General features: G+C 36.9%; 1 non-coding gene and 1 pseudogene across 1 annotated transcript; both read right to left on the bottom strand.

Annotated features, from left to right (window-relative positions):
* Positions 1 to 25,542: 25,542 nt before the first annotated feature.
* On the bottom strand, positions 25,543 to 25,649 carry LOC127675862 (U6 spliceosomal RNA). Its single transcript, XR_007975550.1, has one exon. It is a non-coding gene; the product is annotated as a U6 spliceosomal RNA (small nuclear RNA).
* Positions 25,650 to 36,980: 11,331 nt separating this feature from the next.
* On the bottom strand, positions 36,981 to 38,510 carry LOC127674450 (igE-binding protein-like; annotated as a pseudogene).
* Between the last annotated feature and the right edge of the window lie 33,579 nt (positions 38,511 to 72,089).

Here is a 72,089-nt window from a genome sequence, read left to right as displayed (position 1 = left end):
GAAGTTCATTGTTCCTCCAGGTCTACGAATTCCTGAATTAAGCAGGTAACCCACCCATCTGCTTGATCAGTGGAGCCAAGAACCGACAGATGACTTCCCCGGAAATCGGCTTGCCCAAAATGTTAAATGGTCTAACCGCCATTAAAGTTGGGGCCTTGATTGGTAAACTATTGTCCTGGCCCTTGTTCTTTTCGTCATTTCTCCCATCCATCCCCCAGCTTCTATTCCAGGAACCCAGTTCACAGTATCTGCAGGCAGCTACAGAATGCAACACAAACCCCCTCAACTTCTTCAGTCCCTTCTCCAACTCCTCCATCAGGGACCCCATGCTCAGTGAAATGGTTGGCTTCAACACCTCACCTCTGTATTCATCAGGCTCTGTCAGAGCCTCTCAGGAAACAGCCATATCAGCCTCCTGTCAGCAATCACTTCCTGGCATCCTCAAAAGCATCCAGGTTTGACAACTGTATATGGGATGGATCCCCAGGTGGGGCAGGTTCTGGATGGTGTGCCCTTCAGTCTCTGCTATATACTTTATTTCCATATTTCCTCCAGTGAGTATTTTGTTCCCCCTTCTTTTTTATTAGATATTTTCTTTATTTACATTTCAAATGTTATCCCTTTCCTGGTTTGCCCCCCCACCCAACACCCTATCCCTTCCCCCATCCCCCTGATTCTATGAGGGTATTCTACATAAAGCCAGACACACTGAAACTAAAAGAAAAGAAACTGGAAAAGACCCTTGAGGACATTGGTACAGGGGGAAAATTCCTGAACAGAACACCAATAGCTTATGCTCTAAGATCAAGAATTGACAAATGGGTCCTCATAAAATTACAAAGTTTCTGTAAGGCAAAGGACACCATCAAAAGGACAAATCGGCAACCAACAAATTTGGAAAAGATCTTCATCAACCCTGCATCTGACAGAGGGCTAATATCCAATATATACAATGAACTCAAGAAGTTAGACCCCAGAAAACCAAATAACCCTATTAAAAATGAGGTACAGAGCTAAACAAAGAATTTTCAAGTGAAGAACTTCGAATGGCTGAGAAGTACCTTAAAAATGTTCAACATCATTAGTCATTAGGGAAATGCATATCAAAACAACCTTGAAATTTCACCTTACACCAGTCAGAATGGCTAAGATTAAAAACTCAGGAGAGAGCAGTTTTGTGGAGATGCGGAGAAAGAGGAACACTCCTCCTTTGCTGGTGGAGTTGCAAGCTGGCACAACCACTCTGGAAATCAGTCTGGCAGTTGCTCAGAAAACTGGGCATGACACTTCTGAAGGACCCTGCTATACCACTCCTGGGCATATACCCAGAGTATTACCCAACCTGTAATAAGGATACATGCTCCATTATGTTCATAGCAGCCCTATTTATAATGGCCAGAAGCTGGAAAGAACCCAGGTTTCCCTCAACCAAGGAATGGATACAAAAAATGTGGTACATTTACACAATGGAATACTATTCAGCCATTAGAAAGAATGAATTCATGAAACTGGATGAACCTGGAGAACATCATCCTAAGTGAGGTAACCCAGTCTCAAAAGATCAATCATGGTATGTACTCACTGATAAGCAGATATTAGCCTAGAAACTGGGAAGACCCAAGACAATCCACATATCAAATGATGACCAAGAAGAAGGAACGAGTGGCCGCTGGTTCTGGAAAGACTCAGTGCAGCAGTTTAGGGGAATTCCAGAACAGAGAAGTGGGAAGGGGTGGATGGGGAAAGAGGGGGAGGGAAGAGGGCTTATGGGACTTGCAGGGAGGGGGGAACCAGGAAAGGGGAAATCATTTGAAATGTAAATAAAGATATATCGAATTAAAAAAGCAACATAAAAGAATAATAACAGCACTTTAAAAATTGAGGAAAGAGGAGACTGAGTTTGAAGTGTTTAAGTAGCCTTGGCTGTATGGTAAGATCTTGCTCTGTTACACAGGAGGGAGGACATTAATCATGGTTAAAGTTGATTTAAAGTGGATAAGAGAAAATGTCATATATATATATATATATATATATATATATATATATATATAGAGAGAGAGAGAGAGAGAGAGAGAGAGAATATACACAACTTGTCAATGAAATGTGTCCAAGAAGAAAAAAAACAAAAAGACTAGAATATCTAAAAGGATGTACTTAAAAGAGTACTATAAACCACACAGATTAAGGAATATTAATTGGGTACAAAAAGATCTTTAAATCTCACAATAGTGGGACAAAATGTGAGGAGGTGCTTAAGTAACTCAGCAAGATTTCTGACATAATATCCCTTGCTCTCTTACTATATCAGAAAACCTTGGTGATAATAGCTATCAAGGTCAATTAGTACAGTGAAACATTTGTTCTATCTCCTGATTTCTTCTCATGAAAACCTCAAAGTGATCAGAGGTTTATCATTCGTCTCACTATAATAAAACCTAGACAGGGTTCTCCAAATGAATATTCATTAGACTTCTCTTCTGCTTTCAAAAATCAGGAAATTTATTTCAGTAAAATTTGGGTTTATGAATGTGTTAAATACAAAATTTTCAGGTAGTTTTGGGAAGGATGTTAAGGGAATGCACACTTTTGTTGTTTTATTCTTAAGCATGATTCTTGGATTATTGAGAACATGCAACACTATATTAACCCACATAATTGGATGTTAATATTAACACAGATAGTTGTACTTGTATTCCTATATTAAAACAGATAATCATGTTAATATTCTTAGTGTAAAGTTCAATGCATATATCACAGCCTGAAAGACAGTAGTCTAAATTTTAGATAGCTTTCCTGAACTGGTTACTTTGCTTTGACTACCTCATGAATATCCTATTTCTATCAACGATCAGATCAAGTTTTATATTCTTAGTTATAAAATCACAGTAATACCAGCAAATGTTATGGCCTCTACCCCATTTTTATTCCTCTTTCCTTTCTATTTATCTAAAACAATATTATGCTATGTTAACAGACAATGAATTAAAGCACACGTGAGACAGTGATGTGGTACAGGCATTTGGAGGAAAAGGACACATTCCATTTCTATATTTTCTATAAATTTGGTGAAGAATAATTGATGAAGTCCAATGAGCCAAGTGTGATGGGCTATAAACCTCTGTAATCCCAGAACGTGGGATGCTAAGGATCCCAAGATCTGCATTCAGGTGGCCAGTCAGCTTTATCCAATGGAGTTATATTTTATGATATCATTGTTATTGTGGTAGGGCCTTTAGTTAGTAGTTTTTATTCTGTTGAATAATCTGAGAAGTATTCACATTAATCTTTCTTTGAAATTCTGGTAAAAATTTTGAGCTAAAAATTCCTGCCCCGGGGTTTTTGGTTGGTAGAATTTTAATGATGCTTCTAGTTCATTATGGGTTACAGGCCAATTTGTATTGTTTATCTGATCTTGCTTAACTTTGGTAATTTTTATCTATCAAGAAAATTATACATTTCTTTTAGACTTTCCAGTTTGTTAGAGTAGAATTTTAAAATATGGTCTAATGATTGCTTGGATTTCCTAAGAATTAGCTATGTTCCCATTTTTTGTTTCTGATTTTGTTACCTTGGATGTTTTTTCTTTGAGTTTATTTAGGTTAGAAAAGGGTTTGTCTGTTTTGTTGAGTTTTCTCAAAGAACCCACTCTTTGTTTCATTGAGTCTCTGTATTGTTCTCTTTGTTTAGACATTACTGAGTTCAGCCTGACTTTATTTCCTGCTATCTAATTTTCTTGGTGGTAATTACTCCTTTTTGTTCTAGAGTTTTCAGGTGTAGTTTTAAATTGCTAACTTGAAATCTCTTCAATATATTAATGTAGGCACTTAGTGCTAAGATCTTTTCTCTTAGCATTGATTTCATTGTACCTCCCAAGTTTGCATTCTCAAAAGTCTTGAATTTCTTTTTCTTTCTTTATTACTGTCTTGACTCATTTTCATTCTGTAGAGTTGTTCAATTTTCATGAGTTTGTAAGTGTTCTGTACTTTTTGTTGTTGATATCGAGTTTTAATCCATGATAGTCTGATAGGATGCAGGAAGTTATTTCAATTTTGTTTGTATTTGTTGAGACTATTTTTTTCAACTTTGGAGAAAGTTCTGTGAGGTGCTGAGAAGAAGGCATATTCTACTGCCTTTGGGTGGAACACTTTGTAAATATTTGTTAAGCTCATTTGTTTTATAACTTAAGTTTCATTATTTCTCTGTTTAGTTTTTGTATGGATGACCTATTTATTAGTGACAGTGTAGTACTGAAGTCTCCAACTGTCAATGCGTTTGTTTGTGCATTTGTTATTTATTTAGTTTTATAGTTTTACAAAATGGGTGATGTTTTTTGTTGTGACATATATATTAAGAATTGAATAGAAATATCATTTTGGTGCATTTTTCCTTTGTTGAATATATAGTGTTCTTCCCCATATCTTTCTGTTAATTTTCATTTGACTTCTATTTTGTTAATTATTAAGTGAGCCACACCAGTTTGATTCTTAGATCTGTTTATCTGGAATATCTTTTTCCATACCATTTCTCTGAGGTAATATCAATCCTTGGTGCTGAGGTTTGACTCTCAATAGGTAATAAAATATTCTGAACCATAGACAATATTTTGTGGAGAAAATGAACTATTTCAGTATAAGTGTGAGATAGTCTAGCCCCCCATTACAATCTTTCCTGAGTTATAAATCTTTGACCCATAGTAAAAAATAGTGGCAATCCTTTTTACCTCATCTCAGATAAAAAAAGAAATATCTCCTCCTTTCTATGTGAAAATATGTCTATCATAGGCCAAAAAAATTCTGAAATGCTAGAATAAGTAATAGATTCTCAGATTTCAATTACTTTCCTATAGACTTTTGATATACATGTGTAGTTTCAAGAGCCTAGCAACATTATCAAGAAAAGTGATTTTATTAATCAAATCAGTTTGTAGAAAATGTAATATTATCAAACAATATTGAAAGTCCCTGACCACTTCCAAGCAATTCGTATTAGAAAGAAAATAAAATTTATTTACAAGATCCTTTTGATTAGTTTTTCATAAAGATAGAGTTGAGTATATACCAATAGTTATGAATGAATAACTGAAATACTCTATAATTCAATTTATGATATCTGCCTGAATATGGTGTTCAACATTTGTAATTGTAGCATTTGAGCCAGATAAATGACTAGCCTGGGCTACATAGTAAGTTCAAAACTTACTAAGGAGTGGAGAAAGTCCTAAGGGAATGGAATCTAGAATGAATGAATATGTTGACTTATGGACAATTATTTTAGACATGCCAAAGATTTTTGTCCTAGACTCAAAAGAAATGCTGAAGTTTTTCTCTGGAGTAAAAATCTAAGTGTATATAAGGAATGATCAGTGTTTTCAAAGATTAGCAACTGTAGCTTGTTCTTCCTGGATGTTTACAGCCTGAGACTGTTGTCTATGGAGATTTCCTGCTAAGAAAATCTAATTAATTTCCCCAGGCTGTACCTAATAATTATGCTAAAGGATATTCTGTTTAGAGAAGTCCTCATAATTTCAGCTCTACTGTTTGTTTCTTTGTGTTCTTTATTTCTTCATTCTCTCATTGCCTCTAGCTAGGGTCCTGGGACCCAACATATAAGAGCTGTAGCAGACTACAATCAGATAAAAATGATACTTGATCTTAGAAAAATTGAAAATATGAAATTTAATAGAGGCAGTTTTTAATTTTCTCATTACTTTCTAGCTATTTCTGATATCTTAGTTGAACAGCGATTCATACTTTTCTAGATTTTGTATATTTGAAGTGAACTTATCCTAAATCAACTTGATTTCAAAGGTTTTGTAGCTTTAAACATTATAATATCTAGATTTCACTCTAAAGATGAACAAGTACCTATTTATTGTGTGGTTACTATATGCTTATCGTGTCCATTGTTCTGATTCTTTATGATATCATTCTTCATAAAGTATGTCATCATTCCTGTTGGAGGGATTATATTAAGTGGCACAGAAAAATAAGTGAATCTGTTTATCTTTATTAATAATTGTCTGTGTGTCTTCAGTAAATATGCTCTAATAGAATCAGATTTAGAGTCATTCTCTCTGCTGTTATCTCTATAAATATCCTCCACAAAGTTACCCTATTTCTTTCATTCTTCTGTTCTTCATATGTGATTGGGACATATGATTTTGTGTATAGAATTAGAAAGTAAAATATAGGTTGAACACAATGTTTCATACATGTACATGAATGTTTCTTAATGTTTCATTAGTACAACATTTTTGTTATTTTAAACCACCTAATTACTCACATTATTTCATCCTATATCTATCTCTTTTGTCTATGATGAAAATAGATTAAGAATTTATCAACTATTTTCTAAGTATGACAATGTGTTCTGCCATCAGACTGATCTCCAATTAAGTGTTTAACTTTGAGCAAGTTTGCAATTAACTCTGGGACTTTCCCCCCATTTACAGTTAGCTATGTCATAGTATTATGATTTAAAATTGCCTCTAAGTAATTACATCTGCTCTTGGAATATTATGTCAACTTGAAGAAGTCAGTATCTAATACTTCTACGCCCACACAATTGAACTTCATATTCTACATTAATATTCTTGGTGTGAATATCATTTCAAATTTATATTTTCAACTTAGTTCAGAAAAAAAGTATTAATTTGTTATCACATTAACTTGATTAACAGGTCCAATTACATATTTCATTTTGTTTTATTATGACACATTTATTTTCATTTAGAATGCTAGCTCAATAATTAAGAGCCACATGCACTCATTTAGCTATTTAGCATACAAAAGAAAGTTGTAGTAGTGGTTGTATGGGTTGATTTTTGGTCAATTTGATTCCAGCTAGAGCCTCTTGAAAGAAGGAACCTCAAATCCAAGGGTGCCTTTATCAAATTGACATATAGGTAAATCATGGTGTCATCTTCTTGATTGGTATTGATGCAACAGGGTCCACTGTGGGAAGTGCCACAACGGAGTACGTAGTCAAGAGTTGTATAAGAAAGCAGGCTCTCCTGGAGAGCAAACCAGAAAACAAGATTTTTTTCCATGGTCTCTGCTTCAGTTCCTACCTTCAGCTTCCTATGCTGTTTGAATTCCCACTTTGGCTTTCCACAGTTATGAACTGAGACTAGGATTTATAGCCAACAACCTTTTCCTACCTAGGTTGCTTTTGGCTACGATGTTTTTAACATCAACAGAAAAAGAAAGTAGATAAGAATGGTACTAAGGTTGTATATTGCAGGTAGAGAATTGACTGTGTTGCTATGCTTCCTTTGTTAAAAATTTTGGAGCATTAAATTACATTGAGTGTTTCAACCTTAATGAGCTGTTGTGGGAAAGTAGAAGGTAATGTTAAGAGCAGTACATATGATAGAGGGATGGCTTGTGAACTTTCAGAAGGAAGTTTGATAATTTCTCAAAGACTACAGCAGGACCATTCTTGTGGTTCTTCAATTAAGAATATGTAGTTTCCATTTAGAAGAGAACAAGTGACACTGAAGTGAGCACTTTTAATTGCTGCAACAGGAGATACTAGTTAATTGGGACTGAAATTATCTATGATTAGAGACCAGCATCCTTGACATGAGATATGAGAATATTTATAAAGTGTCAACACACAGAATCTGCTGTCCAAATGGACCTAGGGTTACACTAAAAGCTGGCAGCTCAACTTGGCAATGTTTAAGAGTCTTCCATGTGGTACTGTTTATTTGTGACATGATAATGCAGATTGAAGGAGTAATTGAGAGTAGCTGAATATTTATGTAAGGGACCAGGAGATGCCATTTGTGAAGGTATAGCCTAGGCGATAGTGGAGGATCCAGCATATTAGAAATGCCCAGGCCATAGGGCAATATGCCTAGCAATGACAACAGCAGTTGTGAAATGCATGTTTTAACTGGATGCTATTAGACACACTGAGTATGATCTGGAGGCAGAACAAGAGCAATGCCATTGCCCAAGCCCTCTGGAGCCCAGAATATCATTATTGAGAGAATCCCTGATTCAGCATATTAAGCAAAAGGATTCATTTTTTGATGTTAATTTTTATTTTATTTGGTAGGGATTATGTTCTGTGTCTTCCCTTTTGGATGAAGTATCCTCACAGCTGAGAGATTTCAGACTTCCAAAGAGATACTGGATTTATTTTTTTTAAATACAACTTGGGAGAGTGAGGTAAAATCCTAGCGCAATGCAAGCTCTTTGGAATCTATAAGGGTGGCATGAGTGAAGACTGTTAGTAATGGGGTATAAACAGCTGGAACCAGCTGAATGAAGCTTCCAGTGTTGGAATTGGCACACAAACACAGCCACATAATCATTAACCTACAATTTTTCCTACCTGCAAGATGTGCTGGGGTAAATGTGGCACAGAACATGTGGAAATGATCAACCAATGATCTGTCCCACTTGATACTCATGCTATGAGAGGGAGTCCACAATTGACACTGCCTGGAGGGTGAGGAAACAGAGGTTATATATACCCCAAGATCCTAGGACAAGAATTAGGATTGAACCAAATAATTGGCAAAAACTCAATGTGATGATTTTTGATGTTACTTTGTTATATTCATAGAGTGGAGCACATAGCATATTCATCATCAGAGAGACTTCATTCAGCAACTGATAGGAACAGATGCAGAGCCCCTCAGTCAATTATTAGTTGAAGCTTGAGTAATCCTACAGAAGAGGAGAAGGAAGTATTGTAGGAGCCAAAGGGGTAAGGACGCCACAAGGACATGACCCACAGAATCAAGTACTCAGGATTTATAAGGGCTCTCAGAGACTGAACTGATAATCATGGAGCCTGTATGGGTCTGACGTCTGCAGAACAGTGCAGTTTGCTGTTCTTGTGGCACTCCTAACAGTGGGAGCCAGGCTATTTTTGATACTTTCACTTGCTTTGAAGACTCTTCCTCCTAAGGTGTTGCCTTATCTAGTCTTGATGTGAGAGTATGTACCTAGTCCTACTGCATCTTCTTGTGCCAGGTTTGGTTGATATTTTTAAAAATGTTGATTTTTTTCTGGAGGGATAGGAAGAAGGAGTAAATCTATGGAGAGGAGGTTGGGAGAAATGACTAGGAGGAGAGAATAAAAGTGAAACTGGGCTTAGGATATAATATATGAGGGAAGAATGAAAGAATGAATGAATGAATAAATAAATAAATAAATAAATAAATAAATAAATAAATATTAAAATTGTTGACGTTTTGGGGACTTCTAAATATTGCACTGTGTTTTATGTGATAGTATTGCCCATAACATGAGATATTGGAAACAAACATAAAAGAAAAGTTATAGCTTAGTAGTGATGGTTTTGTGTGGTAAGGACTTAATTGTGCCTATTGGTTTTTCTCAACTTGACACAAGCTAGAATTATCTGGAAAGAGTGGACTTCAATTTAGGAATGGTCATTGTCATGAAGGCAAACCTGTGGTGGTGTTTTATGTATTACTGTTTGGAAAGGCCCATACCACTGTGGACTGTGCCAGTCCTCATCACATGCTCCTGGGATGAATCACAAAGCATGCTGAGCAAGACATGGATAGAAAACAACTAAGCAGAGTTCCCCCTGTTGTCTCTCCTTCAGTTTATGCCTCAAAGTTCCTTCTTTGAATTCCTTCGTTGCTTTTCCTCAATGATGAACTGTACATGTAAGTCAAATAAATCTTTTTCTTTCTGAGAGAAGAGTGATAGTGAGCAAACTAAGACACACGTGCCTTAGCTTTGTTTTTAACTATGCTACACAAGCTTTTATATATTTTAAAAAACATTCCTTAATATTCTTTGTGTTAAAAGCATGATTTTAATTTTAAGTATGATACTGTATCCTAGATGCACATTATTTTCCAACAATTTCAACAGGCCTCTATAACTATAGCTCAATATTCAAAACTATATATCTTCCCCAAAAGCTTCGGAAGTACTCACTGTAAATTTTCCATCTATGTATATTATTTTATATTCCTTGTGTATGATATTATGCAATATCTACTTTATTGGGCTTATTTCACTTGACTAAATATTTGTTTTCAAGCATGATGTACATTATAGTATATTACAAGTTTTCCTTTCTGCACTGGGTGTATGCTTAAATTAATTGCAAACAGAATCTCAAAGAGGAACTTCACAGGAAGATCAATAGCATAAAATAACTTGGACCTCAGGACTGTTGAGACTGAACTGCCAACCAAAGAACATACACAAGCAGGTACTAGGCCTCTCCACACATGTATAGCAGATGTGCAACTTGGTCTTCATGTGGGTCCCAAACAAGTGGAGCAGGAGCTGTCCCAAAAGCTGTTGACTGTACATAGAATATGTTCTATCTGGGCTTTCTTATCTAGTCTCAGTGGGAGAGGATGTGCCTAGCCTTTCAGGGACTTGATGTGCCAGGGTAGAGGGATAAACAGATGAGCCCCCATCTGGTCAGAAGAAAAAAGGGGGATAGGGAGAAGTAGTGTGTAAGGGGGTGACTGGGAAGGGAGCACTGAGCAGGATGCAAAGTGAATAAGTAAAAAATATAATACAATAAACAAATAATAAAAAATTTCCTTTTCATTCCATTAATATTTCATTGTTCATTCACTAGAGCTTATTCAGTCTTTGTGAACTTCCTTAAATGGAGGGGAGCTAGGAGCAATGGAGATAGGAGAAACTTGTGGTCTTAATATGTATTAATAAAGAAAAATTAGTTTTACTAAAATGAATGAATGAATGAATGAATAAAAAAGAACAAAATAAAGTTAATCTTGCATTATATTTCCATTTCATTATGGTCAGAAAAGACTTATAATATGATATTATTTATTTTGAATATATAGAAACTAGTTTGGAGCTTAATATATGCAATATTTGAAAATATACCTTTTGAATATTTCTAATATTCATATATTTGTTTTTAATGATGTCTCAAAGGTCTTTGAAACTCTATCATCATTCACTGTAAAAGTGATTTAAATATTTCTTCCTAACATACATCAAACATATGATTTTCAGGTTCTGATACTCTTTCTTCTCATATAATGTATTAGTGGGACTTTGAAATACATTTTATCTTGATTTATTGATCTGATCATGTCTGAGATTTTTCTTTGGTTCTTATCAGTATGGGTTTACAACAGTTCTCATTCATTTATTTTTCTGGCAGCCTTAATTTCACAAATATTAGATAACTGTCAGGAGCTATTTAGGATAGGATAAAGCATGAAGATTGACTTTCAGGAGTTGGCACACCTCTTTTGCATGGTCTGTGATGGCTCAACTGGATGACAAGGTTCCAAACAGACTTTATCTCAGGATTGTTTCTTGCAGTGGATATTCCTTTCCTGTCATTATTAAATTAATCCTTGGGGATTAGCCCACCCTATTGATCAGGTTTCCTGGAGTTGAATATAAAGATGAACTTTCATAAATTAATGACATTTAGATGAATTAATGATTTTATAGAATTCTTGACTGGATTCAAATAATTTTAGGAATAAAGTTTTAAAAGGTGGTCTTAGTTGCTTTGCTAGAAAGATGTAATAAATTAAGAATAAAGAAAAGATATGCCAACTCCTCATAATAGTAAGTAAAGGCTACACAATAAGAAATAAAATTAGCTTTCATAATTACACTAAAAGTCAAAATAGACTCGGCACAAATTTGTGTTCAAGGAAAAACATTTAGGTCCAAGGATAAAGCCATATGTGTGTACTATGATAAGACAAGGCTAGGCAAAAACTGTTCCTTTGAACTTATAAAAAGCATATAGAATGAAACACTGCTTTGAACTTAATATCAACATCCTTCTGTAACTCCAATTTTATGTAGCATTGTATCTCTGAGGTAATTTTCTAAAGAACTTTTTGTCCAAGAAGGTATAAAATGGCCATAGGAAAAAATTGTTAATAGAATGGTTTGGCTTGGGGAGTCCTGCCCATCCATCCATCCATCCATCCATCTATCCATCCATCCATCCATTTGTATATCTAAATGTATATGTCTGTCTGTATGTATGTCCACGTGCTGGTATATGTGTTTGTCTCTAAGCTTACATGAATACTTGTAGAGTGTATTAGAGAGGTGTTTGGTTCCAATGAAAATGTTAATGTGTTAATGTGTAAATGAAAATTGAAGCATGAAAATGTAAATGTATGTATGAATGTATATGTGTCTATATATTTGCCTGTATAAAACATCTTAATTATTTTCTTTTCCTTCCTTGCTAGTTCACAAAGAGTTACACAGCCTAGCTTCTGACTTCGTGGACAGAGAAGGAAGTATAGCAATAATTTTTATACTTAATACCTTGCTGCTAGACAACAGGTAATAATTGCCCAAGTTAATGCTTTTTTTCTTTTATTGGATATTTTCATTTACATTTCAAATGTTATCCCCTTTCCAGGTCTCCCATCTGGGAACCCACTATACCATTCTCCCTCCCCTGCCTTGATAAGGGTCAAACCAGTGGTGTTTTACCATAGAATAAGCAAAATAATTTTGAGAATTTTTTAGAAGTTATCAGCAAGCATTCAGTATAGTTAAGGAACTAGAAGTTGCTCCCACCATCCAACTTGCAGATGAAAGACACAATTGTCTGTATTCTACTCGGCTTTAAACTTCAGATTATAGATGTGCCCTACTGACATAAAGGGAGGTCTTCAACAGATTTAGAAGATTCACCCCCATTTTACTGTCCAAGGACCCACCATTTTTAACTCTGACATCAGGAAGTTAGAACTTTTCTCCTTTTCCTGCACTTAAGGAAAAGTTTGTCCTTCCAAACCACCATAATAGGCTCACAGAATGGGTTTAGATGTGAGGCTTTCCATGGTTGTGCACACATTCTTTGTGATCACTCCAAGATATTTAGGAGTTCCACAGGAAACTATCAGAAAATCCTCTTTCATTCCAGACTTAATCATTTCCTTTATGATTTCCACAGATTCAAAAGCAGGAAAAGATTCAAAATACAGATAGAGCTTATGTTACTATTTAGATGGGTCAATGTCCACTGATACATGTCCTCTAGGAAGCTGTAAGTGATGGCTTCATGCTCCTGCTGTTTCTGAACACAGATAATCTGAGGTTTGCTGTGTGGTGTTTGCATAGTTCCTGATGTCCTTTGGCAAGCTCTGGCTACTGACGTGCTTTAAAATTCAAGTGCAGAAAGATCTGGACTACTATTGGCACATACTTTCTCAATTCCAATGAAAGTTGATGTGTAAGATGTGTAAGATGCTGACTATAATATATGGTATAGATAGCATGTCTCACCTATCAAATTCTGAGGGTGACACCTGCCATTTTAACAGAATCATCTTGTTCCATGACTTCTGTAATCACAGTTGATCTCCTAAATAAAATTCAATTTATGAGTCTGAGATAACCATCTTTACAATTGAAGAAAGCGTGCTAAGTTCTAGGACAGGGAGTTGCAGAGGTTTCTGACACCTAGATAAATACAAATATGGTAATAGCTGTCCTTTCAAGATGAGAGTAAAGTTATCTTTTGACACAAGAGACTTGGGACTCATACTGGGTTCATCATATGATGCTGCATGACAAAGTTGAAACTGAAGAAGTGGACACTCTAGATACTGTCTACACACCAATATGTGTGGAGAACATCCTATGATTTAACTACAGGAGTGTTTCTAATGTGTGTAGGCAGTGAGATCCATAAGTATGACAGGCCCACATATTTCCCTATAGGATGACCTGGACTTTTCGGAAATTTTCTTAAAAGAACTTCAATTCTGTAGTGCTAAAGTGTCTTGCAGGTAGCTAGGATTCAGTTGTGACCAGATTACCAGTGCTTACTCTTCTGTTCAGTTTTGCCAGTAGGAAAAGAGATGAGTCTCATTGCCTAAAATCTCCAGGTTCCTAGTTACTGCTTTTCTGTATTCAACCGTGTTTCCATACCAGATTACTGAGATGTCCCTCATTTTAGTTTTTTTACTGAGTTCCAGCATTCTCTCATGATTACTCTACTATCAATGCTGTTTTTAAATTTGAGTAACAGGAAAAGAAAGCTCTACATCAATAGTTAGATATATTAGTCTCGGTTCATTAAATACTGTGTAGAAAACATCAGCAAAGCCATTAAATCAGGGTATTTTCTTTGACAGGAATGCTGTTGCCAAGTGAAATAGATCAGGCTCAGAAAAATAAATATATTCATAACTTCAGGTACTTGTGTAAAGAAAAACTTTGATCTCATAGAATTAGAGGGTAGAAAAATGGTTCCCAGACATTAAAACATGTGAACTGAGGGTAGATAAAGAGGTATATACTAGTGTAAGTGATCAATAATTACTATGGTTGATGACAAAGATTTGTGTATATCAAAATAACTAATAGATGAATGTTCTCTTTCATTTCTCTTTGATAACAAGTTTAACAGTAGGTATTTAAATATATTAAATATTAAGTATTTCTACCATTAAGGTTCACTTAGACATTAGGAAATTCATAACTATCTAAAGACTTGCAAACATTTATTCTGTTTCCAATATAAACTTCCATTGTTCATTTTCTTTTACAATTTTATCATTTAATTTATTCAGCAATGATTTACAATATGTAAACAAATCAAAATATTTTGCTCCTACAACCACTGGAAAATATTCATTTTACAGTAATATTAACTATATATGTAAAACTATTGATATATATACAAATTGGAAAGGAAGATGTCAAACTATCATTATTTGCAGATGACATGATAGTCTACCTAAGTGACCCAAAAAACTCCACTAGAGAACTCCTACAGCTGATGAACAACTTCAGCAAAGTGGCAGGTTATAAAATCAACTCAAGCAAATCAGTGGCCTTCCTATACTCAAAGGATAAGCAGGGTGAGAAAGGAATTAGGGAAATGACGCCCTTCACAATAGCCAGAAACAGTATAAAGTACCTTGGGGTGACTCTTACCAAACATGTGAAAGATCTGTATGACAAGAACTTCAAGACTCTGAAGAAGGAAATGGAAGAAGACCTCAAAAAATGGGAAAACCTCCCATGCTCATGGATCGGTAGAATCAATATAGTTAAAATGGCCATTTTGCCAAAAGCAATATAGAGATTCAATGCAATACCCATCAAAATCCCAACTCAATTCTTCACAGAGTTAGAAAGAGCAATTATCAAATTCATCTGGAATAACACAAACCCCAGGATAGCTAAAACTATTCTCAGCAACAAAAGATATTCTGGGGGAATCAGTATCCCTGACTTCAAGCAATACTACAGAGCAATAGTGTTAAAAACTGCATGGTATTGGTACAGTGACAGACAAGTGGACCAATGGAACAGGATTGAAGATCCAGAAATGAACGCACACACCTATGGCCACTTGATCCTCGACAAAGGGGCTGAAAACATCCAGTGGAAAAAAGATAGCCTTTTCAACAAATAGTGCTGGTTCAACTGGAGGTCAGCATGCAGAAGAATGCGAATTGACCCATCCTTGTCTCCTTGTACTAAGCTCAAATCCAAATGGATGAAGACCTACACATAAAGCCAGACACTCTGAAGCTAACAGAAAAGAAACTGGGGAAGACCCTTGAGGACATCGGTCCAGGGAGAAAGTTTCTGAACAGAACACCAATAGCGTATGCTCTAAGATCAAAAATTGACAAATGGGACCTCATAAAATTACAATGTTTGTGTACGGCAAAGGACACCATCAAAAGGACAAATCGGCAACCAACAAATTGGGAAAAGATCTTCACAAATCCTACATCAGATAGAGGGCTAATATCCAATATATATAAAGAACTCAAGAAGTTAGACTCCAGAAAAGCAAACAACCCTATTAATAAATGGGGTACAGAGTTAAACAAAGAATTCTCACCTGAAGAACTTCGGATGGCAGAGAAGCATCTTAAAAAATGCTCAACTTCATTAGTCATTAGGGAAATGCAAATCAAAACAACCCTGAGATTTCACCTTACACCAGTCAGAATGGCTAAGATTAAAAATTCAGGAGACAGCAGGTGTTGGAGAGGATGTGGAGAAAGAGGAACACTACTTCACTGCTGGTGGGGTTGCAAATTGGTACAACCACTCTGGAAATCAGTCTGGTGGTTCCTCCGAAAACTGGGCACCTCACTTCCAGAAGATCCTGCTATACCACTCCTGGGCATATACCCAGAGGATTCCCCAGCATGTAATAAGGATACATGCTCTACTATGTTCATAGCAGCCCTATTTATAATTGCCAGATGCTGGAAAGAACCCAGGTATCCCTCAACAGAAGAGTAGATGCAAAAAATGTGATATATCTACACAATGGAGTACTATTCAGCCATTAGAAACAACAAATTCATGAAATTCTTAGGCAAATGGATGGAGCTAGAGAACATCATACTAAGTGAGGTAACCCAGACTCAAAAGATGAATCATGGTATGCACTCACTAATAAGTGTATATTAGCCTAGAAAACTGGAATACCCAAAACATAATCCATACATCCAATGAGGTACAAGAAGAAAGGAGGAGTGGCCCCTTGTTCTGGAAAGACTCAGTGAAGCAGTATTCGACAAAACCAGAACAGGGAAGTGGGAAGGGGTGGGTGGGAGGACAGGGGGAGAGAAGGGGGCTTATGGGACTTTCGGGGAGTGGGGGGCTAGAAAAGGGGAAATCATTTGAAATGTAAATAAAAAATATATTGAATTAAAAAAAGAAATAAAAAAAAGAAATACAAAAAAAAAGAAAGAAAAGAAAAAGAAAAGAAACTGGGGAAGACCCTTGAGGATATCGGTACAGGGAAGACCCTTGAGGACATTAGTACAGGGAAGTTTCTGAACAGAACACCAATAGTGTATGCTCTAAGATCAAACACTGCCTTTCTTAAAATCTATAGTATAGGTTTCCAAATACAGTATATAGTTTGATTCATGAGAATACAGTTGGCCTCACTGAAACTATTTATACTAATTATGTGAAGGATAAATCAAATTTTGAAGTAATGTTGCATAATTGATTGTAATAAATCCTATCTTAAATATTTTATCTTACATAATAAGTCTTTGCCTACACAGTCTTAAAGGAAATGAAACTAATTACATTGTTTATCTATCTGACTACTCTCAAAGGGTAAAATGATAAAAACAAAAGAATAGGTAAAATTGAAAAAAGCCTTCTAAGGAATATTAAAATTTGAAGATTTCTTTCTCCAATAAAATTTCCACAATGGCATCCCCCCCAAAAAAGTATGTAACATCTCAAAATAATTTTCCGTATGAGAAAGTTTAGTGGCATTTCTCTATGTCATTCACTTACTTCACCCTCAGGACAATGCCATTGGACATGTTTCAACTTTATGAAGAATTTCTTAGATTTTTTTGAGATTTTTCTGTCAGATAACCTTTCCATTCTCTAGAGATATAGGGCAATTGACAATCAAATTCTGTTGTCACAATCATTGTTGTATGAAAGACATTTAAACTCACTTCAGACTGCTTCACCCATGAGGAAAGGTTTCCCTGCAATTAGACAAAACACTTACCATAGTACCATCTGTGCTTTCTGTCAGGTTTTCATGCATACTGCTTTCAGATATGTGTCTTGCTTTTATATTTTTGTTTACTGTTTCATAAAAATATATAAATTTTGTCATAACCAGTGGCTATAATTTTATTTAATGATTAATATTTCATTTTTGCTTCATTTTTAACATTTAGTCTCAATAGGTATTATTTTACAAATTTGTCAGGTATGCAAATATCTAGCCTTTGCCAATAAGAATCTATTTAAAAATTCATTAAATTCAATTAAGTAGAATTTAAAATATATGTGTATTAAAAACTGACCTAAAGGGAAAATGTTTAGCATCTTTTATGTTATCTTATGTTTCCTTCTTAGTTTACAATTTAAATATGTATTTTTCCATTGTAAATGATATAACTATTATATTTAGAAATAAATTAGGCTTAGTTATTAAAATTTAGAGGTTTTTAAAATGTTTTTTTATATTTAAATTCTAACTATATAGTAAGTTTCCATGAAGTTACAAGTCTCAAACCAAATTATTTGTGTTCCTATTATATAAATTATTACTATATACAAATTATTTGGACTAGTAAGTCACCAAGTAGCCAAGTATTCCCTATCCCAATGCCTAACCTAACATTGATTTGAATTTTGCATAAAATTCTGTTTTCCATATGGAAAGATCCCCAAAGGATAATAGTCTCATAAAATAACATTTGATATAGCAAAGACTTCCCCAATTTATTTAACTAACAAAACTTATATTCTCAACAGTTTATTTGAAAATGACTGTATTTATCTATTTGTTCTGTTTCTATGAAAAATGGATTGCAACTTCTCCCATGTCATAAAATGGTATTTTGGGAAATATAAATATGTTCCTTGGTTATGATCACTCAACTTGTCTTATGGATAAATGGCTTGATTTTCTATATGAAAGAAAAACTGTTTCTATTCCAACATTACACACAGAAGTTTATATGTTACATTTTATTTGACTGAGTTTTTTTCCAAATATGATTCTTGAAGGCAAAATTACTTGCACATGCTCCTTTAAAAATATGAATATCTGGATCCATCATTCATATAAATTTAGTAGTCATTGGAATAAGACATTTCATACATACGCACATAACCAATTCTTTATTACTTATATTTAAGGTAACTCAACAAATCTTTACTGGAACTGGTATGTCAAACATCAAAACAGTACTTATATATAATGTATCTATACATGAATACATTATAAAGCATTTAAATTAAATACATTTTCATACATTTATTTTTACAATTCACCTTTGTTTTTATTGTTAAAATAAAAAACTACAAAAATATTTTATTTAATAAAAATATTTGTAGAAAATAGTTTTTAAAACAAGTTTTAAATATGCTTTATGTTCCAATGGAAGTTATGTACACATGACACAAAGACAAAAGATTTCAAGGAAACACACAGAATTATTCAAAGGGTTTTTTTCTGGATAGAGAAAATAAATGCACGCAAAATAATTTACTGTAGTTTATTTTAATTTGTGGCACATTATTTATAGACAAACAGTTGTGCAATAATAGCATATTAAACTTCCTTATATCTGTCTAATTATAAATAAGTAAATGTCAATCAACCCTTCCCCATTTCTTCCCTTTGGTAACTACCACTATATTCTCAAATTGTATAAAAAATAACTAATTTATATTCACATATAGAAATAACCAAGTGATTCTTGACTTGTTTTGCACGCAGTTTATATGATACCCTTCAGTTATATTAAGCTGCTGAAAATGATAGATGTCATTTTTATGTGAGAATGCTACTCAATTATGTATATATACCACATTTTCTTATGTTTATTGATTAATTTAGCATTTAGATCGTATCTACTTCGTCTCGATAGTATGACAGAAAACACAGAAATTAACACGCAAACAAATTATATTTATTGTGAATATAAGTAGGAGTGAAGTTGCTATATTCTTTGAGAGTTCTGTTTTTAATTATGAGTGACCCTCATATTTTCAATAAATATTGTGCTAATTTACAGTTCTGTCAATAGGATGTGAGTCTTCCTTACCTTATAAGGTTTTAATAAATCTTGTGCATTTACTCTTTTTGATAATATACAGTTTTATTTGTTTTCATTTTCTTTGTCTGATTATTAGTGACATCAAGCATTTTGTGATGTATCTGTTTTATTTGTTTTCATTTACTTTGTCTGATTATTAGTGACATCAAGCATTTTGTGATGTATCTGTTTTGTTACTGTGCCTCATAGAAAATGACCTATTTAGATCTACTGTCCAATTTCAATCATGTTTTTGTTGTTTCTCAAGTTCTTTATATATTATAGATAGCAAGCTTATTTTAGATAATTAGATTTCAAAATATTTTCTACGATTCTGTATGTGCTCCATTCACCTCCATTGAGGCCTTTACTGAATTGTTATTAGTATTTTAAACCTCAGTGTGCAAACAGACACTTTTGTAATACCATGAGAATCAACCTAATTTAAACTTTGAACTTAAAAATTACACTGTCAGTAGTCTTTTTAAAAAGCTGGTTACATTTCCCTAAATACCATATAAGAAATAAAGATAGCAAAATAAGGAAATCATACCAAAATGAACCATTAATCTTTAACAAAGTAGCTGTTGTGAATAATTAAATAAATGATAATATATTCAATTAATAATAACAGCATCAAATTAATCAAAACAGCTACACATTATTTACTACTTACCAACATAAAATTTGAACTCCATATCTAAGAACTGTGCTCTCTCTCTCTCTCTCTCTCTCTCTCTATATATATATATATATATATGTATATATACATAAAACATACAACCCCTATGGGGGAAGAGAACATCTGCTATAGATAGTATATTCTATGTATGGCAGGGAGTTTCATGCATGAAAATCTTAGTAAAACAATTGTACAAACAGGACAGGCCTTGAACAAAGATATCATCCTTGGCAATGCCAATGTGGATGAGGTGAATTTCACAAGACCTCATTCCTACATGAAGATTGACAGGCTACTATGAGAGAGGAGAGGAGTGGGAGAGGGAGAGGGGAAGGGGAGGGTGAGAAGGAAAGAGACAGAAATGTTTTTTTAGGGGCCATGAATGTTTTGACCAATTACATGTGGTCAGTTATATTACAGCAACAGAATTATGGAAGTATAGTACAAATTTTAAATATTTATCACAAAATGTTGCCAAACACTTTTGATTGCAAGGTAAATAAGGAGTTTTGAAAGATAATTCTTATTTAAATCACAAAATGGGATTGTATTTAATATGTATGTATGTTTATTTTCTTATATTTATATATAAGCCATGACATTATGCAATCTAAGAATTTTAACAATTGTCAAGGAATATATATATATATATATACATATATATATATTCATTCATATATGAATGTATATTCATATATATTATTCATATATATATTCATATACAATATATCTATCAATTGTAGTACATATAAAATACTATTTGTAAACTACTGTCTTAATTAATTTTCTTATCGATATGATTTTATTAATTTAGGTAGTGACTCTGTGCCTTCTGGTTATTCAGGCTAAAGGTTTACCAATTTTTTTGATTGTTTCAAAGAACCAGCTCCTGGTTTGATTGATTCTTTGTATAGTTCTTTTTCTTTTTTTCTATTTGGTTGATTGCAGCCCTGAGTTTGATTATTTCTTGTCATCTACTCCTTTTGGGTACATTTGCTTGTTTTTTTCTAGAGCTTTCGGGTGTATTGTTAAGCTGCTGGTGTAAGTTCTCTCCATTTTCTTTTTGGAGGCACTTAGAGTACTGCATTCATTGTGTCCCATAAGTTTTGGTATAATATGTCTTCCTTTTCATTAAATTCTAAAAAGTCCTTATTTTCTTTCTTCATTTCTTCCTTGACCAAGCTATCTTTGAGTACAGCATTGTTCAACGTCAATGGGTATGTGTGTTTTCCATTGTTTTTGTTTTAACTTAAGACCAGCCTTAGGCCGTGGTAATCCAAGAGGGTGGATGGAATTATTTCAATATTATTTCAATATTCCTGTATCTGTTGAGGCCTGCTTTGTGACCAATTATATGGCCAGTTTTGGAGAAGGTACCATGAGGTGCTGAGAAGCAGGTATATTCTTTTATTTTTGGATGTCATGTTCTATAAATACCTGTTAGATCCATTTGGTCCATCATTTCACTTAGTTTCACTGTATCTCTGTTTAGTTTCTATTTTCATGATTTGTCTATTGCTGAGAGTGAGATGTTGAAGTCTCCCACTATTATTGTATGAGGTGCAGTATGTGCTTTGTGTTTTAGTAATGTTTCTCTTCAGGATGTAGGTGCCCTTGCATTTGGATCATAGATGTTCAGAATTGAGAGTTCATCTTGGTTGATTTTTAATTTGACCCATATCAAGTGTCCCTCCTGATTTTTTGGCAACTTTTGGTTGAAAGTCGATTTTATTGGATATAAAAATGGCCATTCCACCTTGTTTCTTGTGACCATTCGCTTGGAAAATTGTTTTCCAACCTTTGACTCTGAAGTAGTGACTGTCTTTGTCACTGAGATGGGTTTCTTGTATGTACCAAAATGTTGGGTCCTGTTTATGAATCCAGTCTGTTGTTAGTCTATGTCTTTTTTGGGGGGAATTGAGATCATTGAAGTGAAGTGATATTAAGGAAAAGTGATTGTTACTTCCTGTTACTTTCATTGTTAAAGATGGAATTCTGTTTGTGTGGCTATCTTTTTTGGGGTTTGTGGAATGAAGATTATTTTATTGCTTTTTGTAGGGTATAATTTCTCTCCCTTTTTGGAATTTTCCACCCATTACCCTTTCTAAAACTGTTTATGGAAAGATATTGTGTAAATTTGGTTTGAACATGGAATGTCTTGTTTTTCCTATATATGGTAATTGAGAGTTTTGCTGAATATAGTAGCTGAGGCTGACACATATGTTCTCTTATGGTCTGTATAACATCTGCAGAGGATCTTCTAGCTTTCATAGTCTCTGGTGAGAAGTCTGGTGTAATTCTGATAGGTCTGCCTTTATATAATACTTGACCTTTTCCCCTTACTGCTTTTAATATTCTTTCTTTGTTTAGTGCCTTTGGTGTTTTGATTATTATGTGACAGGAGGAATTTCTGTTCAGATCCAATCTGTTTGGAGTTCTGTAGACTTCTTTTATGTTTATGGGCATTGCTTTCCTTAGGTTAGGGAAGTTTTCTTCTATAATTTTGTTGAAGATATTTACTGGCCTTTTAAGTTGTAAATCTTCACTCTCTTCTAGACCTATAATCCTTATTTTTGGTCTTCTCATTGTATACTAGATTTCCTGGATGTTTTGGGTTATTTTGCATTTTCTTTGACTGTTGAGTCAATATTTTTTATGGTATCCTCAGCCCCTGAGATTTTTTTCTTCTATCTCTTGTATTCTTGGTTGATGGTTGCATCTATGCCTCTTGATTTATCTGCAAGGTTTTCAATATCCAGAGTTGTCTCCTTTTGTGATTTGTTTATTGTTTCTATTTTCATTTTTAAATCCTGGATGGTTTTCTTCAATTCCTTCACTTGTTTGTTTGTGTTTTACTGAAACTATTTAAGGGATTTTTGTGTTTCCTCTTTAAGGGCTTCTACCTGTTGACCCATGTTCTCCTGTGTTTCTTTAAGAGATTTTTGCATTTTTTTCTTGAGGGTCTTCTACCTGTTGACCCATGTTCTCCCATATTTCTTTAAGGGAATTTTTGTTTTCTCTTTAAGGGTTTCTACCTGTTGACCCATATTCTCCTGTTTTTATTTAAGGGAGTTATTTATATCTTTCTTGAAGTCCTCTATCAGCATCATGAGGTTTTTAAATCAAGCTCTTGCTTTTCCAGTGTGTTGGGGTATCCAGGATTTGCTGTTGTGGGAGAACTGGGTTCAAATGGTGCTATGTTGCCTTGTTTTCTGTTGAAAATGTTCTTGTGTTTGACTTTTGCCATCTGGTTATGTCTAGTGTTAGCAGGTCTTGCTGTCTCTGATTCTGGCTTGTCTGTCCTGCCTCTGTATGTATACTCCTGGGATTCCCATCCTCTCTGTGCACACAGTATATAGGCACTCATGGGAGACCGGCTCTCCTGTGGTGGTATTTGTATATGTAACTCTGTGGCTCAGGATTAGGTCTGTGCTCTCAGGCCTCTCCACAGACCTGCGAGGTAAGCTATCTTCTTGCTCCACCTGGACATGGCACACTGTGGCAGAGGATGGTCTCCAGCCAGAGACAGAAACAGGAAGGCTCCCACCTGAGGGACCAGGATGGGTTCCTCTGAGCACCAGGTGCGGTATTACCTGTGTTCCCTGGCTTCTCTGCACTCATGCAGAGGGACCAAATGCCCTGAGTACAGAGGACCCCCAGCAGCAACTCGGGGCCTCTAGAGGTGTGAGGGGGTTCTTACCAAATGCCCTGAGTGCAGCTTGTTTTATAGGAAGTATCAGGAGATGATGTCTTCACTGTGGCAGACCTGGCAAGAGTCTGCACCAGTAGAAAGGGCAGGTGGCAGCGGAAGGGGCCAGGATCTGATTTTTTGAATTTCCTCAGCTTTTATTTTTATGCTTCCCTTTTCATTTTTATTTTTGTTAATTTGGATACTGTCTAGTTAGTTTTGGTAAGTGTTTATCTTGTTGCTTTTCTGAAAGAAACAGTTCCTACTTTTGTTGATTCATTGTAGTGTTCTTTTTTTCTACTTGGTTGATTTCAGCCCTGAGTTTATTTCCTGTCTTCTATTCTTTTTGTGTGTATTTGTGTCTTTTTGTTTCGTGTGCTTTCAGACGTGCTATTAAGCTGCAAAATATGATCCCTCCAATTTCTTTATGAAAACACTCAGAATTATGAGTTTTCCTCTAAGTAGAGATTTTAATGTGTCCCATAAATTTAAGATATGTTGTGTCTTCATTTTTAAATTCTAAAATAGTCTTTAATTTCTTTCTTTATTTCTTTTCTGACCAAGTTATTATTGAGTAGAGAGTTGTGCAGCTTCTAAGAGTATCTGAGCATTCTGTTCTTTTTGTTGTTATTGAAGACCAGACTTAGTCTGTGGTGAACTGATAAACTGCCGGAATTATTTCAAACTTCCTCTATTAGTTGAGGCTTCTTTTGTGTCCAATTATATGGTCATGTTTTAAAGATGGTACCATGAGGTGCTGAGAAGAATGCATATTTTTTGTTTTAGGATGAAATGTTCTTTAGATATCTGCTAAATCTGTTTAGTTTACCACTTCTAATAGTTTCACTGTGTCTGTTTAGTTTCTGTTTCTATGATAGGTCCATTGGTTAGAGTGGGGTGTTGAAGTCTTCCAATATTATTGTATGAGTTTCAATGTGTGCTTTGAGCTTTAGTAATGTTTCTTTTAAAAATGTGGGTGCCTTTGCATTTGGGCCATAGATGTTCAGAGTTGAGAATTCATCTTATCTTGGTGGATATTTTCTTTCATGAATATGAATTGTCCTTTCACATTGTTTATTGATAACTTTTTGTTGAAAGTCTATATTATTTGATATTAAATGGATATTCCAGGTTATTTCTTGAGACCATTTGCTTGGAAAATTTATTTTCCAGGTTTTTACTCTGAGGTAGTGACTGTCTTTGTCATTGAGGTATGTTTCCTGTATGCCGCAAAATTTTGTGTCCTGTTTACTTATCTAGTCTGTTATTCTATGTACTTTTACTAGGGTATTGAGTCCATCAATTTTGAGACCTATAAAGGATCAATGATTATTGCTTCCTGTTATTTTTGTTGTTAGAGATGAAAATATATTTTAATGGTTATCTTATTTTGAATTTGTTATGAGAAAATTAATTTCTTGCTTCTACTTGTGTATAGTTTCCCTCCTTGTTTTGGAGTTTTCCTTTTATTATCTTCTGTCGGACTTACTGGGAAGTCAATCTTTGTTGTGATACAAGCATTTGTGACTATTACTGTCTTAGGTTTTTCTCTTGTCAGGGTTTTCTTTGCTTGTGATTTCTTTATTATTTATATTTCCATTTTTAAATCCTCAGTGAGTTTGTTCCAAAAACATAAAATGCTTGACAATTTGTGTCTCATCCTTTTGCATGAGCCATGCTAATCTTCACTGTATCATTCCAATTTTAGTATAGTGGTGGTGCTGTAGTGAGCATGAGAAGTCCCTTTTCTTTCTTTTTTTTTTTTTGATATATTTTTTATTTACATTTCAAATGATTTTCCCTTTTCTGGCCCCCCCACTCCCTGAATGTCCCATAAGCCCCCTTCCCTCCCCCTGTTCTCCCACCCACCCCTTCCCACTTCCCTGTTCTGGTTTTGCCCTATACTGATACACTGAATCACATAAGTATGCTCTCTTTCCTTCCTGGTCACCATACAGTGGTGGCTTTGCCCACTGCACACCTCCTGCCAGGAGGTTTTACCTCACCAGGGCCCAGAAACAATAAGACGGCCAACCACAGGTTGAAATCTCTGAAAATTAGAGTGGAAAAACCCCAAAACGTTTTTCTTCCTTGTAAACCATTTCTCCCCAAGTCCATGACAAGAACAAGGAACAGATACAAATATACAATACAGAATCCCAACTCATTGATCAGATACCTGCAACATGTTCTAGCTGTTGAAAGAGCTTATAGATTACCCAGAGAGACAGTCAGACTTCAAATAGATATATTTTAAATGATATTCTTGTCAAATAAAAGATGAAAATATTTATTACAAAGTGTGTTTTATATTTTCAAGTAAGTATTTTACTTAATGTGGTTAAATAGAAATGTGTGTTAAGTTAGTACTGCTTCAACTTGGTCTCTCATCTTTGTATTTTGAGTGAATACTAATTTTTTTTTTATTAGACAGCATCTCAGTTTTCAAGCACATCGTATGTTTTAATTAAAATTATATGTCCTGGGTATCGAGAAGAACTGAAATTAAGTAAGAAAACTTAAACTCTGAAAGGGACCTCTGGATTAATTTCTATCTCCAAAATAATACCTGGTGGAAGCAAATCCCACAAGAGTTTGGCAAATTATTCTGTGTATCACAAAACTGAAATTAGTAAGTTTCACAGTTAACCTTGGTGCTTGACTCCAAGTTTCGTGATAAATTTATCATTGTCTCTGCTGCTATACCACTCCTGGGCATATACCCAGAGGATTCCCCACCATGTAATAAGGATACATGCTCTACTATGTTCATAGCAGCCCTATTTATAATTGCCAGATGCTGGAAAGAACCCAGGTATCCCTCAACAGAAGAGTGGATGCAAAAAATGTGGTATATCTACACAATGGAGTACTATTCAGCCATTAGAAACAATGAATTCATGAAATTCTTAGACAAATGGATGGAGCTGGAGAACATCATACTAATGAGGTAACCCAGACTCAAAAGATCAATCATGGTATGCACTCACTAATAAGTGGATATTAACCTAGAAAACTGGAATACCCAAAACATAATCCACACATCAAATGAGGCACAAGAAGAAAGGAGGAGTGGCCCCTGGTTCTGGAAAGACTCAGTGAAGCAGTATTCGGCAAAACCAGAATGAGGAAGTGGGAAGGGGTGGGTGGGAGGACAGGGGAAGAGAAGGGGGCTCACTGGACTTTCGGGGAGTGGGGGGGGCTAGAAAAGGGGAAATCATTTGAAATGTAAATAAATTATATCGAATAAAAAAAATTAAAAAAAAAGAGAAGTCCCTTTTCTACGAGAAAATTTTGGGGACTCTAGGGTGGATTACTGAATTATAAGGAAAAGAAAGCTGCTCTTAAGGAATTATGCTACAGTGAGTATGTGAAGAAGAGTTTTGAATATAATGATGTCAGAGTGATTTACTAATGAGAATATAAAACAAAATAACTGGGATTAAATATCAAATTTTGCATTTTAGGCTTAAGTTTTATAGTATTTGAAGTTAATCAAATGAATGTAATTTACAAAATGATCTGTATCTAAACTTTTGATCTCATGATTATGACAGAATATAAAATCTTCCTTAGAAGCATGGCTTCCCCAACTCTACATGTGAATGAAGTCTACAATGACTTAACAAAGTATGGGATGGTATACCCATCTGTACTTCACTCTTCCTTTCCAATTGTTTCTTATCCATTACATAAACTTCATCCAAATTTTGATTTTGTTTTGTAAGTGTTCTATGCTGCCTTTTGTGTTATCTATATACTCATTTTAGTAAATTTTTATGTATTTTTACTGGCTATTTACCATGTAATTTTTAATAAATATGCCAGAATAAAAGAGTATGAGTGAGTTCTGAAAACATACATATATAATATTATGCAGATGAAAATGCTGCATTTAGGAATATATATATATATATATATATATATATATATATATATATATATATATATATATATGTGTGTGTATGCATTTAATAATTACTGAAAAACAGATCATGACTTTGAAAGAACTAAGGTGGGGTATATGGGAATGTTTAAAGGAAGGAAAAGAAAAGGAGAAATGATGTGATTATATTATAGTACCCCCCAGAAAAGAAAAGATATAGTAAAAAAATAAACACTATAACCGAAAGATGGAATCCTTTAATTCATTTTATGTATATGAGTCTCCACAAAAATTACTTTTCCTTATTTAAAATAATGTTCAATATTATAAATAATATGATTTTTTTATCTTTCATTTTGTTGTATAAAGGATATACTTTTATTTCCTTTTATAGATCTTTTTGTAGTATGGTGTGTTATTGTTTAAACATTTATTTCTCCAATCTCAGAAAAGGTCAAACAGTAATCTATCATTACATATGACAGTCTTGTGTAGATAGAAAATATGTTCCAGGGAAATTAACTCAAATGGATCAATTCTGATTTTTCTATAATTTATACTAATTACTCTGTTGAGGTGCTCTTCTAAACAGTAATATATACACCATCCAATCATTTATGTAAACTAAGAACTCACTCTTTATTGCATTTTATAAAATTAAAATTTTCTATATTACTAGAGTCTACAGTTTCTCTTCTTTTTTGTTTTGAATTATATTTAACTACATGTATGGATCACATAAATAGTAACCATGTATGTGCTGAGGAAGCTGTTATTTCTTCAATTAAATTAATAGTTATATACTTATTGCATTAATCATTTGCAAGATGTAAGGGTCTTACTTGATCTTAGGTGCAACTGGTTTTTATACTGATATTTGCTGAAATTCTCATGCTTTTTACAAATTTATCAATCTTTAGTTATAGATTTTGTACTATTTCCTGTAGTACTGCCTCTTTATTTTAATAGATTCTCTTATGTGTGTCTCTATTTCCTTCACCAAATGTTTCCTCCTTCCTCCTTTCCCCTTCTCCCTCCTTTTCAATGTAATGTTTATTTACTTTATCCCATTCCATAAAGAAAAGTTCTTTTTTCCACTTTCCATGCAGCAAGCATGGAAAACTCCATAAATCCTGCATCGTTTTAGTCTCATCTAATTACCTGTTGCTCTAACCCACTAAATGTAGATCATACTCTATTATCTCCTGATCCTCCCACAAATTTGAATGCATGTAAAGTGAAACAGAAATAAAGAACATAAGATGCCTTCTCTAAAATTCACTCCTTGTTTCCCATCTTCTGCTTCCCTGGGGTTTCTACTTGAATTTTTGCTGAAGATTCACTTTCCTGTCTTTAAGATAATAATACGTGCTCAAGACTCAATTAGGGGAGTCAATGTTATTGGAAGAAAAACACGACATGAATAAAAAGAATTTTTTCATCAAATGACTTTTTCATATGTACTCAAACTCCTGATTTGATAGAGTGTACAACAAAATAAACACATTGTACAATTATAGTTTGTACATTGAATTGTTTTAATCTGTCATTTGCAGACAGTGAACCACGTGACTTCTACATCAGAAAAGGTCAGTGTTCTTTAGAGTCAGGGTTCTTTAGAGTCACAGAACATATGGGTAGTCTCTATATAGTAAGGGAGTTTGTGGATGACTTATAGTCTGTAGTCTAACTCCCCAACAATGGTTAGCAGCAGCTGTGAATGGAAGTCAAAGGATCTAGTAGTTGCTCACTCACACAATGCAAGAAGACAAAGAAGAGAGCATCTTCCCTCTCCAATGCCCTTATGTAGGTCTCCGATAGAAGGTGTGGCCCAGATTAAAGGTATGTGCTACCACACCTGGATCTGGGACTTGCTTTGTTGCAAATGACCTTGAACTCAGAGACCTTCCAATATTACTCTTCCGGGATTCATAGCCACTATACCTCAAGATCTCTATGCCAAGATCCAGGTCAGAAACTTTTATCTCCCAGCCTCAAGATCAGGATTACAAGTGAGACTTCCAATTCTGGATTGTAGTTCATTCCAGATATAGTCAAGTTGACAACTAGGAATAGCCACTACAGTCAGTTAGGTCCTTCTTCCAACCATGTGCCTCAACAAGTATTTCCAACAATTATGCAAGGGAGCATCCAGTTTGGGATCCAGGAACAAGGGAGTATGTTTGAGATCTTCAGGGGCTGTGAATGTGATCTGTTTAGGGTTGAGGAGGAGGGGCTGGTAGTGAGTTATATGGGCACTGGCTATTTTTCTGGGGGATGCTTTACCAAGCTCTCTATTGTTTGGGAGGCTGTGACTGATGCGTTCTGTCCCATAGTCGGCTTATCTGTGTCTTTCACCACAGCTGCTACAACTGCCAACATAAGGAGGCAGGGTGGCCAGCCATATGCTATTGAGTCAAGTTTCTTTGAGATGTAGGCTACTGACCTTTTCCAAGGGTCTAGTATCTGGGTCACTACTCCCTTTGTGGTCCCTTTGCTGTTTGCTACAGTTGGAAGGCCTTTGCGATGTCAGGAAATCTGGGGGCCTGAGCTAACACCAGAGCTTACTTGTTTCAAAAGCAGCTTGCTATTCCCCTTCCCAACAGAATTTTTTATTGTTTTTCATGAGAGGGTATAATGGGCTGGCAATTTATACAAATTCCAGTATCCACAATCGACAAAACCCTGAAGACCCCAGAAACTCCAGTGCCTAGCATGGCATATTTGGTAGGGGGTTATATATTATGGTCTCCTTCCTGGTTAGGGAGAACCATCTCTGCCCATCCTCCAGGTGATATCCCAGTTAGCTTACCCACTTCTGGCAGATGTGCACCTTCTTTGCAGAGACATGATATCCTAGCTTCCCAGTTCCTTTAACAATTGTTTACTATATTTTAGGCACTGTTCTCTTGTCTCAGTGATGATGAGGATGTTGTCTATGTACTGCAAAATAGTTACTTGTGGGTCCTGGTGGAGAGCCTCATAAAAGATGGTGGGTGAATTCTTAAACAATTGTGGAAGCTGCATCGATGTCAGTTACCCATCCAGCCCCTTTTCAGAATCTTTCCACTCAAAGGCAAAGCACTCTTAGCTCTTTGGGGCCAGTGATGTACAGAAAAAGGCATCCTTTAGATCCAAGATTGTATACCAGATGGTGGTAGAGAGCTCAACAAGATATATGGTTTAGGCACAGTGGGTTGCATATCTAGACTCCTTTGTTTACCTCTCTCAGATCTAGCATGGGACAATAGTCCTGAGTATGAGGATTCTCTACAGACAACAGGGGTGTTTTCCAAGTGGAGTGACACTTGCACAGGACTCCCAGTTGGAGCAGCTTGTCAATGTTATGCTTAATATCTTCTCGTGCCTCCCACAACATCTGGTACTGATGCATCAAGACAGGATCAGCCTGGGTCTTAAGCTCCACATACATAGGGGCCTGCAGACATGCATGTCCTAGCCCAATCATTTCACCCCAAGAAAGTGGGAACTTTTCCAGCTAGCAAGCAATAATATCTGACTTTTGGGTTTTGGTCTCAAACAATTTGTATTTATCTTCTAGCCTAATAGTAGGGATCTGGACAGGTTCTTCAGTGGGCCACCTCAATTGAGGAACATCAGGAAGAAAGTGGATCTGAGCCCCAATCCTTGAGAGCAAATCTCTCCCAAGCAAGGGATAGGGGCAGTCAGAGATGACCATGAATGAATGAGATACCCAGCCCAAGCCCCGGTTCACAATTGTTTGGGTTTTCCATGAATATTATTTAGTCCCAGTTGCCCATTGGACCCACAATTTTTGCTGGAGATTGGCCCATCAGCTTGAAGGAAAACCAAGTGTTAGGCCCCAGTATCCACCAAGAATTCGGTGGGTTTCTCATCCACTTTCAAGGATACCCCGTGCTTGGGGAGAGTGTCTCAACTCCGTACTCCCTAGATGCTGTCTTTCCCCTGGGCTAACACCTTTACCATTTGGGGAAACTTTCCCCAAGGCCTGAGATCTCCTGTCCCTGGCTTCTGTTTGTTGGGGCACTCTTGGGCCCAGTAGCCCCTCTCCTTGCAATATATATATTGGTCCTTCTCAAGGGGTTTTCTGTCTCTCTTTGGTTCGGGTCTTTCTTTTCTGCTTTCTCTAACTACTGTACCCAAGATTCTCTGTAAATTCCTTTCCTGTCACTTTCATTTTTTCATCTTCCTTTCATTTTCTTCCTTTCTCTTTCTCTGCTCCCAAATGTAAAGCCCCAGAGGGCCGTTACCTGCCAGGAGACCCCAAGTGAGAAAATGAGACTCAGATTGATGCAAAAGTAAGAGGTTTATTTTTCTGGATGTGCAGTCACTCAAAAAAGAGATGGGAGACTATCCTGATTTTGACTTACAAGCACCTTTTATACATTTTTTTAGAGGGAAGATTGTGACTTCCCCCAGCCCTTCAAGATCTAGTCAATGTTCTCAGAGAATAGTAGCCCAGCCACCTAACCACCAGCCTCCAGCAGAACAAGCAGAACCAGTTTCCAGCCTTCAGGGGAGGGGCTTGGTCTGCCTATTTATCTTTGGAGAGATGCATTAAAGGTTGGGTCTTAGATGGTGGGGAATCCTCTGGGTATATGCCCAGGAGTGGTATAGCAGGATCTTCTGGAAGTGAGGTGCCCAGTTTTCGGAGGAACCGCCAGATTGCTTTCCAGAGTGGTTGTACCAATTTGAAACCCCACCAGCAGTGGAGGAGTGTTCCTCTTTCTCCACACCCTCTCCAACACCTGCTGTCTCCTGAATTTTTAATCTTAGCCATTCTGACTGGTGTAAGATGAAATCTCAGGGTTGTTTTGATTTGCATTTCCCTAATGACTAATGAAGTTGAGCATTTTTTAAGATGCTTCTCTGCCATCCGAAGTTCTTCAGGTGAGAATTCTTTGTTTAACTCTGTACCCCATTTTTTAATAGTGTTGTTTGGTTTTCTGGAGTCTAACTTCTTGAGTTCTTTATATATATTGGATATTAGCCCTCTATCTGATGTAGGATTGGTGAAGATCTTTTCCTAATGTGTTGGTTGCCGATTTGTCCTCTTGATGGTGTCCTTTGCCTTACAGAAACTTTGTAATTTTATGAGGTCCCATTTGTCAATTCTTGCTCTTAGAGCATACGCTATTGGTGTTCTGTTCAGAAACTTTCTCCCTGTACCGATGTCCTCAAGGGTCTTCCCCAGTTTCTTTTCTATTAGCTTCAGAGTGTCTGGCTTTATGTGGAGGTCCTTGATCCATTTGGATTTGAGCTTAGTACAAGGAGACAAGAATGGATCAATTCGCATTCTTCTGCATGCTGCCCTCCAGTTGAACCAGCACCATTTGTTGAAAAGGCTATCTTTTTTCCATTGGATAAGGATACATGCTCTACTATGTTCATAGCAGCCCTATTTATAATTGCCAGATGCTGGAAAGAACCCAGGTATCCCTCAACAGAAGAGTGGATGCAAAAAATGTGGTATATCTACACAATGGAGTACTATTCAGCCATTAGAAACAATGAATTCATGAAATTCTTAGGCAAATGGATGGAGCTAGAGAACATCATACTAAGTGAGGTAACCCAGACTCAAAAGGTGAATCATGGTATGCACTCACTAATAAGTGGATATTAACCTAGAAAACTGGAATACCCAAAACATAATCCATACATCAAATGAGATACAAGAAGAAAGGAGGAGTGGCCCCTGGTTCTGGAAAGACTCAGTGAAGCAGTATTCGACAAAACCAGAACGGGGAAGTGGGAAGGGGTGGGCGGGAGGACAGGGGAAGAGAAGGGGGCTTACGGGACTTTCGGGGAGTGGGGGGCTAGAAAAGGGGAAATCATTTGAAATGTAAATAAATTATATCGAATAAAAAAAATTAAAAAAAAAAAGAAAAAAGAAAAAAAAATTCCTAAAAAAAAAAAAAAAAAAAAAAAGGTTGGGTCTTGAAGAAGAAATCATGCCTTTCTCCATGTGTTTTCCCTTTCCACACTGTTTTTCTTATCCCCATCTCTCATTCCAGAGAACCCAAGCTGTTAGCATGTAGCTATCTGCAGGCAGCTACAGAAGGTAACAGGAACAACAATCATCCTGGGAGGGTAACTTTGTTCCCCAGAATTTTCAGGTGGCCTTCTGCCAGTACATTTCATGGTTTTTCTGAGAATTATTTTATTAGAGTTGTTTATGGTAAATCATACTGGGACCATCAAACTCCCCCTTTGGGTCTAATGCCATTTTCTGGAGCCATCTCAGGGTTGGGCCAATGTTGCTTGAGCTTATCATCTGTTCCACCATATGTAAACTTCAGGATCCGCAATAGCTCTGCAGCTTCCTCTACCCCTTGTCCATACCTCCTGTAAATAGCAGAGACCATCCGATTTTGCCTTACTCTAAATCACTAGGACTCTAAATACTTCAGCCTCAACCATAGACTGAAGCTGCTAGACAAGAAGGTAGGCTGCCCCAGAACCTTCATCAATGTCTGTTTTTCCAGACCTAATACTTGGGGTCATCTCTAGTGCTGAAATAGACCATCTGTCCCTGGCATCCTCTTTCTCCAGCCTCCAACACCAGCAAGCATCAGCAGAACATACCAGCAACAGACACAACAGATAGCTAAAACACTCTCTGAGAATCCAGGCAAGAAACAGAAACCAAAGAACACAACTGTCCCGCGCTTCCGTCTCACCAGCAAGAACGACGCGGCACACTCAGGATCCTTCTGCAGAAAGCTTTAATGCATCTTGAGAGGGAGAGCATAAGCTTACAGGGTGGAGACACCGAGGGAGCGCGAACCCAAGTCTTATATAGGCAAGTCCTCTCGCCTTGGACGTGGCGTACCCTGGTAGGCTGCGGCTCATCACCCCATATGACACCAAGAGGTAGGCAGAGACTCAGTGGCGGGAAATTCCGCCCAGGCATGCGCACTCGGCCTGTTTACGGCTCAGCAAGAGCAGGATGTAGGCGCCATCTTGTAATGGAGGTCATAGGAGTGTTCGGGCGGCTCCCGACATCTCTCCCTTTTTGATTTACTATGAGGACCAACAGATAACCTGGTTAGAAGGTGGAGACAGAGATCGTCCCTCCCTGTGGGAAATCAGACCATGTACGGGGATATCCCCTAGACTCCTTGCTACGTCCGGGGCATCCTCGACCCGTCCTCTGCCGTTTTTTGGGGAGAGGGGAGACTTGGGCAGGTAACCCCCATGCTGGGCGATATGCCTCCTGGAGGTGATTTAGCCTCCATGCGATACCTCGTTCAACAACCTTCCCCAGGTGCCAGTCCAACACTCTGCCATGTGCAATGAGCTTAACTCCAGGCGTGCAAGAGCTGTTTGGGCCGGCCTTCTATTGCCTCAGGACTGACAGCCATACTTCCGTGGAAGTTCCATTCTCCAGAGCCGCAAGTGCCTGCGCAATGACCACTTTGTCTCGTTTACTTTGGGTTCTGAGCCTACAGACCAACCATAACAGTAACACCAGCCCGCAGCAGACAGCCATGCCAAACATTCCCATCCCCACCCATTCCTTGAAGTAGGAAACAGCCGATGAGACCCAGGAGGACAATCCTCTGGTGAAGGATAGATCAAGTCGTGTGGAGTTAATCTGGAGCACTGCAGTTGGAAGCTCGCGAAGCATCTGCTCGAACTTGGAGGTCCAATTCTGTAACATGAACTGAGACAAATTCTTAGAAAGACTGGCAGCTCTGGTAAATTTTTCATAAGGGATGGAGGTAATGCATAAGCCAGGGAGCTCCTGCTCGCAGCCTAGTTGAGCCATCTGCCAAAGGATATCCAATTGTTCCTGAACTAAATCAATGCGCTGGTTGACCAGCATAAGGCCTCCCTGTATCTGGGTATTGGCCAAGCTCTGTTTGTCAATCGCCAATGACACATTGGCTGATAAATCATTAATGCTCTGGGCCGCTTGGACAGGCTCAAGAGAGCGCAAGGGCCGAGGCAGTGACTGAGGCGGCAACTGCTGTGGCGGCTATCACTGCTACAATAATAGCTGAGATGCCAAAGTCTCTTTTCTGCCTGAACAGAGTCATGCTGTTAGGTGCATACACCCACGGGGATGGGCACAAAGCGGGGCATTCGGGTGACCACAGCCATGGGGAATCGCTGCGCATCCCAGCACAGAGTGTAAAAGCAGCCCCCGTGACCACAGTCTAACACTTCCATCACCCGACTCAAGTTGCTAACTATCCAAATGAAGGGTGGCCACACACAGACAGGGGCGGCTGGAAATTCCTCATGTGCAAAGCCTTATACTTCACATCACTCATAGTCCATTTTCCTGAGCCAGACTCGCCTTCGGTCCCTTTCCAATCAAATTCCAACTGGCCCATCTCCCCTCGGCCTCCTTTTATCATAGCTAAAGGTGAGAGGTCTGTGCAGCTACCATTAATCCCGCACAACAACCATTGGTCAAAGGGGTTAGCATTAGCCTGGCTGGGATCCATGTTTGTGAAATTGTGTCCCTGCCCAATGAAGGGAGAGAAGGAGAACAAACCTTCTATAGCCCAGCCAGCATCTCTGGATTGACATCCAGTCCAAGGCAGGGCTAATTTAACATCCTGCCGTCCAGTGCAGAAGGGAGCAAGCTTGGGTTGGATTGGCGGGGAGGATGCTTTCCTGGTCATATTGAATTGTGGCCACCACCCATAGAGAACCGTCGCATTTGCGACAATCTTAAAACTGGGGCCACTTACTGTGGCTTCCTTCAGCCATGCAGAAGAGGAATTGCTTAGTATGATGCATGGACCATCGAAGCCATCTTCCTTAATGTGGAAGCAGAGACTTCGTGCTAAATGCAGGGATCTGTTCTCTTGTAGTTGTTCTATCTGCATATCCTTGGGTAGGTAAGCAAGACCCAGATTCTCGTTAGTTGCAAAGAAGCGGGGAAAGACCTGTGCATTATACATCACCGGCATAGTTAGGGGAAAGGTTGACATGATCCCCCAGCGTGGTTCTCCTTGAGCAAACCCGACTATGATCGTCAGGATCAGCAGCAGAAGGGGCTTGTTCATCTTTATCGACTGGCCGGGTTGTATTTTTTCCTTGGTCCAATATGATTCGAGTAAGCCTTTCGGGGACCCAAAAAGGATTCTCTTCATTCTGTGGAAAAACACAAACAGCTCCCCTGGATCTTATTAGAATAGGATCCATGCCTTTCCATTCATTGGTTAGCACATCCTTCCACTTTACTAGTTCTTTTAGGTCTTTGTGGTTCTCGACAGTGCAGGTCAGCAGCAGTCTGACCGTGGTCGTCCAAATTCAAAAAATTCATAGTAAAGAGTGCTATCGCTATAGCAACCCTTGGTATAGGGGGTAAGACCTCCGCTATTCCCCCTTTTTGTTTTATTAAATAAGATTTGAGCGTACGGTGGGCTCGCTCAATAATGCCTTGTCCCTGAGGGTTATAAGGCAGACCTGTGATATGGATAACCTGCATTTGTAAGCAGAATTGTTTAAATTTTTGAGAGGTGTAAGCAGGTCCATTATCAGTTTTCAAACATTTAGGTTTCCCCCAGGCGCTCCATGCCTTGAGGCAATGTTGAATGACTTGGGAGGTTTTTTTCCCCCCCGCCCGTCAGAGGTGTGGCATGGAGAATGCCAGAACATGTGTCTATAGACACATGAACATATTGGAGTCTCCCAAATGAGGGCACGTGGGTGACATCCATCTGCCTGACCTATAGGGGAGAAATGCCCCTAGGATTCACGCCCGTATGGGGGGCAGGAAGGAACTGACAGCAGTTCTGACATTGAGTAACAATGTCTCGGGCTTCTTTTCTGGTACAAAGCATCGGGGAATTTTTCTGACTCTTGCAATCCCTCTTCATGTGCCCAGGCTTTCCACAATTAAAGCAGACGCTCCTGTCAGAGCCCCGAGGAGGGCGTTTCTGAGACTGTAAGATGGTGGCAGCTAGTCCTGCATTAGTTAGTGGGCCACCTAGCTCCTGGCACACTCTGAGCCAATCTTGCAAGCCTTTGTTCTTTTGGGGAGCTATTGCTGTGCGGCATTCCTGCGTGGCCTGCTCAAAGATGAGTTGCTCTATAAAGGGCATGGTGGCCTCAGAGTCCCCAAAACTTCGCCCCGCCACTTCAGTCATTCTAGCCACAAAATCAGAGAAAGGTTCCTGGGTCCCCTGTATGATCTTGGTAAGCTGATTACTTCCCTCCCCTCTTTTTGAAAGAGCTTTCCATGCCCTGATTGCTGTACTTGATATCTGTTGGTATACCACCCCCATGGGTAGTTGGTTTGATTGGCTGCATAGTGCCCTTGTCCCGTTAGCATGTCAAAAGTCCATTGCTGCTGTTCGGGTGTTAGGGAGGCAGCATTGGCCCTAGCCTGATCTTGGGCTGCCTCGTGCCATAACGCCTTCCATTCTAGGTACTGCCCCATGCTGAGAAGTGTGGCCTTGGCCACCGTCTGCCAATCGGTGGGTGTCATGGCGTCCCCTGCCAGTCGGTCTAACTGGGTCAATGTGAAATTGGCCAAGACCCCATATTTTCTAATGGCCTAAGCCAGTTCTTTAATCCTACCATATTCCACTGGGGCATACGCCCGATCAGTGTTCTCCAGGCTTTCAAAGACGGGAAAGGACATCCGGAGCTTTCTCCTCACCCTCTCTGGTAGGAAAGAGAAGGTTCCGCGGAGTGCCTCATAAGGAGGGGGTGCCGAGGGTGTCTTAGCAATGGTCATGGCAAAGTGACGGTTCCAACTCCGCCCAAACCATGAGATATATATATATATATATATATATATATATATATATATATATATACTATTATTAAAAGCTTGATTATTAACATCTCAAAAATAGCTGCTATAGTATTTGTGCTGAAGCAGGGAGAAACTTAAAGGAATAAACATGTGATCTGAGAGTACAAATTCTTTTGGATAACAATTATTAATTTTGCCTAAAAAGGCTTGCCATGTAATAGATCAACCATTAATAATAATTACTTTGAAACAAGGAACAAACGTTTTCTTGAAAACAGAGGTTTAAGACCTCCTGTGGCAAGCTTAAAATAAGGTAAATATAAGATAAAGCCAATTTATATATCCTAACAACCTTTGAAAACCATTTACCTAAAAATTTTTAAAAGTCCATAGTTAGGAGCAAAGGCCTGTAACAAACATTCTATGAACATTATACATTGAAAAATGTAAGATCCTAACTCTTGTATTGAAACAGAGACAAACATTTTTTCTCACAAGACGTAAGGCTGATAGCCATTCCTTGAGGCAAAAACTTTCTAATGAAATTGTTTTGCTTTAATTGTTTCTTTAAAGTTAGAAGCAAATGCTTTTATAATTATTAGAATGTAAAGCAAAAACCAACCCTTTAAATTTACAATAATTTTGTAGGGAGTAGACAGGCCAAATGTTAATGCCTTTATAGCCTCCTTAACCTTTCATAGATTTGAATTGCATTTTAACCCACACCAGGATAAGTCAAAAACTTTTTTTTAAGCCAAACACTCCCTAGGTGGGGCCTGTAAGGCAGAAACAATTTCTCAAAACTTCCTAACTAGCTTACCCTGAGGCAGCTCTAAGCTTTGCATTAACTCTAATGTAAAATTTTTTTATCTGCCCTAGGATCCACCTTGAGTCCTTGGCAAGGACATTGTATGAGATTCCTTGAATGTAAACACCTTCTAATCTGAGCCTTTTATCTAAGACCAGACCCAAAACTACCCGTCAGGCAAGGATGTTTTGAGGATTAAACAAAAGAAACCAGTAATTCCATGGTTAAAGGAACCTGCTTGATATCAAATACATGTTCACTGAGATCTCCTTTTTAATCTTGGAGACAGCTGTATCACTCTTAAAATTATCTTAATTACAAGACATTTTAAGAATCGTGCAAACTGAAAACTGCAGCCAATGACACACTGGCAATTTTTATTGTAACTCAGATATTGAAGATAAAATAGAAGAAATAGTTACATCAGTCAAAGAAAAACCGTTCCCAACAATAAACATCCAGGAATCTAGAACACTTTGAAAACACTAAGTGTAAGACTAAGAGGAATAGAGGAAGAAAAGGAATCTCAACTTAAAAGCCCAGATAATATTGCAAGAAAATTGTAGAACAAAATTGTCCTAACCTTAAAAAAAAGGAGATGCCCATAAAGACATAAGCATTCAGAACACCAAATACATTGGGTGAGAAATTAAAGTCCTTTGACACATAATAATCAAAATACTACACACAAAGAGCAAAGAAAGAGTATTAAAAGCTACAAGGGGAAAAAGACTAAATAACATGTAAAGGCAGACCTATTAGAATAATACCTGACTTTTCAATGGAAAATCTGAAAAAAGGAAGGGCTTGGAGAAATGACTATACCCAGTCAACTTTCAACGACCAGAGATGGAGAAAAATGATATCCCATGGTTAAGTCAAATTTATACTCTGTCTACAAATTTAGCTGTACTGAACTTCGTAGGAGAAATAGTGCACAGCAAGGATGTTAACTTTACACAAGAAAACTGATATTTTTTTTTAGAGGAGAAAATTAATGCTTTATTTTTTTCATTTAAGTGAATACATATACATAAAACTGAACATACATACGTAAAGTAGATTTCTCTTTAAGTATACAGTTTGGTAAAAATGGATGTACCTACATCACCACTATTGATAATTGAGGTAGCAGAATGTTCCCCTCACCTTTCGCTTTGTGCCCTTCCTATTCAGTCCCCTGTACACTCACAAGAAGGACTCCAAACAGTCACAGAAGTGCTGCTAGCCCTAAAGATTAGGCTTTCCTCTCTCGAGATTCAACATCTATGCCCTTGTGTCTGGCTTGCTCTACCTGGCACAGTGTGCTCGGATTCATACTGCAACATTGGTAGTTCACTGTCAATTATGGCTGAATCCACATCTTCATAGAGGCGCGCATCTTCCTTTCCCTGAGGCAAATGCTGAGTATAACTGACAATGTGAGTCATGTATGCGCTTGTTTAGTGTACTAAGAAGTCTTCAGGTTCTTCTGTGAAGCGATCCCACCATTTACATTCCAACCAACAATGCAGGAGTTGCAGTGGTTTCCAGTCCTGGTTGTCAATGGCTTACTTAAGATAATCGGTGGGCATGGAAGACTGATAAAATTAATAATCTCAAAACACACACAAACATATCACTACCATCACCACCAACAACAATAATAACAACAACAAAGATAACAGAAATTAAGAATCATTGATCCTGGATATTTCTCAATATCAATGGTTTCATTGTCCACAAAAAAAAGACTATGAAAATGGATGAAGGAACAGGATCCATCCTTCTGCTGCATACTAAAAACATACTTAAACATCAAATGGAGTGAACAGCAAGAAACAATCAAACTAAGGAGTGAAAATATAAAATAAAAAGATTACAAATAAGCAATGAAGTGAAGAGATGGTTTTTTTGAGAAAATCAACAAATTAGACAAGCCCTTATCCAAACTAACTAAAAGGTAGATAGAGAATATCTAAATTAACAAAAGTGGAGACAACAATTGGACTTAACAATAGACATGAGAAAATCCAGATAATCATAAGATCATTCTTTAAAAACCTATACTCCACCAAATTGAAAATCTAAAAGATATAGATAATTTTCTCAATAAGTAACACTTAGGAAAGCTAAATAAAGATGAGATAAAAATTTAAAGAAGAATGTGAATCAATCCATTCTAATCTCCTTGTACTAAGTTCAACTCCAAGTGGATCAAGGACCTCCACATACAACCTGACACACTGAAACTAATAAAAAAGAAAGTGGGGAAGACCCTTGAGGAAATGGGCACAGGGGCAAAGTTCCTGAATAGAACACCAATAGCTTATGCTCTAAGAACAAGAATAGACAAATGGGACCTCATAAAACTACAAAGAGTCTGTAAGACAAAGGACACTGTCAAAAGGACAAAACATCAACCAACAGATTGGGAAAGGATCTTCACCAACCCTGAATCTGACAGAGGGCTAATATCTAATATATACAAAGAACTCAAGAAGTTAGACCCCAGGGAACCAAATAACCCCATTAAAAAGTGGGTTACAGAGCTAAAGAAAGAATTTTCACATGAAGAACTTCGGAGAGCTGAGAAACACCTTAAGAAATGTTCAACATCATTAATCATTAGGGGAATGCAAATCAAAACAACCCTGAGATTTCAACTCACACCAGTCAGAATGGCTAAGGTCAAAAACTCAGGAGACAGCAGGTGTTGGCAAGGATGTGGAGAAAGAGGAACACTCCTCCACTGCTGGTGGGATTGCAAGATGGTGCAACCACTTTGAAAATCAGTCTGGCGGTTCCTTAGAAATCTGGGCATGACACTTCCAGAGGACCCTGCTATACCACTCCTGGGCATATACCCAGAGAATTCCCGGGCATGCAATAAGGACACATGCTCCACTATGTTCATAGCAGCCCTATTTGTAGTAGCCAGAAGCTGGAAAGAACCCAGGTGTCCCTCAATGGAGGAATGGATACAAAAAATGTGGTATATTTACACAATGGAGTACTATTTAGCCATTAGAAACAATGAATTCATGAAATTTTTAGACAAATGAATGGAGCTGGAGAACATCATACTAAGTGAGGTAACCCAGTCTCAAAAGATCAATCATGGTATGCACTCACTGATAAGTGGATATTAGCCTAGAAACTTTGAATACCCAAGACATAATCCACATATTAAATGATGTCCAAGAAGAACGGTGTAGTGGCCCCTGGTTCTGGAAAGACTCAATGCAACAGTATAGGGGAATACCAGAACAGGGGAGTGGGAAGGAGTACGGGGGGGAACATGGTGAGGGAAGAGGGCTTATGGGACTTTCAGGGAGTGGGGAGCCAGAAAAGTGGAAATCATTTAAAATGTAAATAAAGAATATATTGAATAAAAAAATTGGAAAAAATATTTCTACTCTTCTTCCCCAACCTAATACTAACCACTCCCCGTCTCATTTCTGCACTGAGACTTTAGAATTGTTATATTGTAGGTATCAAAATAAAGTACAACACACACACACACACACACACACACACACACAGAAACACACACCCTAACCCCCCCCCCATACACACACACTCAGAAATCCCAAGAAAACAAAAATAACCGAGAAAATCAATGACTCTCTGAGGGCTTCTCCACCCTTTAAATGTTACTGATATAAATTTATACAAAACACTGTAATCAGGGCTGGTAAATGACTCTGTGAATAAAGTGCTTCTCTTATTAATGTAAGGAAGGACATCTTCTGATATCCAGAACCCATTCTGATTTGGACAAAATAGCAAAGGATTATTCTTAGTGATCCTACAGGAAGGTAACATGTAGAAGCAGGAGAATTCCTGGAAGCTTGTGGATCAGCTAACCTTTCATATACAGCAGCAATGAAAAGCAAGAAGTCTTAGTTTAGTCAGGTTGACAATAAGGACATACCCTTAAATTTATTTCTGACATCAGCGCACATGACTATTTTCATACTTGTGCAGATATGTGTACCTAATGCTCATAAACACATTCACAAAGGCACACTTTGCCCTCATTGAGTTTATACAAAACTATAAAGGTAGGCATTTCTTCAGAGCTAGCTCTTATAAAGGTAGATTGTCTGCTGTAATTAGACATATGAATAGCTGGTCATTTTAGACTTTAATAGCAGCCAAGTTCTATGTTGTTTCATTAAGCTTATGTATGTTATTATTACTATTGTTAGGAATTACTATTATTACTATATTAGGAACATTAAGGATGGTGAAACCATTTGACATTAGAAATTATATTATGTAAGACTTTAGAGAAATGAGATTATTTTCAATATGTTGGGATTTAAAAATTGCCTCATTAATGAAAATATATCTGAAATCCATCTTCATGAAAATGGAGGGCATTTACTGGGATATTTGCAGAATGCCTTATGACATCAAAATGTGAAGAAGATTTTTGGTGAGTGGAGAATGTAATTAGGAGTGGAATTTTTAAAAGCATCTTAGAATAGTACGCATGTTGTTAGCTAAAAGAAACTTTCCTAAAGAAAAAAATCCTTGATAATATATTTGTCTTATATAAATAACAAAAACTGTGTATTTTAAACTCCTTACACATTAAATAATTGTGTAAACACCACAGCCTATTTATATGACAATATTCACAACATAATAAACAGAAATGAATGATACATGTGTACAATTAATAAGCCCGGGAACTTAAATTTCTGTTATTTCATATACATAAAACACATTAAAATGACATTGAGAATTATTATCCATACTTAAATGGCTGAATCAGGGTAATTGTCATGAGCTTGAGGGAATAATATGTTACACATTAAGTTTAGTCTCATTCTGTATTACAGAGAGAACCACGACATTAAAGGTAACTATGTTTGTGCTTATTTCAATGTCACATATATCCAACTAAGAATAACTTAGGGAATGGCTCTCAAACAAGTATGGAAGCAAATTAGTCCATTATTTTAAGAAACACACACACACACACACCCCACACACACATGTATTTAAAGGTATTTTAATTCATGAAGCAATATGTGCTGCAGATATCAAACAAACTGACTCCTTGACATAATTATTGGAAGCTCCATTCTAAAAAAACAATAGTATTGCTCAGGCCATTTGATGGAACATACAGAGATTATATTTTCTTTAACACTATTATATTAGTTAGATAGTACAAAAGAAACTTAAATCAGATAAGAAACCATTGCAAATTCTGTAGGAGATATCATTTGATCAGAGTAAAAAAATCAAGTTTAGAAAGGATTCAAGTTTAGAAAAGATACCTTCCAATGTTATTGACTGATATAATATTTAATTACTAATATCTCCATACTTACTGTGCTTGGTAAGGGGGGGGGGCTAATGAAAGCAAAGTTCAATCTTTGTTGATTGTATAGATCAACTAACTGTCCAATAGATATATCATTCTCATTGCTGTTGATAAGTATGGTATTCTGAAAACACTTATTTCATTTTGTATCAAGAGAACTATGTTAGAAAATATTTTCCTGGTCAAAATAGTCAAAGAAAGATGTACAATTTCCTTCATACTGATTCAAAATATTAAGTTTTTGTTGTATGATGGTGCTACCAGTGGTCAAGAAATATTAATGGCTTCTTCAATGTGGCGTTACTAAAGATACTAGAATCCTGATGAAACTATATCTGATATTCCTTACTTCTTTCTTAGGTTATATATTTCAAGTGTTGCCTCCATTTTTGTTTTCTTTATTGTTTCTACATCCACTTTTAGTTCTTGGACCACGTTGTTCAATTCCATCACCTCTTTGATTGTGTTTTCCTGTATTTGATTAAGTGATTAATATATTTCCCATTTAAAGGTTTCTACCTGGTCACCTGTATTTTCCTGTATTTCTTTCATTGAGTTATTAATATTCTCCTTATAGGACTGTATTATCTTCATGAGATAGGCTTTTATATTAGTTTCCTGATTTTCAGGTGTGTTGTTGTATCCAGGGCTTGCTGTGGTGGGAGAACTTAGTTCTGATAATGCCAGTTATATTTGCTTCTGTGGCTTATCAACTTCCACTTGCCTGGTTATCTCTGTTGTTAGCTAGTCTTAGTATCTCTGTCTGGAGCCTGACTCCTGTGTCTCTGAGTTGTTGTAGGTCTTCTGGAAGGCCTGTGTTCCTGGCTGTAGCAGACCTCATGGGAGGCCTTCAGATTGTGGGGTCTTCAAAGGAGCAGCCAGAGTGGTGATCTGCCCTGGCAGAAGGTACAGGCCAGAAGGGGACAGTGAGGTTGGGAGTGATAGGTCCTGAGTCCAATGGACTCCTCATTGTTCCCAGGTGCTGTGACTCTTTGGGAGGGTTACTTACCAGTGGCTCTGCATGCAGTGGAACTCCTGGGATACCTTCACGTGTCTCCTTTGGGATCTGAACAGCCTGGGCCACAGCACTCGGTCTCCAGGAAGTGCAAAAGACCTGGTGTGCACCCGGAAGCAGACTGGGAGCACACAGCTTGCTCTGGCAGCACGGAGCTTAGGTTCCAGTCCTGAGGCCTCTGGCAAGAGCCTTCAGATCTCTGCTTCGGGATCCAAAACAGCCTGGGCTACACTCCACATTTCCAGGTCCTGCAAGAGGCAAGAGGGGCATCCGGGAGGCTGGCTGGGAGGAGTCAGTGTGCTCTGGTGAGTCCAACAGGCCGCAGGCTGGAGCCTTCAGGTGTCTGCTTCAGGATCTGAACAGCCTGGGCCACAGCACCAGGTCTCCAGGCAGTGCAGGAAGTCAGCTGTGCACCAGAGGCCACCTGGGAAGAGGCAGCTTGCACTGGTGAGTCCAGCATTGCCAAGACCAACTAACACCAGGGAGAAATAGATGGCAAAAGGCAAACGCAGGAACATCACTAACAGAAATCAAGGCAATATGGCAGCATCTGAACCCTATTCTCCTTTAACACCATATCCTGGATACCCCATCACACCAGAAAAACAAGATTTGGATTTAAAATCACTGGTCATGATGCTGGTACAGGAACACATGAAGGACATATTTAACAAAATTCAGGAGAAAATGGATCAAAAGTTAGAAGCCCTTACAAGGGAAACACAAAAATCATTGAAAGAAATTCAGGAGAATACAAAAGCCAATAAGGAGGAAATGCAAAAATCACTTAAAGAAATACAGGAGAACTTTGGTCAACAGGCTGAGGTCATGAAAGAGGAAACACAAAAATCTCTTAAAGAATTACAGAAAAGCACAAACAAGCAAGTGAACGAGCTAAGCAAAACCATCCAGGATCTAAAATCAGAAGTAGAAACAACTAAGAAAACTCAAAGGGAGACAACTTTGGAGATAGAAAACCTTGGGAAGAAATCAGGGGACATAGATGCTACTATCAACAACAGAATACAAGAGATAGAAGAAAGAATCTCAGAGGCTGAAGATACCATAGAAACCGTGTACTCAACAGTTAAAGAAAATGCAAAATGCAAAAAGCTTGTAACCCAAAATATCCAGGAAATCGAGGACACAATGAGAAGACCAAACCTAAGGATTATAGGCATAGATGAGAGTGAAGATTTACAACTTAAAGGGCCAGCAAATATCTTCAATAAAATTATGGAAGAAAACTTCCCTAACCTAAAGAGAGAGATGCCCATGAATATAAAAGAAGCCTACAGAACTCCAAACAGACTGGACCAGAACAGAAATGCCTCCCATCACATAATAATCAAAACACCAAATGTACTAAACATAGAAAGATTATTAAAGGCAGTAAGAGAATAAGGCCAAGTAACATATAAAGGAAGACCTATCAGAATCACATCAGACTTTTCACCTGAGACTATGAAGGCTAGAAGATCCTGGGCAGATCTCATGCAGACTTTAAGAGAACACAAATGCCAGCCAAAACTACTATACCCAGCAACACTCAATCACCATAGATGGAGAAACTAAGATATTCCATGACAAAACCAAGTTTATCCAATATCTATCCACAAACCCAGCCCTACAAAGGATAATAGGAGGAAAACACCAATACAAGGAGGGAAACTTTACCCTGGAAAAAGCAAGATAGTACCCTTCTCTCATCAAACCCAAAAGAAGTTAACAAATCAAATTTTAAAAATGACAGGAAGTAACAATCACTATTCCTAAATATCTCTTAACATCAATGGACTCAATGCCCCAATAAAAAGACAAAGACTAACCGAATGGATACATAAACAGGACCCTACATTTTGCTGCATACAGGAAACACACCTCAGGGTCAAAGACAAACACCACCTTAGAGTAAAAGGCTGGAAGACAATTTTACAAGCAAATGGTCTCAGGAAACAAGCTGGAGTAGCCATTCTAATATCAGATAAAATTGACTTTCAACCCAAAGTCATCAAAAGAGACTGGGACACTTCTTGCTGGTCAAAGGAAAAATACAACAAGAAGAACTCTAAATCCTGAACATCTATGCTCCAAATGCAAGGTCACCCGCATTCATAAAAGAAACTTTACTAAAGCTCAAAGCACACATTGCACCTAACACAATAATTGTGGATGACTTCAACACTACACTTTCCTCAATGGACCTATCAGGAAAACAGAAACTGAACAGGACACAATGAAACTAATTTAAGCTTTGGACCAATTAGTTTTAACAAATATATATAGAACATTCTATCCTAAAGCAAAAAATATAGCTTTTTCTAAGCACCTCATGGTACCTTCTCCAAAATCGACCATATAACTGGTTACAAGACAGACCTCAACAAATATAAGAAGATCGAACTAATCCCATGCCTCCTATCAGATCACTATGGAGTAAAAGTGGTCTTCAATAGCAACAAAAACAACAGAAACCCACATACACGTGGAAACTGAATAATATTCTACTCAATGATACCTTGGTCAAGGAACAAATAAAGAAAAAATTAAAGACTTTTTAGAACTTAATGAAAAGGAAGACACAACATACCCAAATTTATGGGACACAATGAAAGCAGAGCTAAGAGGGAAACTCATAGCCCTGAGTGCCCCCAAAAAGAAAATGGAGAGAACATACACTAACAGCTTAATGACACAGCTGAAAGCCCTGGAACAAAAAGAAGCTATTTCACCCAGGAGGAGTAGAAGTCAGGAAATCATCAAATTCAGGGCCAAAATCATTCAAGTAGAAACAAAGAGAAATATACAAAGAATCAACAAAACCAGGAGCTCGTTCTTTGACAAAATCAACAAGATAGATAAACCCTTAACTAGACTAACCAAAGGGCACAGAGACAGTATCCAGATTAACAAACTTAGAAATGAAAAGGGAGATATAACAAGAGAAACTGAGGAAATTCAAAAAATCATTAGATCCTACTACAACAGCCTATACTCAACACAACTGGAGAATCTGGTGGAAATGGACAGTTTCCTAGACAGATATCCAACACCAAAACTAAATCAGGATCAAATAGATCAACTAAACAGTCCCATAACACCTGAAGAAATAAAAAGGGTCATAGAAAGTCTCCCAACCAAAAAAAGCACAGGACCAGATGTCTTCAGTGCAGAATTCTATCATACCTTCATAGAAGACCTAACAACAATACTCTTCAAACTATTCCACAAAATAGAAACAGAAGGAACTCTACCCATCGCGTACTATGAAGCCACAATTACGCTGATACCAAAACCACTCAATGATCCAACAAAGAAAGAGAACTTCAGGCCAATTTCTCTTATGAATATTGATGCAAAAATACTTAATAAAATTCTTGCCAACCGAATCTAAGAACACATCAAAACGATCATCCACCAAGATCAAGTAGGCTTAATCCCAGTGATGCAGGGATGGTTCAATATAAGGAAATCCATCAATGCTATCCACTACGTAAACAAACTCAAAGAAAAAAAAACATATGATCATCTCATTAGATGCAGTAAAAGCATTTGACAAAATTCAGCATCCTTTCATGCTAAAATTCCTAGAAAGAACAGGAATTCAAGGCCTATACCTAAACATCATTAAAGCAATATACAGCAAACTGGTAGCCAACATCAATCTAAACAGAGAGAAAGTTGAAGCAATCCCACTAAAATCAGGGACTGGACAAGGCTGTCCTCTCTCTCCATATCTTTTCAATATAGTACTTGAAGTTCTAGCTAGAACAATTAGACAACATAAGGAGGTCAAGGGGATACAAATTGGAAACGAAGAAGTCAAATTATCACTGTTTGCAGATGACAGGATAGCCTGCTTAAGTGACCTGAAAACCCCTACCAGAGAACTCCTAGAGCTGATAAACAACTTCAGCAAAGTGGCTGGTTATAAAATCAACTCAAGCAAATCAGTTGCCTTCATATATGCAAAGGATTAGCAGGATGAGAAAGAAGTTAGGGAAATGACACCCTTCACAATAGCCACAAACAATATAAAGTATCTTGTGACTCTAACAAAACAAGAGAAAGATCTATATGACAAGAACTTCAGGTCTCTGAAGAAGGAAATCGAAGAAGACCTCAGAAAATGTAAAAACCTGCCATGCTCATGGATCAGCAGGATTAATATAGTTAAAATGGCCATCTTGCAAAAAGCAATCTACAGATTCAATGCAATCCCCATCAAAATCCAAACTCAGTTCTTCACAGAGTTAGAAAAGGCAATTCTCAAATTCATCTGGAATAACAAAAAACTCAGGATAGCTAAAACTATTCTCAACAACAAAAGAAATCCTGGGGGAATCAGTATCCCTGACTTCAAGCAATACTACAGAGCAATAGTGTTAAAAAGTGCACGGTATTGGCACAGAGACAGACTAGTGGACCAATGGAATAGAATTGAAGATCCAGAAATCAACCCACATACCTATGGTCACTTGATATTTGACAAAGGAGCCAAAAACATCCAGTGGAAAAAAGATAGCCTTTTCAACAAATGGTGCTGGTTCAATTGGAAATCAGCAGGCAGAAGAATGCGAATTGATCCATTCTTATCTCCATGTACTAAATTTCACTCCAAGTGGATCAAGGACCTCCATGTAAAACCAGACACACTGAAGTTAATAGAAAAGAAACTGGGGAAGACCCTAGAGGACATGGGCATGGGGGAAAAGTTCCTGAACATATCACCAATAGCTTATGCTCTAAGATCAGAAATTGACAAATGGGACCTCATAAAATTACAAAGTTTCTGTAAGGCAAAGGACACTGTTAAAAGGACCAAACGTCACCCATCAAATTGGGAAAGGATAATCACCTTTCACATCTGATAGAGGGCTAATATCCACTATATACAAAGAACTCAAGAAGTAAGACCCCAGGGAACCAAATAACCCTATTAAAAAATATGGTATAGATCTAAACAAAGAATTTTCACCTGAAGAATTTCGGACGGCTGAGAGGTACCTTATGACGTGCTCGACATCATTATTCATTAGGGAAATGCAAATCAAAACAACCCTGAGATTTCACCTTCCACCAGTCAGAATGGCTAAGGTCAAAAACTCAGGAGACAGCAGGTGTTGGCGAGGATGTGGAGAAAGAGGAACACTCCTCCACTGCTGGTAGGGCTGCAAGATCGTACAACCACTTTGGAAATCAGTCTGGCGGTTCCTCAGAAAACTGGACATGACATTTCCGGAGGACCCTGCTATACCTCTCCTGGGCATATACCCAAAGGATTCCCCAGCATGCAATAAAGACACATGCTCCATTATGTTCATAGCAGCCTTATTTATAATAGCCAGAAGCTGGAAAGAACCTAGATGCCCCTCAAAGGAGGAATGGATACAGAAAATGTGGTATATTTACACAATGGAATATTACTCAGAAATTAGAAACAATGAATTCACAAAATTTTTAGGCAATTATAAATAGGGCTGCTATGAACATAGTGGAACATGTATCCTTATTACATGCTGGGGAATCTTTTGGGTATATGCCCAGGAGTGGTATAGCAGCACTTCTGGAAGTGAGGTGCCCAGTTTTCGGAGGAACCGCCAGACTGATTTCCAGAGTGGTTGTACCAATTTGCAACCCCACCAGTAGTGGAGGAATGTTCCTCTTTCTCCACATCCATGCCAACACCTGCTGTCTCCTGAATTTTTAATCATAGCCATTCTGACTGGTGTAAGGTGAAATCTCAGGGTTGTTTTGATTTGCATTTCCCTAATGACTAATGAAGTTGAGCATTTTTTAAGATGCTTCTCTGCCATCTGAAGTTCTTCAGGTGAGAATTCTTTGTTTAACTCTGTACCCCATTTTTTCATAGGGTTATTTGGTTTTCTGGAGTCTAACTTCTTGAGTTCTTTATATATATTGGATATTAGCCCTCTATCTGATGTAGGATTGGTGAAGATCTTTTCCCAATTTGTTGGTTGCCAATTTGTCCTTTTGATGGTGTCCTTTGCCTTACAGAAGCTTTGTAATTTTATGAGGTCCCATTTGTCAATTCTTGATCTTAAAGCATATGCTATTGGTGTTCTGATCAGAAACTTTCTCCCTGTATCGATGTCCTCAAGGGTCTTCCCTAGTTTCTTTTCTATTAGCTTCAGAGTATCTGGCTTTATGTGGAGGTCCTTGATCCATTTGGATTTGAGCTTAGTACAAGGAGACAAGGATGGATCAATTTGCATTCTTCTGCATGCTGACCTCCAGTTGAACCAGAACCATTTGTTGAAAAGGCGTTGGAAAGAACCCAGGTATCCCTCAACAGAAGAGTGGATGCAAAAAATGTGGTATATATACATAATGGAGTACTATTCAGCCATTAGAAACAATGAATTCATGAAATTCTTAGGCAAATGGATGTAGCTGGAGAACATCATACTAAGTGAGGTAACCCGGACTCAAAAGATGAATCATGGTATGCACTCACTAATAAGTGGATATTAACCTAGAAAACTGGAATACCCAAAACATAATCCACACATCAAATGACGTACAAGAAGAACGGAGGAGTGGCCCCTTGTTCTTGAAAGACTCAGTGAAGCAGTATAGAACAAAATCAGAACAGGGAAGTGGGAAGGGTTGGGTGGGAAAACAGGGGGAGGGAAGGGGACTGATGGGACTTTCGGGGAGTGGGGGTCCAGAAAAGGGGAAATCATTTGAAATGTAAATAAATATATCAATAAATTAAAAAAAATTACCAAATGGTTTGATTTGGAAAATATCATCCTAAGTGAGGTAACCCAGTCACAAAAGAATACACATGGAATGCAATCTCTGATAAGTGGATATTAATTAGCCCAGAAGCCCTGAATATCCAAGGCACAAATCGCATAAAAAAATGACTCCCATGAAGAAGTATGGAGAAGGTCCTGATCCTGGAAAGGATTGATCTAGCATTGGAGGGGAATATAAGGACAGAGAATAAAAGGAGGGAGGTGATTGGAGAATGGATGGAGAGAAGGTTTATGGTACATATGGAGAGGGGGGATCTGGAAAAGGGGAAATCTTTTGGAATGTAAACAAAGAATATAGAAAATAAAAATAAAGAAAATTTTTTTAAAAATGTCAGCCAAGTTCCCATGTAACAAAATCTCCTCTGGAAATTTCTCCAAAATTTAAAACTCTTAAGTCTTCCACGTTTTGGGACTATATAAAGCCCGTCTCTTGCTGTGTTCAATGCTATTTTTTCAAACCACGTTTTAGAGATATAATCCTGTCTCATAGAAAATAACACTTGATTTATTTGGCCCAAAAAATTGAGTAATGATCTTTAATCTCATGCTATAGGATTAACAAACATTATTCCAGCTGTCCTGAATGCTTCTTTCATGTTCCTTAAATCCTATGGATCTGGAAACTACTGGGTAAGCTGCCAAAGGTGGGAAGTAATTAAATAGTCCTACACACTATAACAACTAGGAACTATGATAATTACTGGCATAATAAGATATATGTAAAAGTAAAATAGCACTCAATAGTTGGTGACAACCTACATCTGTCTAATTGGACTTCAGACCACTCATCAGGAGGGAAATGATACATGATACTAAAAATGAAATGTAGCCAGCTCACTGGGGCTAGTGAGCCCATAGACCTTAGAAAAGTTCTATACAATTTTAATTAAGCAACACAATTCAGTTGAATCGAAAGATGTTGTTTTATACCAGTTATCTTCAAGATTGGACTAGGAAGAAAATTAACTTAATCTTTGTTTTTCCTTTTGGTCATTGTGTTGGTTAAGTTTTTAATATCTCCATACAAGTTAGAATCATGTGGGAAAATGGAATAGAAAATGAGCAATTGCTTTGGCCAGACTGGCCTGTATTCAATTCAGGGACATATTTTGATTAAGGATACATGTACAACATGTATCCTTTTGTATGTTGTATCACCACTGAGTAGATGATCCTGAGTTGCATAAAACAGCAAACAGAATAAGATAGTAAGCCAGTAAGCAGCATCCATCCATGGTCTCTATATACTTCCTATGTCCCGGTTCCTGGGTCTACATCTCTACTTAATTTCCATGAATTATAGATTATGACAGAAAATTGTTGCACAGATAAACAATTTCCTCCTCAATAATGATAGAAACAAAACTAAGACCTAGGACTCAAAACTTAAAAGAACAATAAAAACTTCATCTGCTAATTCAAGGACTTTAATGAAGACATAGAGATCTCAATGAAGACTGACTCCAGTAAAGAGATAAAAGGCTTTAGGAGAACTCAAGTTGGAATGAAGATGTGATGGAAAAGCTACATAACACTGTGAATAAACTCTGGGGAAAGCTTTGCAGTACAATGTATCAAGGAGAAATATTGAAGATGAAGTAGGGGAATTTGACAACTTTAGCAATGAAAATGATTTTTTTTAAAAATGAAAGGGGTATGTCAGAACTGTTGGACACCATGAAAAGACCAGGTGAAAGAGAATCCCATAGACTGTATCTTCCACAAGTTGATAAAAGAAAATATTCAATTCAGGAAATGATGTATCTATATAGATACAAGAAGCATATAGAACATGGAAAATGAGAGGACCAGAAAAGAAACTCCTCATGACCTGCTATAGTGGAAATCCTAAATAAATAGAACAAAGAGAATGTATTGAAAGCTGTAAGAGATAAACTACAAGTGAAATAAATGGGAAATATGATACGATCAACAGCTGAACTTTCAATGGAAACATTAAAAGCAAGAAGATCTTGGAGAATTATACTTTAAGTTCAAAAGGAGCACAGAGATCAACTGTGACTACTGTAACCAGGAAAACTGTCTGCCATAATTGAAAGAGAAATCAAAACTCAAAACTTTACATGATACTAAGAGGATAAAATGTTACATGTTCTCAAAATCTCTGCTACAGAGAATAATGAAGCAATACTTTGGATTGCAGAGATCAGTAAGCATAACCAAAAGACTACAAAAAGAAAACAAATATAGTTTTAAAAAAGAAGAGTTAACAAAGACATCTTTAAAATTCCTACAATTAAAAATCAAACAAAATTAAAATGAACAAAAAATTGAATAATCATTCTTATAAAGAATCTTCACTGATAGCTGCAAACATTTAAAGATGGTCAGTTGTCTTGATTACTGGAAAACAGAACCTGAAATAAAGAATAGTTTACAAATGTTATGATAGCTATTAAAACATATAAAAGGCAAGAAATAGCAAAATTATGAAGGCTATAGATGAAAGAGGATCTGAATGTACTATTTATGGGATTCAAAATTAAAAAAAAATAATGTATGAAAATGCAGATGAGCCTATAAGCAGAATTATCATATTAAACTAAATAAATACTCATCCCTTGATATATACTGTATTCTTCCATTCCTTCTTCCTTTTTGTTTTTCTTTCATCTTCTCTCTGTCTCCCTCTTTCTCCCTCCCTCTCTCCCTCTCCCTCTCCCCCCCCCCCCCCCCTCTCTCTCTCTCTCTCTCTCTCTCTCTCTCTCTCTCTCTCCCTTTTTTCAGAATCTTGCTTTGTAGGTGTAACTGACTAGAAAATCACAACTTAACCTGTGTTAACCTTTAACAGTAAGAGATCCACCTGCCTGAATACCTCTTGATGGTTTGGATGGCAGGTGTTTACCTCCATACCCAGCTAAAATTCTTTAAAGCAGGGATAAATGTAGGTTCTATTCACATGTTATGGTAGTATAATTTAACAAAACAGTAGTGGCAACCATAAATAAGAAAAACAACACCATCTTTACTGTAATAATGACTGTATAAATAATATGGAGCCTGTATATATAATTAAACTTTATTAAATAGCTTGTTTTGATTATAGAAAAGCCAAATTTAGAGACTGAATCAAGAACTATATGGAAATTAAGAGAGATTTCTCCATTAATCTGTAAACTTCAATTAGATTAATTTGAGCAAGAAAAGATAGTTCTATGGACAATGGTGGTAATTCTTGTAAATTAATATAGATATAATTAATGTAAACAAAAGTACCCTTAGGAATTATCATTTTTTACTTCACAGTTTTGTGTGAATTACCTTAAGTTGTCCTTTTCATTGATCACTTTATGTTTTTTATTTATTCTTTAACATTTAACACATATATTCATGTTCTTTTTTGTCAACTTTACACAAGTTAGAATCATTTTGGAAGAGAGAACCTCAACTGGCCTGTGGTCAAGCCTGTGGCGCATTTTTTGATTAATGCTTGATATTGAAGTGTTCTGCTCACTGTGAATGGTACCACTCTAAAGTTGGTGGCCCTAAGTGATATAACAAAACAGATTGATTCATCTATGAGGGGCAAGCCAGGAAGCAGGAGGGGATCTTCAATGGCATTTATTTCAGCTACTGCCCCTAGGTTCCTGACCAGATTTTGCTCAGTAAAATAATGTGACTTAAGAAATACATATGGTTAATATCCACTTATTAGTGAGTACATACCATGTGTGTTCTTTTGAGACTGGGTTACCTCACTTAGGATGATGTTCTCCAGCTCCATCCATTTGCCTAAGAATTTCATGAATTCATTGTTTCTAATGGCTGAATAGTACTCCATTGTGTATATATACCACATTTTTTTTTTGTATCCACTCTTCTGTTGAGTGGGGGGACTAGAAAAGGTGAAATCATTTGAAATGTAAATAAAAAATATATCAAATAAAAAAAATAAAGCAAAACCTAGAAATCCTAAAAAAAAAAAGAAAAGAAACAAATATGGTAGTTGAACATCACAAAATAGTCAGGCTTAAATGTTAAAAATCCCATTTGTAAGAACAAGAATGAATCTGGGGTGGGATTAAGTAAAATCAATTAGGCCTGGAACAGAAATTTATATATCATATTATATTTGGAATGCATAAATATTACACTTATAAAAATCATAAAAGTTATTACTTAAGTGTTTTAGCTATAGTTAGTAAAATAAATAGTTGAATAAATGACCAATCATCTCTATCTGGTGTTCTAAATATTTTTCTGTACTAACAACAGCTTTTACACAGGTATCATTGTAAGCTAAATGGATACAAATTAATAAATATATTTGTCCTTCAAAAATTAAATTAAAAAGGCAGTGATTATGAAAAATAAATATTCCAAGGAAAATAATGTTTTTGGGTAATGACTAGGGAATGTTATTATTTGCTCCTTTGTATTTTGTAGCCTAACCATAACATCAATTCCTCAAATTAAACCAGGCTTTAATATATATCTTTGTATTTCAATGGTGCAATGCTTTATTTTGTAAATTGTCCCTTGTCCAACAGTTCAGCTTCTTTCATATCTTTTCCTTTTTTTATTAATCATTCCTATAATTTACATCTAAGATGATTCTCCCTTTCTGGTTACCCCTCCACAACCACCCCATTCCATCTGCCCTCTTTCCCCTCCACTTTTCCTCTATGAAGGTGCTCCCCCACCCATACATCGACTCCTGTCCCCCTACTCCAGGCTCCCCTTATGCTGGGGCATCAAACTTTCACAGGACTAAGGGCCTCCCTTTCTATTGATGTCAGACAAGACCATCCTTTGTTACATCTGTATCTGGAGCCATGGATCCTTCCCTGTACACTCCTTGTTTGGTAGTCTAGTCCCTGGGAGTACTAGGACGTCTGGCCAGCTGACCTTGTTCTTCTTATGGGGTTGCAATGCCCCTTATGTTCCTCCAGTTCATCTGACAGCTCCCCCACCAGGGTCGCTGAGCTCATAGCCAGAAAATGGAAACAATCCAGATTTCTCTCAACAGAAGTTTGCATATAGAAAATACGGTACATTTACACAATGAAATAGTACTCATCTATAAAAAACAATGACTTCATGAAATTCCCAGGCAAATGGATTGAACTAGAAAATATCATCCTGAGTGAGGAATCCCAGACACAAAAGAATACATATGGTATGCACTCACTGATATGTGGATACTAGCCTCAAAGCTCACAATGCCCACAATACAACCCACAGGTCTTATAGAGCTTAGGAGAAAGGAAGAAGAGTACAGTTTCTTAAAGATCCTCAGTTAACAGAAATAGTTTAATATTCTACTGATTTCTTCCTAAAGAACTTTAGGTGCATGTTCTCAGTAGTCATGAATGGATATTGCTCAAAGATCATATCTATGTGCTTAAGACAATGTTACCTATAGAACAAGATATGGCCACTTCCAGTAGTGTTTTTCATTTATTTTTCATGGGAAACCACATAGAGGTGAATTTCATCTACATCTGGTAAAAATTCTCTCTTTTAAACCTGGTTTTGATGCTGAGACATTTATCTTTGGATTTACTTTGCTGCATCAAATCAAAGTTGTTACCAAAACCACTGTTTTTATTTTTTATTTTTTATTTATTGAATATCATCTTCATTTACACTAACAATGGTAAGACCTTTACCGATTTCCCCCCTCCCCAAAGACCCCCAATCCCTCCTCCCAGCCCCTGCCTCCTCCAGGTATATGCCACTCCACCCGACACACTCCCAGCTCCCACCCCCCTTCCACATTTTTGGCTTGAAAGATGTGTGCCCCTTGGTTGATGGTTTAGTCCCTGGGAGTCCTGGGGTGTCTAGGTGGCTGACAGTGTTGTTCTTCCCATAGGGGCATCTGGGTGGCTGAAATCATTGTTCTTCCAATGGTGTTGTAAACCCCTTCAGCTCCTCTGGACCATTCTCCAGCTCCTTCATTGGGGACTCCATGCCCAGACCAATGGTTGGGTACAAGAATATGCTTCTGTATTTGTAAGGCTCTGGCAGGGCCCCTCCAGAGATGGCCATGGCATGGTAATTTTGGTATACACTTCTTGTCATCCATAGTAGTATCCGGTTTTGGTGACTGTTTATAGGATGAATCCCCAGGTAGGACAGTGTCTGGGTGGCATTTACTTCGGTTTCTGTTCCACACTTTGTCTCCTTTATTGCTCCTGTGAGTATTTTGTTCCCTTTCTCAGAGGAACCAAAGCACCCTCACTCAAGTCATCCTTTTTCTTTAGCTTCCTAGCTGGGTGAACTGTAAATTGTTTATTTTGAGCTTTTGGGCTAACATCTATTTATCAGTAAGTGCATACCATGTACGTTGTTTTGTGATTGGGTTACCTCACTCAGCATGACACTTTCTATTTCCATCCATTCGCCTAAGAATTTCATGAATTCATTTTTTTAATAGCTGAATAGTATTGCATTTTGTATATATACCATAGTTTCAATTCTTCTGTTGAAGGACATTTGGGTTCTTTTCAGCTTCTGGCTATTATAAATAAGGCAGCTATGAACATAGTGGAGCATGTGTCTTATTACATGTAGGAGCATCTTCTAGGTATGTGCCCAGGAGTGGTATAACTGGGTCCTCAGGTAGTAGTATGTCTAATTTTCTGAGAAATCAATGGAAAGAACTCCGATGTTCATGGATTGGCAGTATCAATATAGTAAAAATGGCCATCTTGCTGAAAGCAATCTACAGATTCAATGCAATCCCCATATTAAAATCCCAAATCAATTCTTCATAGATCTAGAAAGAACAATTCTCAAATTCAGCTGGAATAACATAAAACCCAGGATAGCAAAAACTATTCTCCAAAGCAATAGATCTTCTGGGGGAATTGACATCCCTTACCTCAAGCTCTACTACAGAGCAATAGTGATAAAAACTGTTTGGTAGTGGTACAAAGACAGGTAAGAAGATCAATGGAATAGAATTGAAGACCCAGAATAGGACCCACACACATACAGTCACTTGCTAGTTGACAAAGGAGCTAAAAACATCCTGTGGAAAAACGACAACATTGAAGCCATCTGGTCCCGTGCTTTTTTTTTTTTTTTTTTTTTTTTTTTTTTTTTTTTTTTTTTTGGTTTGGAGACTTTCTATGACCCTTTTTATTTCTTCAGGTGTTATGGGACTGTTTAGTTGATCTATTTGATCCTGATTTAGTTTTGGTGTTGGATATCTGTCTAGGAAACTGTCCATTTCCTCCAGACTCTCCAGTTGTGTTGAGTATAGGCTTTTGTAGTAGGATCTAATGATTTTTTGAATTTCCTCAGTTTCTGTTGTTATATCTCCCTTTTCATTTCTAAGTTTGTTAATCTGGATACTGTCTCTGTGTCCTTTGGTTAGTCTGGCTAAGGGTGTTTCTATCTTGTTGATTTTCTCAAAGAACCAGCTCCTGATTTTGTTGATTCTTTGGATGGTTCTCTTTGTTTCTACTTGATTGATTTCGGCCCTGAGTTTGATGATTTCCTGCCTTCTACTCCTCCTGGGTGAAATAGCTTCTTTTTGTTCCAGGGATTTCAGGTGTGTCATTAAGCTGTTAGTGTATGCTCTCTCCATTTTCTTTTTGGAGGCACTCAAGGCTATGAGTTTTCCTCTTAGCACTGTTTTCATTGTGTCCCATAAATTTGGGTATGTTGTATCTTCATTTTCATTATGTTCTAAAAAGTCTTTAATTTCTTTCTTTATTTATTCCTTGACCAAGGTATCATTGAGTAGAATATTGTTCAGTTTCCATGTGTATGTGGGTTTTCTGTTGTTTTTGTTGCTATTGAAGACCACTTTTACTCCATAGTGATCTGATAGGAGGCATGGGATTAGTCCGATCTTCTTGTATTTGCTGAGGTCTGTCTTGTGACTAATTATATGGTCGATTTTGGAGAAGGTACCAGGAGGTGCTGAGAAAAAGGTATATTCATTTGCTTTAGGATAGAATGTTCTATATATATATCTGTTAAATCTAATTGGTCAACACCAATACTCTTCAAACTATTCCACAAAATAAAAACAGAAGGAACTCTACCCAACTCGTTCTATGATGCAACAATTACGCTGACACCAAAACCACACAAAGATCCAACAAAGACAGAGAACTTCAGGCCAATTTCTCTTATGGATATTGATGCAAAAATACTTAATAAAATTCTAGTCAACTGAATCCAAGAACACATCAAAACAATCATCCACCATGATCAAGTAGGCTTCATCCCAGGGATGCAGGGATGGTTCAATATAAGGAAATCCATCGATGCTATCCACTACATAAACAATCTCAAAGAAAAAAACCATATGATCATCTCATTAGATGCATAAAAAGCATTTGACAAAATCCAGTATCCTTTCATGCTAAAAGCATTGGAAAGAACGGGAATTCAAGGCCTATACATAAACATAGTTAAAGCAATATATAGCAAACTGGTAGCCAACATCAAATTAAATGGAGAGAAACTTGAAGCAATCCCACTAAAATCAGGGACTAAACAAGGCTGTCCTCTCTCTCCATATCTTTTCAATATAGTACTTGAAGTTATAGCTAGAGCAATTAGACAACATAAGGAGGTCAAGGGGATACAAATTGGAAAGGAAGAAGTCAAATTATCACTATTTGAAGATGACATGATAGTCTACTTAAATGACCCGAAAACCTCCATCAGAGAACTCCTACAGCTGATAAACAACTTCAGCAAAGTGGCTGGTTATAAAATCAACTCAAGCAAATCAGTTGCCTTCCTATACGCAAAGGATAAGCAGGCTGAGAAAGAAGTTAGGGAAATGACACCTTTCAAAATAGCCACAAACAATATAAAGTATCTTGGTGTGACTCTAACCAAACAAGTGAAAGATCTATGTGACAAAAACTTCAGGTCTCTGAAGAAGGAAATCGAAGAAGACCTCAGAAAATGGAAAATCTGCCATGCTCATGGATCAGCAGGATTAATATAGTTAAAATGGCCATCTTGCAAAAAGCAATCTACAGATTCAATGCAATCCCCATCAAAATCTCAACTCAGTTCTTCACAGAGTTAGAAAAAGCAATTCTCAAATTCATCTGGAATAACAAGAAACCCAGGATAGCTAAAACTATTCTCAACAACAAAAGAAATTCTGGGGGAATCAGTATCCCTGACTTCCAGCAATACTACAGAGCAATAGTGTTAAAAAAAAAAACTGCATGGTATTGGCACAGTGACAGACAAGTGGACCAATGGAATATAATTGAAGATCCAGAAATGAAACCACACACCTATGGTCACTTGATCTTCGACAAAGGATCCAAAAACATCCAGTGGAAAAAATATAGCCTTTTCAACAAATGGTGCTGGTTCAATTGGAGGTCAGCATGCAGAAGAATGCAAATTGATCCATTCTTAGCTCTATGTACTTAACTTCACTCCAAGTGGATCAAGGAACTCCATGTAAAACCAGACACACTGAAACTAATAGAAAAGAAACTGGGGAAGACCCTTGAGGACATGGGCACAGGGGAAAAGTTCCTGAACAGATCACCAATAGCTTATGCTCTAAGATCAAGGATTGACAAATGGGACCTCATAAAATTACAAAGTTTCTGTAAGGCAAAGGACACTGTTAAAAGGACAAAACGGCAACCTTCAAATTGGGGAAGGATATTCACCAACCCCACATCTGATACAGGGCTAATATCCAGTATATACAAAGAACTCAAGAAGTTAGACCCCAGGGAACCAAATAACATTATTAAAATGGGGTACAGATCTAAACAAAGAATTTTCACCTGAAGAAATTCAGATGGCTGAGAGGCACCTTAAGAAGTGCTCAACATCATTAGTCATTAGGGAAATGCAGATCAAAACAACCCTGAGATTTCACCTTACTCCAGTCAGAAAGGCTAAGGTAAAAAACTCAGGAGACAGCAGGTGTTGGCGAGGATGTGGAGAAAGAGGAACACTCCTCCACTGCTGGTGGGACTGTAAGATGGTACAACCACTGTGAAAATCAGTCTGGAGGTTCCTCAGAAAACTGGACATGAGACTTACAGAGGATTCTGCTATACCACTCCTGTGCATATACCCAAAGCATTCCCTAGCTTGCAATAAAGACACATGCTCCATTATGTTCATAGCAGCCTTATTTATTCCAGCCAGAAGCTGGAAAGAACCCAGATGCCCCTCAAAGGAGGAATGGATACAGAAAATGTGGTATATTTACACAATGGAATACTACTCAGCAATTAGAAACAATGAATTCACAAAAATTTTAGGCAAATGGTTTGATTTGGAAAATATCATCCTAAGTGAGGTAACCCAATCACAAAAGAATACACATGGAATGCAATCTCTGATAAGTGGGTATTAATTTGCCCAGAAGCCCTGAATACCCAAAGCACAAATTGCCTAACAAATGATTCCCATGAAGAAGTATGGAGAGGGGCCTGATCCTGGAAAGGATTGATCTGGCATTGGCAGGGAATATAAGGACAGAGAAAAAGGAGGGAGGTGATTGGAGAAGGGATGGAGAGAAGAAGGTTTATGGGACATATGGGGAGGGGGGATCCGGGAAAGCAGAAATCATTTGGAATGTAAACAAAGAATATAGAAAATAAAAATATTAAAAAAAAAGAAAATCTGAAAAAAAAGAAAAAAAAGAAAAAAGACAGCATTTTTAACAAATGGTTTTCGATCAGCTGGAGATCTGCATACAGAAATATGCAAATCGACCCTTTCTTACCTCGATTTACAATGTTCAAGTCCAAGTGAAACAAGGATCTACACATAAAACCATACACACTGAAGCTTATAAAGGAGAAAGTAGGGATGAATCTTGAACACCTGGGCACAGGTGCAAAGCTCCTGAACAGAACACCAATGGCTTATGCTTGAGGAACAAGAATCAACAAATGGGAACTCATAAAACTGCAAAGCTTCTGTATAGCAAAGGACACAGCCAATAGGACCAAACAGCAACCAACAATTTGGGAAAAGATCTTTACTAATCCTACATCTGATATAGGGCTAATATCCAATGTATACAAAGAACTCAAGAAGTTAGTCTCCAGAGAGTCAAATAACTCTATTAAAAATGGGGTAAAGAGCTAAACAGGTAATTCTCAACTGAGGAAACTTGAATGGCTCTAAAACACCTAAAGAAATGTTCAGCATCCTTACTTATCAGGGAAATGCAAATCAAAGCAACACTGAGATTTCACCTCACACCAGCCAGAATGGCTAAGATGAAAAACTCTGGGGACAGCAGATACTGTAGAGGATGTGGGGAAGAAAGAATACTTCTCCATTGTTGGTGGAATTGCAAGTTTGCAAAACTACTGTTTTAAGTATTTCTGTCCCAGTAATTGTAGCACGTTGTATCACGGATCCAAAGAAATAAAGCCAATACTATAAAATCCAATTTGTCCTCATCTACATTTTCCCTTCAGTCTTTCTTTTTGCAATTTGTAAAAGGACTAACACTGAGTGTGACAATAACACAATTAAAATTAACTTTATTTTGTGAAAATGTGAGAGGCATCTTGTAAAACATTAGTTCAAACTTACTCGATTACAAAACATAAGAAAGAACCAATTTTATAAATCTATAAAAGTATTTGGTAACTAATCATTGGATATAAGTTTAATAAATTATTTGTGTTTATGTACACATACATGATGAGACCTGTATACTTTAAGATAGAATATAAACTTTTAGAAATAATATAGTACATATGCTATCATAAGATTTCATTTCCTTTACAAATCAAGGAAAATTACATAAACTAATAAAAAATGAAATCAGCATATATACTTCACTATAAAAGTACTTCAATTAAAGTAAAAAGAAGTAAATAGAATGGAAGTGTGATATTCCTTGAATGCCTGCCCTTGGAGAGGGGCTACTCCTGAATTTCTGATTTTGCACAACTGTGACATGGCCCAAACTTTTGAATTTTAACAAATTCCTACTAATGCTCATATAGAATAATGCACTTAAAAAATAAAGAATACAAAATATTTACTTTGTTACTTATTTTCCATTAATTATGGGAAATTTATTTTAATTAAATATTTTTTCTGCTGAAGATATATTTATTAAACCAAAGAAAGAAAAACATTGTTTCTTGCATACATAAGTTTAAAACTGTTATCTTTCATCTTGAGGATGATTTTAAGATGTTCCTAACTTATCTCAGTCTTCTGACTGATAAAATAGTTACTTGTACCATTATATTTGATAAATAATACCCTGAATACATGTAGAGAACAAATATTGGGGGTTGGGATGTCTCACTGATTAGAAGTGGTTGCTGGTGTTGCCAGAGATAAGCCTTCATTTCACAGCTTCCATATTGGGAAGCACACAATCACCTATAACACTAGCTCTAGGAAGATCAATACCCTCTCTGACATTTGCAGGTACTGCACAAGCATGCATATACACATAATTACAAATAATATTTTTGAAAATATGAACACATATTAGTCAAGACCAAGTATATTTTTGATGAATAAATACAAAATATAAATACATGAAATATTTTTCACATATAAGTTTTACACTTAAATTAGGCCTTGCAAATTAATCTGGAAAAAAATCCTATTTACAAAAAGGTTTAATGATTCCATTGAAGAACTAGGGGAATTCCAATTATTTTTGGAAGAATTGTTTGCATTGTAAAGACTACAATTTACACACTACAGTAAGGCAAAACTATCTTGAATCCTAATTAAATACCTTACTTATTTGAAATAATGCAGAAAGGCTGCAAGAATTGAGGAGGTTTCATATAATGTAAATACTTGTAACTTCAAGTTATGAAACTTGTGTTTAATTCTCTACTCCACTAAGATTAGCTGTGCAAGCTGAAATAAATTTGTTTACTACTTAAAAGATCAGCTCTTGGTTTTATAGAATTGAGTGGATAATATAATTGGTAACATTTACTGAGGATGCAGTATGCCTTAAGCAATGCACTTAATATAAATCAAATTCTCAGCTCTTAATAGTAAAATATCACTAATTGTTAATGTGTATTGGACATTTATGATATTTAATATGATTTCAAAATACATTATTTATGTAAATTTTCCATCACAACTCACTGATATTTTTTTGAAATAGAAACAGAATCCATGAAAATTTATGGTACAAGCTTACTTAGTATAGGTATTAACTGTAGAGATTACCTTAATATATTAGTATATTTATAGGTTTTATGAAGGAAAATACACTTTCAATATAATTGAATTATGTTCCACATTACTGTAGAGTATTAACACTATAGGAATCTATTTCAAAATTGTTCTGTTGTTGTAGATAAGTCATACAGAATAGGCCATCATTATCCATCTAAAATAATCAGTTCTGTGGCTTCTAAATTTTTCAGTTATGACATTTTAATCAATAGAGTACAAAGAATTTACAGAATGCACTCTGAATAATCAATAACCTCGGAGCCAAATTGTCTCTGCTTATATTGTATTAGTCCACATTTTACACTTTTTCAATTTTCCTGTGAGAATCTGTAGTTATCTCAAATGTATATGACTATAAGGGGTCTTCATAATGTGTGCTATGGTAGCTGAAATTTTTAGGAGACTTCAAATTTTAAATTACAATCTTGGTGAAGCTGTGTAACTTAAATTTAAGAGAATTATTGTCCTATCATCACCTCAACATAGTGAGTTTTTTGTGAAATATTTGTTGATGTTATTGTAATTGTGATTGTACATCTGATGAAAGTATTGTATCACTTACTGAAGGCTAAATATTTCCATTTTCTGCTAAGATTAATACTATATTGTATATTCCTTTCTAACTACATTTCTTTAGTGGTTTACTTGAGATTATAATTATGTAGAAAACAAAACAAAACAAAAATACCAAGATAGAAGGCATACAGAATAGAAGCAAAGAAATATATTCTCTAGCCCTGAATTGTACGTTTGTATTTTTTGTCCTGCTCTCTCCTTTGGATTGAAGATCTCCCTAAGAATGATCACTGATAACCATCTGACATAATTATATTAGCCCCTCTTGAACTTTCTGCCAAACTCTTTTTAATTTTAATTTTTTGTTAAACATTCCCATGCACATCTCAAATGATATTCCACTTCCAGGTTACCCCTCCACCAAACATCCTAATCCACATCCTCCCTCCCCTTTGCCTGTATTAGGGTGCTCCCCCACCCAGCCACACTCTTCTGCCCCACTGGTTGTTGGTTTATTCTTGGGGTGGACTAGATGGACAGGATAACATATGTTGTTCATCCAATAAATTAACTTCAGGCTAAATTTTTAAGACTATTGTCTAGATGTCCAGATGATCATATTCTTCTACTCTGAACCCTCTTGCTTGGGCCATCACAGTCCAAAATTGCACTCAGCAATCTTTCACCAGGAAAGCTCACAAAGTCCCACTTAGTGTTCAATCACTAGACTTCTTTTTGTCTAGAATCTCAGCAGACAACATGGTCAGGCCTGCCACACTAACATCACAGTCCCTGGTTCAAAATCTCTCTTAGACACTGTGCTACTGTTGTAAAGACAAACCATGACCACATGAAAGACTATGAGTAAAACTCATATTTATTTTTACAAGGTTTTTGTCAAGGAGACTTGGCTTTTCCTTTTATTTCAGGATTTTTAGGTCAATAAATTTGTCTTAAGTCTTGAAATTGTTTGATGGTCTGGAATAATTGATTTGGTCCAAGTTGCCTTTCCTTCATTTGTTCTAGAGATTTCACAGTATACAGAGTAAACAAAAATGTAGCTGGGTTCTTTTTTTTAATTAATTAATTTATTTATTTATTTTATTTACATTGCAAATGATTTCCCCTTTTCTGGGTCCCCACTCCCCATAAGTCCATAAGCCCTCTTCCGTTCCCCTATTCTTCCCTCTACCCCTTCCCATTTCCCTGTTATGGAATTCCCCTATACTCTTGCACTGAGTCTTTCCAGAACCAGGGGCCACTCCTCCATTCTTTTTGGACATCATTTAATTTGTGGATTATGTCCTGGGTATTCAAAGTTGATTGATCTTTTGAGACTGGGTTATCTCACTTAGCATGATGTTCTCCAGCTCCATCCATTTCTCTAAGAATTTCATGAATTCATTGTTTCTAATGGCTGAATAGTACTCCATTGTGTAAATATACCATATTTTTTGTATCCATTCCTCCGTTGAAGGACACATACGTTCTTTCCAGCTTCTGGCTACTACAAATAGGGCTGCTATGAACATAGTTGAGCATGTGTCCTTATTGCATGCTGAAGAATCCTCTGGATATATGCCCAGCAGTGACTAATGACGTTGAACATTTCTTAAACATGCTTCTCAGCAATCTGAAGTTCTTCGGGTGAAAATTTTTGTTTAGTTCTGTACTCAATTTTTTAATAAGATTATTTGGTTTTCTGGGGTCTAACTTCCTGAGTTCTTTGTATATATTGGATATTAGCCCTCTGTCAGATGGAGGGTTGGTGAAGATCTTTTCCCAATTTGTTGGTTGCCCATTTGTCATTTTGATCATGTCTTTTGCCTTACAGAACCTTTGTAATTTTATGAGATCCCATTTGTCAATTCTTGATCTTAGAGCATAAGCTATTGGTGTTCTGTTCAAGAACTTATCCCCTGTACCGATGTCCTCAAGGGTCTTCCCCAGTTTTTTTGTATTAGCTTCAGAGTGTCTGGCTTTATGTGGAGGTCCTTGATCTATTTGGAGTTGAGCTTAGTAGAAGGAGACAAGGATGGATCAATTCGCATTCTTCTGCATGCTGACCTCCAGTTGAACCAGCACCATTTGTTGAAAAGGCTATCTTTTTTCCATTGGATATTTTCAGCCTCTTTGTCGAGGATCAAGTGGCCATAGGTGTGTGGGTTCATTTCTGGATCTTCAATCCTATTCCATTGATCTGCCTGCCTGTCACTGTATAAATACCATGCAGGTTTTAACACTATTGCTCTGTAGTATTGCTTGAGGTCAGGGATACTGGTTTCCCCAGAATTTATTTTGTTGTTGAGAATAGTTTTAGCTCTCCTGGGTTTTTTGTTATTCCAGATGAATTTGAGAATTGCTCTTTCCAACTCTATGAAGAACTGATTTGGGGTTTTGATGGGAATTGCATTGAATCTGTATATTGCTTTTGGCAAAATGGTCATTTTAACTATATTAATCCTGCCAATCCATGATCATGGGAGATTTTTCCATTTTCTGAGGTCTTCTTCCATTTCCTTCTTCAGAGACTTGAAGTTCTTGTCATACAGATCTTTCACTTGTTTGCTCAGAGTCACACCAAGGTACTTTATATTGTTTGTGGCTATTTTGAAGAGTGTCATTTCTCTAATTTCTTTCTCAGCCTGCTTATCCTTTGAGTACAGGGAGGCTACTGATTTGCTTGAGTTGATTTTATAACCTGCCACTCTGCTGAAGTTGATTATCAGCTGTAGGAGCTCTCTGGTGAAGTTTTTTGGGTCACTTAGGTAGACTATCATATCATCTGCAAATAATGATAGTTTGACTTCTTCCTTTCCAGTTTGTAACCCTTTGACCTCCTTATGTTTTCTAATTGCCCTAGCTAGTACCTCAAATACAATATTGAAAAGATAAGGAGAGAGGGAGCACCCTTGTCTAGTCCCTGATTTTAGTGGGATTGCTTCAAGTTTCTCTCCATTTAGTTTGCTGGCTCTCCATTTAGTTTAGATGCTGGCTACCGTTTTGCTGTATATTGCCTTTACTATGTTTAGGTATGGGTCTTGAATTCCTGTTCTTTCCAAGACTTTAAGCATGAAAGGATGCTGAATTTTGTCAAATGTTTTTTCAGTGTCCAATGAAATGACCATGTGGGTTTTTTTCTTTGAGTTTGTTTATGTAGTGGATTGCATTGTCAGATTTCCATATATTGAACAATCCCTGCATCCCTGGGATAAAGCTTACTTGATCATGGTGGATGATCATTTTTATGTGTTCTTGAATTCGGTTGGTAAGAACTTTATTGAGTATTTTTGCATTGATGTTCATAAGGAAAATTAGATGGAAGTTCTCTTTCTTTGTTGGTTCTTTGGGTGGTTTTGGTATCAGTGTAATTGTTGCTTCGTAGAATGAGTTGGGTAGTGTTCCTTCTGTTTCAATTTTGTGGAATATTTTGAAGAGTATTAGTGTTAGGTTTTCTTTGATTGTCTGATAGAATTCTGCACTGAAACCATCTGGTCCTGTGCTTTTTTTGGTTGGAAGGCTTTCTATGACTCCTTCTATTTCTTTAGGGGTTATGGGACTGTTTAGATGATCTATTTGATCCTGATTTAATTTTGGTTTTTGGTATCTGTCTAAGAAATTGTCAATTTCCTGCAGATTCTCCAGTTGTGTTGAGTATAGGCTTTTGTAGTAAGATCTGATGATTTTTTTAAATTTCTTCAGTTTCTGTTGTTATATCCCCCTTTTCATTTCTAATTTTGTTAATTTGGATACTGTCTCTGTGCCCTTTCGTTAGTCTGGCTAAGGTTATATCTATCTTGTTGATTTTCTCAAAGAACCAGCCCCTGATTTTGTTGATTCTTTGCATAGTTCTCTTTGTTTTCACGTGATTGATTTCAGCACTGAATTTGATGATTTCCTGTCTTCTTCTCCTCCTGGGTGAATTAGCTTCTTTTTGTTCCAGGGCTTTCAGGTATGTCTTTAAGCTTCTAGTGTATGCTCTCTCCAATTTCTTTTTGGAGGCACTCAGGGCTACGAATTTTCCTCTTAGCACTGCTTTCATTGTGTCCCAAAGATTTCGGTATGTTGTACCTTCATTTTCATTAAATTCTAAAAAGTCTCTGATTTCTTTCTTTATTTCTTCTTTGCCACGGTGTCATTGAGTAGAGTATTGTTCAGCCTCCATGTGTATGTGGGCTTTCTGTTTTTTTTTTTTATTGCTATTGAAAATGACTCTTACACCATAGTGATCTGATAGGAAGCATGGGGTTGGTTTGATCTTCTTGTATTTGTTGAGGTCTGTCTTGTGACCATATATGGTCGATTTTGGAGAAGGTACCACGAGGTGCTGAGAAAAAGATATATTCTTTTGCTTTAGGGTAAAATGTTCTATAAATATCAGTCAAATCCAAATGGTCGAAAGCTTCAATTAATTTTACTGTGTCCCTGTTTAGTTTCTGTTTTCCCGATCGGTCCATTGAGGAGAGTGGAGTGTTGAAGTCCCCCACAATTATTGTGTTAGGTGCATTGTGTGCTTTGAGCTTTAGTAAAGTTTCTTTTACGAATGAGGGTGCCCTTGCATTTGGCGCATAGATGTTCAGAATTGAAAGTTCTTCCTGGTGGATTTTTCCTTTGACCAGCAAAAAGTGTCCTTCTGTGTCTCTTTTGATGAATTTAGATGTAAAGTCAATTTTTTCTGATATTAGAATGGTTACACTGGCTCTTTTCCTGAGAACATTGGCTTGTAAAATTGTCTTCCAGCCTTTTACTCTAAGGTAGTTTTTGTCTTTGACACTGAGGTATGTTTCCTGTATGCAGCAAAATGTTGGATCCTGTTTCCTTATCCAGTCTGTGAGTCTATGACTTTTTATTAGAGAATTGAGTCCATTGATGTTAACAGAAATTAAGGAATAGTGATTATTATTTCCTGTCACTTTGGATGTTATTTTTATATTGGAGTGAATATCTTCTATTGGGTTTAATGAAAGAAGTTTACTTTCTTGCTTTTTCCAGGGTGTAGTTTCCCTCCTTGTATTGGAGTTTTCCTCCTGTTATTCTTTGTAGGGCTGGGTTTGTGTTCTCTTAGAGTCTGCATGAGATCTGCCCAGAATCTTCTAACTTTCATGGTCTCTGGTGAGAAGTCTGGTGTAATTCTGATAGGTGTTCCTTTATATGTTACTTACCCTTTTTCTTTTACTGCCTTCAATATTCTTTCTTTGTTTAGTACATTTGGGATTTTGATTATTATGTGACAGGAGGTATTTCTGCTCTGGTCCAGTCTGTTTGTAGTTCTGTAAGCTTCTTGTATATTCATGGGCATCTCTCTCTTTAGGTTAGGGATGTTTTCTTCCATAATTTTATTGAAGATATTTGCTGGTCCATTCAGTTGTAAATCTTCACTCTCAATTATACCTATAATCCTTAGGTTTGGTCTTCTCATTGTGTCCTGGATTTCCTGGATGTACTATGTTACAAGTTTTTTGAATTTTGCATTTTTGTTAACTGTTGAGTCAATGGTTTCTATGGTATCTTTGGCATCTGAGATTCTTTCTTCCATCTCTTGTATTCTGTTGTTGATATTTGCATCTATTGTTCCTGATTTCTTCCCAAGGTTTTGTATCTTCAAAGTTGTCTCCCCTTGTGATTTCTTAATTGTTTCTACTTCTGTTTTTAGATCCAGGATGGTTTTGCTCAGTTCCTTCATTTGTTTGTTTGTGTTTTCCTTTAATTCTTTAAGAGATTTTTGTGTTTCCTCTTTCATGACTTCTGTCATTTGACTCACTTTCTCCTGCATTTCTTTAAGTTGTTTTTGTGTTTCTTCTTTATTGGCTTCTTTCTCTTAAGCCTTATTCTCCTGAATTTCTCTAAGTGATTTTTGTGTTTTCATTGTACGGGTTTTTAACTTATTCATGTTCCACTGTATTTCTTTAAGAGATTCATTTATGTCATTTTTGTGTTCCTCTAGCAG

This window comes from Apodemus sylvaticus, chromosome X (assembly GCF_947179515.1).
Source record: "Apodemus sylvaticus chromosome X, mApoSyl1.1, whole genome shotgun sequence".
Taxonomy (NCBI): Eukaryota; Metazoa; Chordata; class Mammalia; order Rodentia; family Muridae; genus Apodemus; species Apodemus sylvaticus.
Note: the sequence above shows the minus strand (reverse complement) of the source record. Positions and strands in the feature narration are given on the sequence as shown.